This window comes from Thalassophryne amazonica, chromosome 14 (assembly GCF_902500255.1).
Source record: "Thalassophryne amazonica chromosome 14, fThaAma1.1, whole genome shotgun sequence".
Classification (NCBI taxonomy): domain Eukaryota; kingdom Metazoa; phylum Chordata; class Actinopteri; order Batrachoidiformes; family Batrachoididae; genus Thalassophryne; species Thalassophryne amazonica.
Window position 1 is genome coordinate 98,274,441 of NC_047116.1, and position 72,089 is coordinate 98,346,529.

Below are 72,089 nucleotides of genomic sequence, written 5' to 3' on the forward strand. Positions count from 1 at the left end.
GTACTCATGGTCAGAGTGAAGTACACGTGGTGAATGTGACATACTCAGGGTCAGAGTGAAGTACACATGGTTAAAGTGAAGTACACAGAGTGAGTACACATGGTTAATGTGACATACTCAGGGTCAGAGTGAAGTACACATGGTTAATGTGATGTACTCAGGGTCAGAGTGAAGTACAGACGGCTAATGTGACATACTCAGGGTCAGAGTGAAGTACACGTGGTCAATGTGACATACTCAGGGTCAGAGTGAAGTACACGTGGTTAATGTGAAGTACACGTGGTTAATGTGACATATTCAGGGTCGGAGTGAAGTACACGTGGTTAAAGTGAAGTACACATGGTTAATGTGACATACTTAGGGTCAGAGTGAAGTACAGATGGCTAATGTGACATACTCAGGGTCAGAGTGAAGTAGACATGGTTAATGTGACATACTCAGGGTCAGAGTGAAGTACACATGGTTAAAGTGAAGTACACATGGTTAATGTGATGTACTCAGGGTCAGAGTGAAGTACAGATGGCTAATGTGACATACTCAGGGCCAGAGTGAAGTACACGTGGTTAATGTGAAGTGCACATGGTTAATGTGACATACTCAAGGTCAGAGTGAAGTACACGTGGTTAGTGTGACATACTCAGGGTCAGAGTGAAGTACACACGGCTAATGTGACATACTCAGGGTCAGAGTGAAGTACACATGGTTAAAGTGAAGTACACATGGTTAATGTGACGTACTCAGGGTCAGAGTGAAGTACACGTGGTTAATGTGACGTACTCAGGGTCAGAGTGAAGTACACATGGCTAATGTGATGTACTCAGGGTCAGAGTGAATTACAGACGGCTAATGTGACATACTCAGGGTCAGAGTGAAGTACACACCGGCTAATGTGACATACTCAGGGTCAGAATGAAGTACACATGGCTAATGTGACATACTCAGGGTCAGAGTGAAGTACACATGGTTAAAGTGAAGTACACGTGGTTAATGTGACGTACTCAGGGTCAGAGTGAAGTACACGTGGTTAATGTGACGTACTCAGGGTCAGAGTGAAGTACACATGGTTAATGTGACATACTCAGGGTCAGAATGAAGTACACATGGTTAATGTGAAGTACACGTGGTTAATGTGATGTACTCAGGGTCAGAGTGAAGTACACATGGTTAATGTGATGTACTCAGGGTCAGAGTGAATTACAGACGGCTAATGTGACATACTCAGGGTCAGAGTGAAGTACACATGGTTAATGTGACATACTCAGGGTCAGAGTGAAGTACACATGGTTAAAGTGAAGTACACATGGTTAATGTGATGTACTCAGGGTCAGAGTGAAGTACAGATGGCTAATGTGACATACTCAGGGCCAGAGTGAAGTACATGTGGTTAATGTGACATACTCAGGGTCAGAGTGAAGTACACACGGCTAATGTGACATACTCAGGGTCAGAGTGAAGTACACATGGTTAAAGTGAAGTACACATGGTTAATGTGACGTACTCAGGGTCAGAGTGAAGTACACGTGGTTAATGTGACGTACTCAGGGTCAGAGTGAAGTACACATGGTTAATGTGAAGTATATGTGGTTAATGTGATGTACTCAGGGTCAGAGTGAAGTACACATGGTTAATGTGAAGTACACGCGGTTAATGTGATGTACTCAGGGTCAGAGTGAAGTACACGTGGTTAATGTGATGTACTCAGGGTCAGAGTGAAGTACACACGGCTAATGTGACATACTCAGGGTCAGAGTGAAGTACACACGGCTAATGTGACATACTCAGGGTCAGAGTGAAGTACACATGGTTAATGTGATGTACTCAGGGTCAGAGTGAAGTACACATGGTTAATGTGATGTACTCAGGGTCAGAGTGAAGTACACATGGTTAATGTGAAGTACACATGGTTAATGTGACATACTCAGGGTCAGAGTGAAGTACACATGGTTAAAGTGAAGTACACATGGTTAATGTGACGTACTCAGGGTCAGAGTGAAGTACACGTGGTTAATGTGATGTACTCAGGGTCAGAGTGAAGTACACATGGTTAATGTGAAGTACACGTGGTTAATGTGATGTACTCAGGGTCAGAGTGAAGTACACGTGGTTAATGTGATGTACTCAGGGTCAGAGTGAAGTACACACGGCTAATGTGACGTACTCAGGGTCAGAGTGAAGTACACATGGTTAATGTGATGTACTCAGGGTCAGAGTGAAGTACACATGGTTAATGTGATGTACTCAGGGTCAGAGTGAAGTACACGTGGTTAATGTGATGTACTCAGGGTCAGAGTGAAGTACACACGGCTAATGTGACATACTCAGGGTCAGAGTGAAGTACACATGGTTAATGTGATGTACTCAGGGTCAGAGTGAAGTACACATGGTTAATGTGACATACTCAGGGTCAGAGTGAAGTACTTGTGGTTAATGTGATGTACACGGTGTATATATTTTGGAATAGTAGGTGTACTGTGTGGGTGGGGGCACGTTGCGTTTGAGGCCTCCTGTCAGGCTGAAAAGCTTCCACTTCTCTTACACAACATGTTTAATGTTAAAAGGCTTTTCCATCGTGTTCTGTAGCCTTTGTCCACTGGACGTGTGGACACCATACTTGTCCTTTCCTTTGTCCATGCATGTCAAAACACCAAACCGGTTAATTATTTAAGCTCTTTTTCAAATACAAATCATATTTCTGACCCAATGTGTCTCTAACAAAAAGGGGAACATGTGGCAGGAATTTGAATGACAATGGCTTGTTTGGTGAGCGGCGGTATAAAAAGCCCGGAAAACATGGGGCCTCTCTCCACCAGAGACGATGGGCAAGGTAATTGCTGCTTCTCTCTGGTCCAAACAGAAGCACTGTGCTTTTAAGCCTCATGGTCTTTCTGCTGGAATGTGACAATTTAATGTTTCTTACCAACAGATTATCTTTTACGAGGACAAGAACTTCCAGGGTCGGAGCTATGAGTGCAGCAACGACTGCACAGACCTTCACTCGTACTTCAGTCGCTGTAATTCCATCAGGGTGGAGAGCGGCTGCTTCATGATCTACGAGCGTCCCAACTTCATGGGCCATCAGTACTTCATGAGGAGGGGCGAGTACCCGGACTACCAGAGGTGGTTGGGTTTCAGCAGCTGTATCCGCTCTTGCCGGATGATTCCAGTGGTAAGTGGTCCTGAGAGGGACAGAACCAGGAGATCCGATTGTCCCGTCCATGGACTGCTCCAGACATGTCGGTTTGATTGTTGGTTTCTCCCTTGGTCCCACAGTACCGAGGCTCATACAGGTTGCGTATTTATGAGAAGCCTGACTTCAGTGGCCACATGATGGAGTTCATGGATGACTGTCCTTGTGTGTCTGACCGTTTCCACCACCGCCACGTCTACTCCTGTAACGTTATGAATGGGTACTGGATCTTCTACGAATACCCAAACTTCCGAGGCAGACAGTACTTCCTGAGACCCGGAGAGTACAGGAGGTACCGCGACTGGTGTGCCACCTGCTCCATCATCGGCTCCTTCCGAAGAGTCACCGAATTTTAGCCATGATACCAAACTTTGCTGTAAATATCAAACATTTTGTTTATTAAAGACGTCAGATTTTAAGCTCCTTTGGATTCCGATCAGTCATTTCTCTGCCCGAGTTTTTCCACAAAGTACCGAACAATCTGCCGTTCTTCCCCGAACTCTTCGTGCTAATAGTCTGAACACAGTTATTAGTTTCTCCACAGCAAACTACACACACAGAACACGGTGTGTCTGTTTGCGTATTTATGTCTCTTTCTGCCTGAGTGTTTGGTCTGTGTCTGTTTGTCTGTCTTCTCTCTGTCTTCTGTCTGTTTTCTGTCGTGCACACATTTACCGTTTTTGTCAGCTGCTTACAGCCAAGAAGCGAACGCTTAAACTAAAACTTCAAATCCAAAACTTCTTGTAACAAAAGCTAAAACACAAAGCGACAATACCTGAAACACATTTTCTCTTTTGCACTTTGCCTGCAATTCCTCAATACAGTTGTTGCAGAACATTACACACATCAGACACTGAACTCAAAGATAAAAACACCTTCTTATCATTGGAAAAACACTTTGACTGTTTTTCTCTCAGTTGTTAAAACACTAAACCCTGTCGTCTGAACCCACTGATTGAATCAGTCACTCTTTTGTCAGAACCATCAGCACTTTTCACCTGTTTAGACACAACTTGCCAACACATTTTCACTGTGATGCACCCGTGTTGTATAATGATGAGCACAGGTGGTAAAAGTCAAACACAGTTAAAGTGCTGGTGTCACAACACAATAACTCAAAACTGATCACACGTGTGTCCAGTGATGTGAGGGAACAGATATAATCCAGTTCAGAGAGAACTGGATTGTGAGGCACCACAATGGAAATCTGAAATCTGAGAGGAGGAGATGGTGTGAGAGGAGGTCGAGGAGGTCAGCGAAGACAAAGAACAGTAACATCTGATGAAATCAGAGCTCCTGTGATTGACCGCATTCTTGTCCATGAGCCTGAGGGAGGACAGACAAAGGGTCCAACCAAACATCAGTAGACTCACCGTGTCCACCAGAATCCCAAGCTTTAGAGAAGAGAACAGGTCATGACCTTTTCTTATTTTGAGTAGGTCTCACAACAGGCAGGAAGAATCCCACAAATGCAAGGTAAGTGCGAAACTGGCAGTTTAATGTCCAAAGGAGGTGATGACAAAATAGTGGCAGGATGAAATACCAAATAACACAGGAGTCTGACCAGGCAGCAAAACTGCGCAGTAACAAAAAGAGACTGTCAAAATGCAACAGTGACAGATGGACTTACACACGTGCAGATGGAACCGCGAGCAAGACAGATACCAGGAACGTGTCTGGAACCAGGAACCACATGACCGGCAACAAATAAAAACTGAGGTGTGACTTAAATAACCGCACCCAGATTACCACAGGTGGAGACAATGAGTGGGAGGAAAAACACTAGAGCTTCACATCCAACCAGAAGAACAAGACTACACAATGTGACTACACAATGTGACTACACAATGTGACTACACAACGTGACAACACAACGTGACAACACAATGTGACTATACAACGTGACAACACAATGTGACTATACAACATGACAACACAATGTGACTACACAACGTGACAACACAATGTGACTATACAACGTGACAACACAACGTGACTACACAATGTGACTACACAACGTGACTACACAATGTGACAATACAACGTGACAACACAACGTGACTACACAACGTGACTACACAATGTGACAACACAACGTGACTACACAACGTGACAATACAATGTGACAATACAACGTGACAACACAACGTGACTACACAACGTGACTATACAACGTGACAACACAATGTAACAACACAACGTGACTATACAACGTGACAACACAACGTGACAACACAACGTGACTACACAACGTGACTACACAACGTGACTATACAACGTGACAACACAACGTGACAACACAACGTGACTACACAACGTGACTACACAATGTGACAATACAACGTGACAACACAACGTGACTACACAACGTGACTACACAATGTGACAATACAACGTGACAACACAACGTGACTACACAACGTGACTATACAACGTGACAACACAATGTAACAACACAACGTGACTATACAACGTGACAACACAACGTGACTACACAACGTGACAACACAACGTGACAACACAACGTGACTACACAACGTGACAACACAACGTGACAACACAATGTGACAACACAACGTGACTACACAACGTGACAACACAATGTGACAACACAACGTGACTATACAACGTGACTACACAACGTGACAACACAATGTAACTACACAACGTGACAACACAATGTGACAACACAACGTGACTATACAACGTGACTACACAACGTGACAACACAACGTGACAACACAATGTAACTACACAACGTGACAACACAATGTGACAACACAACATGACTATACAACGTGACAACACAACGTGACAACACAATGTGACAACACAACGTGACTATACAATGTGACAACACAACGTGACTATACAACGTGACAACACAACGTGACTACACAACATGACTACACAACGTGACTATACAACGTGACAACACAACGTGACTATACAACGTGACAACACAACGTGACTACACAACGTGACTATACAACGTGACAACACAACGTGACAACACAACGTGACTACACAACGTGACTATACAACGTGACAACACAATGTGACAACACAACGTGACTATACAACGTGACAACACAACGTGACTATACAACGTGACTACACAACGTGACTACACAACGTGACAACACAACGTGACTATACAACGTGACAACACAACGTGACTATACAATGTGACTACACAACGTGACAACACAATGTGACAACACAACGTGACTATACAACGTGACAACACAACGTGACTACACAACGTGACTACACAATGTGACAACACAATGTGACAACACAATGTGACTACACAACGTGACAACACAACGTGACAGCACAACGTGACAACACAACGTGACAACACAACGTGACTACACAACGTGACTATACAACGTGACTATACAACGTGACAACACAACGTGACAACACAGTGTGACTACACAATGTGACAACACAACGTAACTATACAACGTGACAACACAACGTGACTACACAACGTGACAACACAACGTGACTACACAATGTGACAACACAACGTGACTATACAACGTGACAACACAACGTGACAACACAACGTGACAACACAACGTGACTACACAACGTGACTATACAACGTGACAACACAATGTGACAACACAACGTGACTATACAACGTGACAACACAACGTGACTATACAACGTGACTACACAACGTGACTACACAACGTGACAACACAACGTGACTATACAACGTGACAACACAACGTGACTATACAATGTGACTACACAACGTGACAACACAATGTGACAACACAACGTGACTATACAACGTGACAACACAACGTGACTACACAACGTGACTACACAATGTGACAACACAATGTGACAACACAATGTGACTACACAACGTGACAACACAACGTGACAGCACAACGTGACAACACAACGTGACAACACAACGTGACTACACAACGTGACTATACAACGTGACTATACAACGTGACAACACAACGTGACAACACAGTGTGACTACACAATGTGACAACACAACGTAACTATACAACGTGACAACACAACGTGACTACACAACGTGACAACACAACGTGACTACACAATGTGACAACACAACGTGACTATACAACGTGACAACACAACGTGACAACACAACGTGACTACACAATGTGACAACACAACGTGACTACACAACGTGACTACACAACGTGACTACACAATGTGACTACACAACGTGACTACACAACGTGACTACACAACGTGACTACACAATGTGACAACACAATGTGACTATACAACGTGACAACACAACGTGACTACACAACGTGACAACACAACGTGACTACACAATGTGACAACACAACGTGACTATACAACGTGACAACACAACGTGACAACACAACGTGACTACACAACGTGACAACACAACGTGACTACACAATGTGACAACACAACGTGACTACACAATGTGACAACACAATGTGACTATACAACGTGACTACACAACGTGACAACACAACGTGACTACACAATGTGACAACACAACGTGACTATACAACGTGACTACACGTGACTACACAATGTGACTACACAACGTGACTATACAACGTGACTACACGTGACTACACAATGTGACAACACAACGTAACAACACAACGTGACTACACAACGTGACTACACAACGTGACTACACAATGTGACAACACAACGTGACTATACAACGTGACTACACAATGTGACTACACAATGTGACTACACAATGTGACTACACAACGTGACTATACAACGTGACAACACAACGTGACTACACAATGTGACAACACAACGTGACTACACAATGTGACAACACAATGTGACATAACACCAGAGCAGATTAACAGATACACATAACCTGAAACAGACACAGTGAAAACAGAGATTCTAAAGAGAACAGAATCAATATGAGAGGAGCAAAGGGGGTGGAGCCCTCTCAGCGAACACCTGTAACACCTCACACCGACTGTCAAGCGTGACCATGGCAACAGCGCGTGAGTCAGGGGACAGAGACACGAAGGGGAGGAAACCACAGTCACACCTTCAGAAACACACGCACGCGCATACGAGACAGACAGGGAGACAATAACACTTAAACACACACCCACACATGCATACCAAGAACCTGGGAAGCAACCAGACAGAGGAGAACTGACCCACGCTCACCTCCACACACACACACACACACACACACACACACACACACACACACACACACACACACACACACACACACACACACACACACACACACACACACACACACACACACACACACGCGCATACCAAGTACCTGGGAAGTAACCAGATGGAGGAGAACTGGACATTAAGGACATGGGGCAGACTTGACTTTTTGAGTTACTTTTTAGTTGCTTTATACAGTTACTTTAAGGTAACTAGTAATCCAACTTGGTTACTTTTAGTTTTTTCAATTGCTGACACACTAAAATGACATCCAGAGCACAATTATTTTCACTGACACACAAAGAGCAAAACCTCCTCTGAAGTCTCCAAACGTCTAAACACAGTTTCTGCTCTACACACATTTTGCACTTTTTAAATGAACTGAACACGGTTCTCTGCATAAGACTCAACAATCTGACATAAAGTCACATGTTTGCAATTTCAAAACATTCAAAATGACACGACATGAGCTGACTGGACAATTACGTTCCACCTGGACAAACACCTGAATTGTTATGTGTCGGACGCAATCGGAGCACCGACCCAGCATTTGACATTAGGACCCAGCATAAAGGAAACAGAGCACGGTTCAAAGGATAACAGAATTTAATGACATAACAGTGAGTGCTCAATTAATAACAATAAGTGCGCGGTCTGGCGAGGTGGAAAAACGGTGCGCTCCCAGCAGCACAAACAGTCCGGAGCCAGAACAGTTCGGACCCAAGGACCCCGCCGACACCCCCCAGGTGGCCGTGACCAACCGAGTCTGTGAAAGAAGAAACCATCATGTGAGTCCACCACTCCACACACAGAGAGACCACTCAAAGGTGTACATAATCAGCAAACACTTCCTGGCTTAATCACCAATCAGCTTCCCACCCTGCAGGCATGGAACACCCAGTTCAATTCTCCACTGCAGTGGAAGCTGATTAAACGACTAACATAACAGCTCAATATAATAAGGTGTGAGGGACACCACATTTACTGACTGTACTCATGTTAGTCACAAAACCTAACGTACCTCAGGAAGTGTGCTGACGAGCGTGAGACCTCACCCCCTCCTCTTTCACAGACCATGGCATCAAACCTGGTACGGTCTCTGCGTCCATGATGATGAGATGGTTCTCCAAACGTCGATCTCACCCGTCTGGTCACAAGGTCGAGTATCTGGCAAATACACACTGTGTACTCCAGACTTAAATGCAACCATGCCCCAATCCATATAGATGCACCACAGCTGTGAGTCCTGACGAGCTGCACATGACAAGCCTCAGGTGATCAGGGTGAGGTCCTGATAACTCAGCCACACATCAGCCACTCAGTCCTGAACGCATGCCACCTGGAAGGAAAGACAGAAAACAGAAACAAAAGCCAGCCAGGCACCCCAGCCACACAACATGAATGCTTCATTGTTAAGACTTCAATCAGGAAATAAACACCATAAAAAGAGCACAGGTGAGACCTCTTTCTTCTACAACAACAATCAGATAGAGGAAGAGGAAGAGGGAGGGTGAGAATGAGAGGGGGAGGAAGAGTGAGAGGTGGTAGAGGAGATCATGGCCAAAGAAGACAACAACTGTCAAATGAAATCACAGCAACCTCAGTTGATCATGTCATCAACCATATGGGCTGCTGACAATGTGAGAAGGTGGACAGAGAGTGCAGCCCGACTTACTGTGGCCTCCGTCATCCAGACATTTAGACTGGAGCACAGGGATGGAACCAATGTTTCTTTCACACTATGTGGTCCAGCCCATGTCATAGTGTATCAGCTGGGTGACACCTGTTTACTTCATGAATGCTGATGTCACACACTGACTGTACAAGTTACTCCACTGTGGGGGAAAAATCTTTAGGCTGCATCGTCCAAGACCTAGATATTTGTCTTTTTTTGTTTTTCTAAAGGACTGAGAGACGCAACCGTGGTGGAGGAAGGGACCAAATGTGAGGTGTTTTACAACAATTGTTGTGTCTTATCTTGCTTGTGTGTAGCGTTTTGACACAGCAAGTCAAATTTTGCAAAATGTGTGTAAGCAATCAGCAAAAACTGTAATGTGAAGTATGCAGTGGTAAGACGAAGTACACAGCAGTAATGTGAAGTACACAGAGTGTGTGTGTCTGTCTGTTTGTATGTCTCTGTGTGTGTATGTGTATGTCTATTCAGTTCCATTTAATTAAATTAATTTTGTTTATATAGTGCCAAATCACAACAAAGCTGCTTCAAGGTGCTTCACATGATATAGCCTCAAGAGTCCCTGGACAAAGTTTGGCGCTTTTGTAAAAAAGTGCACAATTCTATCCCTTAACTGCTGGACTAGAGTAAGCTCTAACTTTACCAACCCCTAGAGCATGGAAAATGAGCTCGGGCCCAGAGAAGGCGGCGGCATTTCTGGATGTTGTTGATGTATGACTTTCACTTTGCATGGTAGAGTTTTAACTTACACTTGTAGATGTAGCGACAAATTGTGTTGACTGACAATGGTTTTCTGAAGTGTTCCTGAGCCCACGTGGTAAGATCCTTTACACAATAATGTCAGTTTTTAATGCAGTGCCGGCTGAGGGATCGAAGGTCAATGTTGGTTTTCAGCCTTGCCACTTATGTGTAGAAAGTTCTCTAAATTCTCTGAATCCTCTGATTATATTATGGACTGTAGATGATGGAATCCCTAAATTCTTTGCAATTGAACATTGAGAAATATTGATCTTAAACTGTTGGACTATTTTTTCATGCAGTTGTTCACAAAGTGGTGATCCTCACCCCATCTTTGCTTGTGAACGGCTGAGCCTGCAGCAGTCAGTTGTATGAGTGTTTACTTGCCTCAAAAAGTTACAGCTAGTTATCAGACTGAAGTTGTGGAGTGTCTGTGTTGCTGAAGTTTGGAAATAAAGTCCAAGTTCAAGTGAGACGCTGCGTCGTGCATGCAAATCTGTCAGCCTCCCCACATCAGAGTTAGTGAAAAGTCACACAAGGTGTGAAACACTGATAGAGGAATATATTCACTACACACTTTATTACCAGCTTTTTAAATTTCAACTTAATTCTAATTTATATATGTGCATCACAGTCTTCAAGATCTGATACCTACAATTTAATTCCATAGTATGTGGTGAGTAGCCTACTGCCTCCGTACGGATTTGGTTCATTCAATAGTAATTGAATGAAAATGTGCTGCTTTGAATCCGTACTGAGGCAGTGCTCACAACATGAGTCATCTGTACTGCTGGTGAATCCGCAGCCTGACCACAGTGAAAGTTCTGCATGCACTAAAACCTCTGCGGCGTGTCTGCGTGTGTCTGCGTGCTCCTAAATTCGTATTGAGGCTGTACTTACGACGTACAGATCTCCAAATTTAGCCCAAGGTTTTGCAAGTAGACCGCACGCACGTGCAAGTACGGCGGGTTGTGACCACAGCTTAAGATAGTCCACGAGCTGCCGTGACAGCACAGAATTTTAAAGTAAAATGATAGATTTGATATCAGCTTATAATTTTCCAATATACCCTAGGGTCAAGATGGGCAGCACAGTGGCTTTGTGGTTAGTACTGTTGCTTCACAGCAAGAAGGTCATGGGTTCAATTCCCACCTGTGGCTTTTCTGTGTGGAGTTTGGGTATTCTCCCTGAGTTGGCGTGGGTTCTCTCCAGTTGCTCCAGCTTCCTTCCACGTCCAAAGACACGCAGGTTAGGTGAACTGGAAACTTTAAATTGTCTGTAGGTGTGGGTGTGATGGTTGGTTTTTCTACATGTGGCCCTGCTACAAACTGGCGTCCTGTCCAGGGTGTACCCCGCCTTGCGCTATATGACTGCTGGGATAGGCTCCAAACCCCGGTGACCCTTAATTGGACTAGGAGGTTGAAGATGAGTGAGTCAGTGAGGAACAGATCCAGAGGTTAATGCGAGATTAATAATTTCAAGCACAGTCAGCCCAAGAGTGGGCCACAGGTCCTTAAACAGTTTTGTTGGTATAGGATCAAATGAAGAGTTCAGGCGCAAAACCTTGTATCTCCACCAGACCACTCTTGTTTTAAATAGGGATATTTACCTGATAGAAGTTGTACATCTCCATGAATCATTCTTTCTTGTTATGAAATGGTTATGGTGCACTGACCAAAATAGCAGAATCTCAAAAATCAGCCTTTATTCAGAAATGTGTTAATTAGCAACCTAAAATAGATTTGGCTGCAAAACCTGGTATCTCCACCTTCAGTTTGTTTGCAAAACTCAGTAAGTCCATCACTTTAATGTACGCTAATTCTGCATTTACTCATTGGCAGTACACGTTATGAGTGTCATATTTGCGTCATTTTTGGCACATTCCTCATGTCATGGAGGTCACAACTGAGTGTGTTGATCCGTCTTGATTAGTGGTGATCCTTAATATAGCGCAACAGCATTCTTCTCTGACCCTGCTGCACTGCATTCAGTTTCATTGCTGCAGTATGCTGACGGAGGACAGTGATGCTAAGTTGGCTAAAAGCATTGTTCCAGTGCTCCTCAGCGCGCTCCTGCAGGTGTTCCATCTGCTGCTGTGCCTGATGTTTGGGAAAACGAGCGACATGAGACGTGTTGTTTTGTCATTGTTTATAGGCCCTCTGGCCCATATTCTGAATTCTTGGACGAATTTGGTGAGTTTATTTCTAACTTGTCAACTAGTGCATATGAATAGGCCCTCTGATCCCCTCTGTAAATCATTTGTGGAGATTGTGGATGCATTGGGATTTCAGCAGTGCACTCAATGCTTGACACACATTAGTGGAAATGCCCTGGATTTGGTTCTGGTACGTGGTGTTGCTGTCATGAATACTGGTATCCTGCCCCTTGTATTGGTGGTCTCTGACCACTCACTTATTAAGTTTACATTTACACTACTGCGTTTAATGGAGCAACAATCTTGCCTATTACTGCGGCGACGCATTAAATCTTCAACTAGGACTGAACTTGAGGCTAGACTGCCTGATCTTTTAGCCTCAACTTGCTCAATCAGTGGACAGTCTGGTGGATGGTTTGAATTCGGTACTCAAAACTACACTTGACGAGATTGCGCCTCCTTTATTAAGACCTTGTCTTCCCAAAGTGCAGTCGCCTTTGTTTAATGGTTACTTGCGGGACCTCAGGCAGACATTAGATTGCGCATATCTTAACATGCCTTGGCTCAATCACTGCAACCTGCTGTGGAGGTAGGTGTTATTAATGAGGTGACACCTAGATTTACAGAATTTGATACTATTTCACTAGACGCGCTGGCGAAGGTCGTGTTGTCTACAAAAAGCACAACCTGCGTATTTGACCCTATTAACAAAATTGTTGGACCTGTGGCCCATTCTTGAGCCAACTGTGCTGAAAATTGTTAATCTTTCATTAACCTCTGGTTCTGTGCCTGGGTGTTTTAAATCTGCAGTGATTAAACCATTACTTAAGAAATCTGGTCTTGACCCTGATGTATTGAATAATTACAGGCCAATATCAAATCTGTCATTCTGCTCTAAAATGCTGGAAAAAGTGGTCTCATGGCAGCTTGTGGACCATCTTACTGAGAATGATCTTTTTAAGCCACTGCAGTCTGCTTTTAGAAAACATTGCTCCACAGAGACAGCGCTTATTAGAGTGGTGAATGACTTTCTGTGTGCAATGGATTTGGACAACACGATGGTTTTAGTGCTTTTTGATCTTAGTGCTGCGTTTGATACCGTGGATCAGCGTGTTTTACTTGATAGGCTGGAAAATTACTTTGGGATTACTGGAAGTGTTCTTGCTTGGTTTACGTCATACTTGTCCAGTTGTTCTTATTGTGTTGTGTATAATAACACTACTTCTGGCCTTGATGAAATGAAATTTGTTAGGCCCCTTGCTTTTCTCACTTTACATAGTGCCCCTTGGGCATATTCCGCGTCATTACGGGATTGCCTTTCATTGTTATGCTGATGATACTAAATTGTATATGCCAATAACTGCTGGTAATCTTGCCCATATAAAAGCCTTAGAAGATTGCCTTATATCTGTGAGAAGTTGGTTGTCTAGTAACTTCCTACTCTTGAATTCTGATAAGGCTGAAATGATGGTTCTTGGTCTAACCTGACATTGTGATCAATTTGACCAGCTGACGCTTAATTTGGGTTCATGTGTTGTGCATCATATGGACAAAGTGAGGAACCTTGGGGTACTTTTTGATCCTACGTTATCCTTTGACCTCCACATTAGAGACATTACGAGGACTGCCTTCTTCCATCTGTGAAACATAATGAGATTCGTCCCATCCTGTCTATGGCTGATGCTGAGACTTTTATACATGCATTTATTTCTTCCAGACTGGATTACTGTAATGCTTTATTTTCTGGTCTGCCACAGTCTAGCATTCGGGGTCTTCAATTAATGCAGAATGCTGCTGCCAGACTTTTGACGCAAAGTGGAAGGTTTGACCACATTACACCCATTGTGGTGTCCCTTCAATGGCTTCCGGTTTCTGCCACATTGGATTGTAAAGTCTTGTTGTTGGTTTATAAAATTGATCACGGACTGGCACCTTCCTACCTGGCGGACTTGCTTAAGCCTTACGTACCTGCGCGGCCCTTGCGTTCGCAGGGCACAGGGCTTCTGTGTGTTCCGAGGGTGAACAAAAAGTGTGTGGGGTATAGAGCCTTCTCCTACCGTGGTCCGACTCTTTGGAACGATCTACCTGCAGTTATTAGGCAGTCTGACACGTTGGAGAATTTTAAATCAAGACTGAAGACCCACTTTTTTAGACTGTCTTATCATTAATCTAATTTGTTTTCATGTTTGCCTTGTAATTTCTTTTTATTCTACTGTGTTTTATCTTTTTATTGTGCCCTTCTTGATTTTAATTTTGATTTTAAATTACTCTGTGTTGTTCTGAATTGTGTGAAGTGCCTTGGGGCGACTCTGTCATGAGATGGCGCTATATAAATTAATAAATTGAAATTGAATAGCACACAACAGCGCAGAACATTATTCTTGACCGTGCATAATGGTTCCTGATAACGCTCCACCAACACGTTACATTAATCAGAACGCGTGGTAACAGGTTGCAGCAGTTCCTGAGGACACCTGATGCCTCTGCCTCAAATCATCACATTCATGATCAGCAGCCAAGAATGTGTACTTCGTGGCATTTGTGACTTGTCGTCATTAGGTGTAAACGCAGCATCACAGAAGCTCTCGTGGGTGCCGCAGTCTTTGCGTCACGTGACCGAGATACATGCCAGTGAGTGGTGCGCTATTCACTATGTGGTTTTGCACACAAACTGGGATGGCACTTACGAGTTTCTGCATACAAACTGCATCTTGACTTGCATTTACAACAGGATGTATGGGGTGTTGCAGCAGAATTGATTTTGTTATCGGATACGAGCCTCGGTAATCTTTCACTTCCAATGGTTATCTCAAATACACAGGTTGTACTTCGAGCAGACATTACAAGTTTCATCAGCGCACCTAATGAGATACTGTCAAATTCTGTAAATCTTGGTAATTCCTCAGTGATGGCACCCACCTCGATATCAGAGTATCATGGCTGGACAAAGGCATGCTGGGATATGTTTACCTAATTTTCTTCTCAAAGTAATCAATGAAATCTTGTGTTGTAAAAGGACAGCAAACTACAGGTGGTTGTCCATGAATAAGTGTTGCCACCGTGTCGAACAAGAACTTTGAGCTATGCTTGTTGATCAAATCAGAGTAATAGGTCCGCTTTGTAGCCAGTAATGCATGCTTATAGTCTAATGCCATGTTCACACTGGACACCATGCGACACCATGACAACACAAGATGGTGGCGCGTCCATCTCAGTGTGTCGCTCTGCTTTTGCTGCGAAAATTCACCCCAATGCGTCATCAAATAGGAGGGACTTCCATTCCGCTCGCCGTCAAGTCAACATGCCGGACCTTGATCACACGGAGCGAGTTGCTGTGCTCTATTTGTTGTGGAAAGCTGACAAACATCACCAGCGGCGCCGTCCCTGGGTTTACAACATCCTCATGAGACATTCCCAATTCGGGGAGTTTCATCATTTGTTGCAGGAGCTGGGTCTGGATGACGGCGGCTTTCAGTGGTACTTCCACCTCTCCAGGACCCAGTTTGAGGGCCTCCTGTCCCGTTCGTGCGCACACATGTGAACAATAAAAAAAAAAAAAAAAAAAAAAAAAACTGGCTGCCACTGCAGTCATAATTGTTTTACAAACCAGTCACCATTTGTTTTATTATACATCTGTGTAGTTAATAAAATGATCTTCACGGACGATTCGTTGGCACGGGCACGTGAAAAAAAAACACTGGCTACTGCCACTGCTGTGGTGCTGCTGCTCACTCTCCCCTCAAACTCTCATAGTTGTGAAATAAAGGACAAAAGGGACATAAGTCCTGCTCACAGGCTGGCTGCCAGAGACAGGACATGTCCACATCAAGTATAAACTCCAGACATCTTCACGTCATTCCCTGATTGGTCATCGCAGCGCGACAAGACGAAAAAGTTCAGATTTTTCAACTTAGGGAAGAGGGCGACGCGACGCGATGCAATGCAATACTGCACCATAAATGCGCCAATCGCTCAAAATCACTTTATTCGCACCGCTTTATTCGTGTCCATCGCATCGCATTGCGTGGCTTGAACTTTTGTGGTCCCACAACGCGTCCTTCCATAGGGATTACATGGCAACCTGTCACCGCCGTCGCTCGTGTGGCATCTGGTGTGAATGCGACATAAGATAGCATCATGCCATGCAAGGTGGAATACTGCTAATTTTGAACTATGCCATTTCCGTTCTAGACCTGTAGCCTTATGTTTGAGACCACGTAGGTAATCATTGAACCAAAGTGACTGTGCGAGGTGTGATGGAGTCATAAAAAACAGAAAACCGTACTTCATTTGTGTCTGTACCACATATGAAATCTGGTTTAATGCATTATAAACACATTCACACTGATCAAAAAAACACACACTTTTCTTGTTGAACTTTCTCAGTGAAACTCTTCCACAGAGATGGGTAATACCAGCTTCTTTAAGTAAAAATCAAGCCACATATTTGTTCCATTGAGCCACTAAACCAGCTGATTGTAATGAGTTTGCCTCTTCAGGCAGGTAGACGAGCTCATAAGGGAAATCACCAGCTATAGGTGCACAGGTAGAAGTAATATATACAGGACTTTTACTCACAGAAGCCACGATTTCCCACCTTTACGCTACAGTTACATGTACCACACACATTTTGAACATGTGTGTGCTGGTTATTGTGTTTGTGAATTTGTGAAGATAAGCACTGCATTGCTGGTGGTTTGGACCCATTTACACTGTGATGTGAAGCAGCTGACGTTGGCCGAGGTAGCAGATTCTCAAAAATCTCTGCGATACACTGGAAAGCGCTCAGCAGAGGTCACTGTTGTACTGGAGGGAGCTCAGTGTTTGGTGGCAGTCCATTGAGTCACACAGGATGTAGTTTAACTGCTGCTATTGGTGGGCAGGCACATTTGGAGCACACTCCTTTGGTGCCATAGCGTAGCTTGGCGGAGTTTATTGTCGACTCACCATACGAAACGTCACCTTTCCTCGTAGCGTCAATTTAATGCTGTGATTGCATCACTTTTTCATATTTCTACATATGTCTTTATGCCCAAGGGATCCAGTGGAGGTTTGGCATCCAGTCAAGCCTCTGACACTGGCCAGCGAAGAGGAACAGAGCAGTAACTGTGTACTAGCGGAGGTGGTAGTGAAGCTCAACTCTTGCCAGCGTCCAACATGAACGTCAAAGATTTTAAGCATGTTGAAAATCTTTCTGGAACCTCAGCACACATCACCGTTGCCTGACTGACGTCCAGTTAGATCGTGTGGAGTCTGGAGGATCTTGCTGCTGGTCATCGTTAGTCAACTTTTCACTCTCCTTCAGCAAATGGTTAGATGGTCAATGAGCCATTCAGGTGGTCAGTCATTTTTATTGTTGTACTAAATGCCTTGTTTGCCATTAATGCTTGTGACGTGATCTGCTGCTGTTGCGATCTGTCCCCTGTCTGTGTCTTATGTATGATGGTCCATGTCCTTATGTCAATTGTCATTGTGTTCAGTCCCGTGCCCATATCTGTTAGTTGTGTTGTTTCACTCTTTTCCATCCTTGAGTTCCTGTCCTTGGTTTTATATTTGGGTATGATGTGGTTCTCCTTTTAGTTTGATACATTTTTCATTCTACTCACCCCAGTGCTCTTTTGTGGTTTATAGTCACTGTTTCTTTGTCCATTTCTGTGTGTGTTTGTAGGTGTGTTCTTTGTCACCTGGTCTCCCCCACAGCTGCTTCACATTTTCAAATCACACCTCGTCTGTTTGTTTGTGCCACTATTTAGTACTAGACTGTTTCCCTTTGAGTTTGCCAGATTATTCTTTGACACCTCCTGGTTATTACCTTTTGTCTATCCTCAGTTGTTTGCTGAATTCCACTGGCTGCATTTTTGGTTGCTACATTTACTCCTGGACTTTGGTAGTCTGGTAAATGAATCACATTTGTTTTCCCTTTACATCCTGTCTGGTTACTGTCTGTAACTGTTCACACATCAGCTGCAGAAAGAGAGACATTGTACCACATGAAAATGCACTTAAAGACTTAAAAAAACAACAATCCACTGGTGCCCCCTGGTGTTTGGCCCCTAGGCAACTGTCTAAACATCTGGCTGCCCCTGCTCAGGTGGTGGGTAAGATTAGACCGTAATTTGTGCTGTGTTAATGAATTTAAGTGAACAGACAGGTTTGGAATCGCTTTCTGACACCGACCTGAAGTTGCACTCCTGCTGTTTGCTGTAACTCTGAAAACAGGTGAAGTAGCACTGACGTGTTTGCTGTGAGGTCGCGCTGGAAGAGTCTGACATCTGCACAGATCATCATAGAACCTGGGAGCACGGACTCAGCCAGCAGAAGCTGGAGTCCGTTCCATCCTATACGGTGTCAGCCTGACTGTCATATCGCACTGACAGCAGCTCTACGCTGATAAAGACATGAATTACTTTGTTTGCATTTCATATTTCTTTAAAGGTGTTTGGTAACCTGCAGGAACTCTGATTCTCTCACTGACTTGACATTATGACCAAAGAGGCGTAATTCTGAAAACTGCAATCCAAAGCATGCGTCAGTATGTTTGTGCAGGTTGTGGGTCTGGTGCCACGCGTTCTTTCCACCAGCAATGATCAGAGCGTCTGTGGAGAACCTTCTGAGCGAGAATGCAGCGCACACAAAGCTTATGATTAGAAGAGACAATGCCAATCACTGCTGCCAGAAATGTATGGATGGAGAAGCTTTGTTACGCATTTATAGGCCCTGTTCAGCAAAATCATCCTGCTAATTCATCAGCTTTATGCATTTGAATAAGAAGGTGTGACGGCCCCAGGGATCTGCTATAAAAAGGCCAGAGAATCATGGAGCTGGCAGAGCAAGTCCAACCATCCACTGAGAACAACCAACACTACCACCATGGGCAAGGTAAGAGCGTTCTCCTCCACCATATTCAATTTGAAATCTTTCATAAACTCATCAAATAAATTCCTCCTGTTCTGGTTCCAGATCATATTCTATGACGAGAGGAACTTCCAGGGGCGCTCCTACGAGTGCATGAGCGACTGCCCTGACATGTCCTCCTACCTGAGCCGGTGTCACTCCTGCAGGGTGGAGAGCGGCTGCTTCATGGTCTACGAACGTCCAAACTACATGGGCAACCAGTTCTTCCTCAGAAGAGGAGAGTACCATGACATGCAGCACATGATGAGCATGGGGATGATGTTTGACTCCATCAGGTCCTGTAGGATGATTCCTCATGTAAGAAACGCACCTTGCTGAAGACTTACACTCATATACCTTCACCTATTCACAATCAGCTGTCCATCCACTTTGTACAGAGGCCATTTTTTTTTTACAGTGTACCATATTTTTCATATACATAAGTCATGTTTTTTTGTGTTATTTGTAGTTTGGGAGGTCCTGTGACTTATATACACTGGTGCAATTTATGCAATAAAAAACAAACAAATTCGTTATTAACAATAATTATGACTACTTACGTAGATTGGACTTTCCCACAAATCAAAGCACTAAACAAAATTGACTCCAATAATAACAGAACAAATGGCAAGGACAAAAAGTCCACCACAACAATGCACAAAAATGCCAAATTAAAGTAAGGATGATACAGAAAAAGGCGTGACTTATGGCCCGTTCATACTCTGATGATTGGTGATGAATGATGAAAAGTTGATTACCGTCTTGACGATGCACCAGAACCAAGTGATGCAAATGCAGAGCTACTTTGACTTTTTATAGGCTACATCACCTGACGTCTCAAAAGTTAAGTTGCGCACAACGGAGAAGCACAGCTGCCCGTGTTATGAAGGAGTCAATAGTTCACATTATTTACGTTGCCCATGGGAAGGAATTAACAAATATCTGTACTGTAAGGACTATTGTGGATATAACAGCCTGTTCAGATTTGCGGTGGTGTGCGCACAGTAGCGCATGGAGCTTGCGATTTGATAGCCGCTGTTCTGTTGAAAAGTGCAGAACTATACTATACCAGTATGCTGCCATATGAAAGGGAAAATAAGTGTGTCTTAAGTCTGGACTTGAAAGTCTCCACAGAATCTGACTGTTTTATTGACACAGGGAGATCATTCCACAGAACAGGGGCACGATAAGAGAAAGCTCTGTGACCCGCAGACGTCTTATTCACCAGAGGGACACAAAGTAGTCCTGCACCCTGAGAACGTAAAGCCCGGGCCAGTACATAAGGTTTAATTAGGTCAGCTAGGTAGGAGGGTGCCAGTCCATGAATAATTTTATAGACTAGTAGCAGAACCTTAAAATCTGATCTCACTGGGACAGGAAGCCAGTGAAGAGACGCCAAAATGGGTGTAATGTGGTCGAACTTTCTGCTTCGTGTCAAAAGTCTGACTGCAGCATTTTGAACCAATGGGAGAGCCCTAATGCTGGACTGCGGTAAACCAGAAAATAGAGCAGTGCAGTAGTCCAATCTAGAAGAGATAAATGCATGGATCAGGGTCTCAGCATCAGCCACAGACAGGATGGGACAAATCTTCACTATATTTCGCAGGTGGAAGAAAGCAGTCCTAGTAATATTTCTAATGTGGAGGTCAAAAGACAATGTAGGATCAAAAATTACCCAAAGGTTCCTCACTTTGTCAATGTGATGTATGACACACAAGCCTAGGCTGAGCATTAACTGGTCAAATTGATGCCAATGTCTCAGTGGATCAAGAACCATCATTTCAGTTTGATTAGAGTTTAAAAGTAGGACGTTTCTAGACATCCAACTTCTCACTGATGCAAGGCAAGAATTTTAGGGTATTTTATGTGAACAACATTACCAGCAGTTATCGGCATGTATAACTGAGTATCTTCAGCATAGCAGTGAAAGGTAATCCCAAAACACCATAATACATGCCCAAGGGGTGCTATATAAAGGGAGAAAAGCAGGGGGCCTAAGACAGACCCCTGTGGAACCCCAAATGTCACTAAGGTTAGAGGTAGTGTTAGAAAGATTAATCATTTCCAGCATAGTCGGCCCAAAAGTGGGCCACAGGTCCTTAAACAGTTTTTTGGTATGGGATCAAATAAACAGGTTGTGCGTTTTGTTGACGATATGAATTTTGTCAGCACGTCTAGTGAGATACTATCAAATTTGTAAGTCTAGGTAATACCTCAGTAATCGCGCCCACCTCAATAGCAGGGTGTAGTGGCTGGGTTAAGGCATGCTGGGATATGTTTAACCTAACGTCTTCTATTTTCTTCTCAAAGTAATCCAGGAAATCTTGTGCTGTAAAAGGAGAGCGAACTACAGGTGGTTGTCCATGCAAAAGTGTTCCCACCATGTCGAACAAGAACTTTGAGTTATGCTTGTTTTTGTTGATCAAATCAGAGTAATAGGTCCAATTTGTAGCCAATAATGCATGCTTATAGTCTAAGATAGCATCACGTCACGCAAGGTGGAATACTTCTAATTTTGAACGACGCTATTTCCGTTCTAGACCTCTTGGCTTATGCTTGAGGTCATGCAGGTAATCATTGAACCAAGGTGACTGTGGGCTGAGGCTAAGACATCAGGCAGTCTAGCTTCAAGTTCAGTCTTAGTTGAGGAGTTGATGCATCGCCGTAATGATATATAAGGTTGTTGTTCCACTAAACACGGCAGAAACTGTAAACTGTAAACTTAATAAGTGAGTGACCAGACACCACTGATGTAAGAGGCATGATGTCAATATTCGTGACAGCAATACCACGCGCGAGAACCAGATCCAGGGTATTTCCACTAATGTGCGTCAAGTCCTGAATGCATTGCTGAAATCCTATTGCATCCACAATTTCCATAAATGATTTGCATAGGGGATCAGAAGGCTTATTTATATGAATGTTAAACTCACCAATGATCAGAATGTTATCTGCACTAGTTGACAAGTTAGAGATGAACTCACCAAATTCATCTAAGAATTCAGAATATGGGCCAGGTGGCCTATATACAGTGACAAAGTAATACGGTTGATTTTTATTCTTCTGACCTTGGCAATGCGTAATATCCTAAGCAGAGCGGAGAATCAGATGAGTTATATTTGTGACCCCCAACAGCTAATAAGCTAAACATAGATTTATAAATAAGAACAACACCCCCGCCTTGCTTCGCATTAGGAGGGACGTGACTAAATGTATATGCTGGTGGGCAGGTCTCATTTAAGGGGAGGACAGCTGTAGGTTTAAGCCAGGTTTTCCATAACCCAATCATATCTAAGTGATGATCAATAATTAGACCACTAAGGACTTCAGTGAGCTTGACAGTTGAATTGTTTGGATTTGGGGGTGGTTCCAGAGTAGCATATATAAGATGCCTAGAAGTAGGTTTAGGTTTGAGACATTCCATGCGTGTTGTAGGTAGACACGAAATCTTTGCTATTGCTGGAACAACCACTGAGCCATCCTCAGTTTCAGCATCATCCAATGTAGTAATGGGTATTAAGTTTGCAAAGCATATGCCTCTATGATTTTTATGGATACGTCTATGGAAACAGGCCACAGTCTCAACTTGTTGAATTTCCCTCCCTGGCAGATAAACTGCACTATCACCATAGTGGATTTTCTGCACTAATGTCCCTGCTAAGCTAATGTATTCCACAACCACATTTGTCATAATCCTTGCAGGGTCTCTAATCACCTACTCCGTGGCCTGCTGTAATGTTACCCTCCCTGTAGAGCTCTATCTATGTTCACAGACAAGATGGTGGCAACTTCCCCAGTAGGGTGGAGGCCATCTGGCATCAGTAAGCCATGGCAGCCCCAGAACAAAGGCCAGTTATCAATAAAACTAAAGCCTTGCTGTCTACAAAATTGCGCCAGCCACCTATTTAATGATGTCAGCCTGATAAATGCCTCATCAGTACCCCGGGAGGGGAGGGGACCAGAGACTGTTAATCGATGCCGACACATCTTTCTGGCAAGGTCAAAAGTCCTCTCTATGTCCATTTTTGTGACCTCTGAGTGCTTCATCCTGACATCATTGGTGCCGACCAGAATAACTATGTGACTATATCTCATGTCATGTTCCTTAGTCTGTCTTCCCTTCTGCAACGTCAACACCCTAAGATGGGATGCAATGTCGGGAGCTCTGGCCCCAGGAATACATTTAATGTCAGCTGGTGTCTGTGACCTGACTTTGCAGGTGATAGAATTCCCTATCACTAAAGTCCGGTGTTTCGGCCTGGAGACAGGAGTGGAAGTCACTTGTGGGCAGTGGTGGGCACAGATAACTAAAAAATTAACTTTGATAACAGATAATCAGATAACTGACAAGTTATCTTTGATAAAGAGAAAACAATAAACCACCCAAAAAATGTATCGGAAGTTATAGATAACCGATAAATTCCAGTATTATCTCTGGTATGCTTGCAACTACTAACAAACTGATTTTGAGTTTTAACACCACGATTGCTTCTGAAAGCATCAAAAGTGACAACAAACCCAAACAATGAGCCAACACTTCTATCTTTGAACATCTTGCCCCCTGCTGGAATTTTCTGTTTACTACATGGCTTCCAGCACAGAAGCAACTGAGAGGAACCACAAAGCTCAACTCTCTACTCAAGCACAATGCTGCCGTCAGGCCGAGGTCTTGGAAAATAAAGCAATGCTGAGTTATGGCTTGGTGTATAAATAAAATGAATACTAATAGAATAACTCCATTAATGTCATTTCTGTCATTTGTACAAAGTTCAAATCTAACATATATCTTTTAATGTTGAATAATGCACTAATTATGAAGTTTTATAACAAACACAGACAGATCGCAAAGGATTCTGGGTAAAATGTGCCTCCGCTAAACACTGATTGCTTGCTTGGTCGATTATGCAAACCAACACGTTAATGTGAGGTGTGTCGTGTGTTGGTGTTTACAGATAAATGTGCTTTTGTAAAATATTCAATTTTTTTATTTGTAAAAACAGGCATTTTCAAAAAAAAAAAAAAAGCCAAGTTGTAATTAGATAACCGTCTGATATAACCGGTGTCAAAATAAACAGAACACTGCCATGATCTACTGGTGCCAGTGCAAGTTTTGGTGCTTTTTCAGTTGATTTTTCATTGGTGTGAGAATTTTTTGGATCGCACAGAGTTTCAGGTTAATCGCGCATCCTGCATCATTTAGTATACATGGAGTAACAAGCTGCGTTTAACATCTCATGATCACCTCCTGATCGCCGATCGTATGGTCAGATAAAAATCAGACTTGTTTGATTGATATTCAGGTTGGCTGTCGTGAGGGTGTCCTGCTGCTGAAGTGCGTCCAACCTCTCGCACTGTCCCTGTGCAAACACCGCAGACCTGTCTTGTAATGTTTTTTTTTTAACTTTGATGTCTCAAACCAAGAGTTTTTGTAAATTAAGTTTGAAAAAAAAAGCTTCTGTTTACATTTTGCTTCTGGAAACACGAGTCCGACGTGTGGTTTTTGAACGTACAATGTGTGTGAGAACATAAATCGTGCGCTCTGAACTTTTACACCATGCGGTTCTGTGGTACACTTTGAGCTGGAACCGAGTACAGTGTGATTAAAAATATCAGCCCAGCTTCAGTTTGAATACTGCCATGAACACTACTGGCCAGTAGATGGCAGTAGAGACTTGCCAAAACAAAATTCCAGATAATCTGTGTCTGCTGCTACTCTGCTATGTTTAAGATGTGTGGAATTTAATAAATGCAAACACAATAACGTCTATAAACCCAGAGAATACATTCACAAGAGTTTTAGGCACTAGAGTTTAATGCTGTTGTCTGTGGAGACTGACCAGAGTGTCTCAAATGCATTTCTCATGTCGTGAACGTACTGAGATTTCCCTATCACCCATAATGCACCCGGACACAGCATGTCCACACTAAAACCTTAAAAATTAGCGCATTACTTTAAAACTAAAACATATCTGATATTTTCACTTTATAAAACTTCAGATGTAACATTAATTTAAATAACTTGGCCGAAATTAGTTTGGTTAAAATTTGAACCATAAGTTAAAAATGCATGCCTCTGGATGATTTGGGTGATATTGCCGTCGTATCAGTATGGGGTTAAAAAAAAATGAGGTTATTTTTTTTTCTGGTGATCAGTTCTTCTTTGCCTGCAGAGGATAGAGCGGTTTCTTCTAGAAGCAGCTCTTCTCTTTTTGCAGAGAGTAGAACTACACATCTGCTATAAAACCTTTAACAGGTAGGTGTTCGACTGATTTTAAATTTTATAAGATTTTACTGCTGTTCAGCTTTGTTTACCACGTTAACGGTCGCAAAATTATTGGACAAAAATTTATCGGAAGATAATTAGTCCGATAATGGTTTTCAGAGTTATCTGAAAAGATAATCAGATAATGAAAACATTATCTTCGATAATTATCCGTTGTTGGATTATTGGAACCTTGCCCACCACTGCTTGTGGGGTCAGAAAATTCACATCAGGCAATTCCAAGGGGGAGAACCGATTCACAGTTTGCAGTGGCAAGTGTGATCGGGGTACTACAACCGGGCACCAAGCCCTGCGGGGCTTCCTCCACCTAGCCACAGTCCGAAAGCTGTCCTCCACAGCCGGCATTTCTAGGCTGATGCTAATGGGCTCGCTAGCCGGCCCAACGCTAACCTCATCTGGAGTAACATCTAACTCTACTAGGCTAAGAAGCTGCTCTAACTTACAGACACGGCTCTCTAAGAAAGCCGCCCTATCTTCCAACATCACGCAGGATTTACGGAGGGTGTAAGGTAGATAAAGTAGTGTACTTTGTGCACTAAGAAATTCAAGAGTATAGCAAGCACGAGCTAACCAATAATGGATAAGCTAACCACTCCTAAGGCTCACACAGGATTCACACAGACGCAAATAAATTAATTAAAATTCACAGCAGTTACACTGAAAAAGTAGCAGCAGTATTAGACTTGTAGGAACAGTAACAGTAAAAAAAACCTCCTACAAGTAAACCACTCCTAAGATTAACACAAGAGTAAAGTACTAAGCTAAAATTTACAACAGTTACACTAAAAAACTAACTGAATTATTAAAAGGGGGGGGGGGGGGGGTGAACTAGCTAATGCATACTAACCGCTAGCGTACATGCTAGCTACTACTAAGATTTACACAGGAATAAAATAATGACCTAAAATTCCTAGCAGTTACACTGAAAAACTAACAGAAGTATTAAACAGGTAAAAAAAGAAACAGATATACAAGTAATGGTGGGGGTTAGGGGGTGTTGACCTAGCTAGCAAATGCTAACCGCTAGCGATTCACAACAGGACTGTAGTTAAATAAGGTTCAGAGTAGATACACTTAACCAGAAGAGTGCTAAACAGAAATAAAAGAAACGTATACAACCGTGTAAAGTTCAGAAGAGCATCATAACAGCAAACAATCCATCTGAAGCAAGTTGCCAGAACTGTGTTGACTTCCACAGATGGCTGTCAGAACGTTTTGGAATTGAAATCCGACACATTTCAGATGTGCGCCAATTCACAAGTCCAATGCCACTCTGCGTGATTTCGGCTATGTGTGACTGGGGTATAACAATTATAACAGGTATACGATGTCTGTTAGAAAACTATCCGACCTTGTTATTTTTTAAAAAACCATATGGATTTGAATCATGTGCACTTGCATCAGCCAAGCTTGAACCTTCGTGCGCATGCGTGAGTTTTTTCATGCCTGTCGGTTGCGTCATTCGCCTGTGAGCAGGCTTTGAGTGAGCAGTGGTCCACCCTCCTCGTCGGATTTTTATTGTGAGGAAAATGTCTGAACGATTTGGAGCTTTGCTGCATCAAATTTTTCCAGAAACTGTGAGAGACCTCCAGGTGGAAACCATTCGGAAGATTCAGATGGCTTTCAGGGACGATTTTATGGGGATCACACAGATTAAGGAGTGTTACCAGTTTAAAGATGGCGCACAATGGCGGAGGGCGCGCCGCGCTCCGAGCAGCGATCGACAGGCTGAAACGATGAGATCATTTCCAAACTGAACGCTGTGTTGATCCGGGACGTCCTCTGATTACTACAGAAATGGCAGAAGAGGTGGACACACCACTTTTTCGGCACATTCCACTGTTACAGGAGTATTTGTCATGAAAAGACGTGCGAAGGAATTCGCGCGTCGGGACGGAGCCGCTCATGACGCGGGACAAAAAGCAACGCCGTGATGAAGCCTCACAGGACATGTTGTGGCATGTCCAGCTTGTCCACAATTTCTCGGATAGTCACACGACTGAAAAGCCACCGAAAGCCATCTGAATCTTCCGAATGGTGCAAGAGCTGGGCATGTTACAACATGTCCTGTGAGACAAACATGGAGGTGCTTTTGTCCCAGCTCCGTGGCGAATTCCTCCGCTCCTCTTTCCATGACAAAAACTCCTGTAACAGTGGAATATGCCGAAAAAGTGGTATGTCCACCTCTTCTGCCGTTTCTGTAGTAGTCAGACGACGTCCTGGATCAACACAGCGTTCAGTTTGGAAATTATCTGGTCGTTTCAGCCTGTCGATCGCCGCTCGGAGCGCGCCCTCCACCATTGTGCGCCATCTTTAAACTGGTTGTAACACTCCTTAGTCTGTGTGATCCCCATAGAATCGTCCCTGAAAGCCGTCTGAATCTTCCGAATGGTTTCCACCTGGCTGTCTCTCACAGTTTATGGACTGCTCACTCAAAGCGTCCTCACAGGTGAATGACGCAACCGACAGGCATGAAAAAACTCATGCATTCACACAAAGGTTCAAGCTTGGCTGATGCAAGCGCACATGATTCAAATCCATATAGTTTTTGTAAAAAATAACAAGGTCGGATAGTTTTCTAACAGACCTCATAACAGACGACCAAAGAGAAAGGAAAAGAGAGGAAAAAAAATAAAGGTAATTTATTTTGACACCATACAGACTTGCAGGCGTATCACATGAGTCATGCACAGGCAGACAGTTTTGACTTATGGCTAAAATTTTAAACAAAATAATTTCGGACAAGTTATTGAAATTAATGTCACCTCTGTCATTTTACAAAGTGAAAATATCAGCTATGTTTTAGGTTTAAAAGTAATGCACTATTTTTGTTGAAGTTTTTAGTGTTTAAAGACACACATGCTGCAATGCATTATGGGAAAATTTGTTTCCTGTCATCAGTGGTTGGTCGGTATATAACACACAAGCAGTGATGGGCACAGTTCTGCTAATCCACTAACCATCAAAGCTAACATTTTCATGATCAGATTAGCTTTTCAAATAATGTTGAAAACCATCATCGGATCAATTATCTTCTGATAAATTTTGGTCGACTAATTTTTCGACCTGTAACATATTATTGCAAGTTTAGTAAATAAAGCTTTAACAGTTAATAAACATTTTTAAAGTCTGATGTTAAAGATTTTAGCGCCTACCTGTTAAATGTTTTGTAGCAGACATACAGTTCTATCCTCTACAAACAATAGCATTTCTAGAGAATATTGATGATAGCTTGGTTTCAGGAGAAACCACGCTATCATCAATAATCAGAGGCAAACTGATCACAGAACACAAACAAAATGGGACAGTTTGTCTTGACACCCTACTATCCAACTGACGATATCACCCAAGTCATCCAGAGGCATACAGTTTTAACTTATTGTTAAAATTTTAACCTAACTTATTTTGGACAAGTTATTTAATGTCACATCTGAAGGTTTATAAAGTCAAAATAACAGCTATATGTTTTAGTTTTAAAGTATTGCACTAATTTTAAAGGTTTTAGTGTGGACATGGTGTGCGCAGTGCATTATGGGTACTATAAAAGTTCACGACAGGAGAAATGCATTTGAGACGCTCTGATCAGGCTCCACACGGACAACAGCATTAAACTCTATGTATATTGAGCCTAAAACACTCATGAATATATTCTCTGGGTTTATAGACATTATTATTGTGTTTGTTTTATGTAAAAATGCCAGAAGATGCTCAGGTTGCTTCTCCATTATTTTCATTTAGAATCACTGTGAGCTGCGATCACTTCCTGTTTGCTCTATAACGTCCTGTTTATTGTCCTTTACAACACTGTCTGCCATCTTTGTTCCAGAGTAATATATATAAGATTTCTGAAATTCAGTTTGTGTTTAATAAATTCCACGCAGATTAAACGTAGCAGACACAGATTATTAGAAATAGCTGTTTTGGCAAGTTTTCATGGTCTCTGTTGCCATCTACTGGCCAGTAGTCTTCCTGACAGTGTTATCAGGTTATATCAGATGGTTGTCTAATCACAACTTGACTTTTAGCTTTTGCAAATGGCTTTTTTTTTTACATATGAAAAAAATGGCATGTTTTACAAAAGCACATTTATATGTAAACCAGCACACACGTTACATTAACGTGATTGTTTTTACATAGAATGAATGAGTCAACCAATCAGTGTTAGCGGAGGCTCATTTTACCCATAATCCTTTTGGCATCTGTGTGTGCTTGTTATAAAACTTCAGAATTAGTGCATTATTTAAAATTAAAAGTTATGTGTTAGATTTTAACGACATTTTTATACAAATGACAGAATTGTCATTAATGTAGTTATTCTATACAGAATAATTTCATTTATAAATCAAAACCATAAGTCAAAAGTGCTTTATTTTCCAAGACCTCTGCCTGACAGTGGAACTGCTGTATGTAGTTAAGGAATAATGATTTTTTTTTTTTTTTTTTTGTCACAACCTGGTGGGCAGGCTCCTTTGGCTGTGGTAGAGTAAAATACATAGTAAACAGGCGCTTCCAGCAGGGGGCACAAAGTAGTGATGGCAATTTCGAGGCCTCATGAACCAATGAGCCACTTCAACACAACTGGCTGAAAATCGACACACTGCTTCAAGGTGTTTGATACAGTTTGAAGGGTGACATCTGCTGGATTGTTTTGAGAATTACCCTGAGCGAGTGCTGTGACAAATGTTTGCAGTAATTCATGACTGATGTGGTTTGTCCTTGAAAAATACTAATAAAAAATGTCATATGTATTATTGTGTCTTTTTAATGTAATAAATAGTCCCTACAGATGCACACATACTGGTTCTAAAAGCTTTTATTGTAGACTATATGTAGATTTATCAGTCCTCAATATTTGGATGGAATGTGACAGGAAAAGTGAGAAAGGCATGTGCTTCTGCAACTTGTGCTTATGATACTGTAATTTGTAAATTAGAATAGAGGGGATAGGAGACGGTGATTGTGCAACTATCAACAATGTTTATTAAAAAAAAAGAATCATTTCAACAGTGCTGGGCTTTAATCGGCTCCTCTTCTGCCTCACCACCTCTCCAGCTTTGGAGAAGACCCGCTCGCAAGGCACTGATGTTGCTGGCATCGACAAATATTTTTTTGCCATTCTCTGTAAATTGGGATAGACCGTGGCTCGTGTCGCCCAGTACTTGAGTGGGTCCTCTCCTCTGGAGAGGTAGGGCTCCGACTGTTGTGAAAGTGTAGGAACACGGACCCACAACAGGGGGCATAAATGAACGGGCAATGGATAAGCCAAAACAGTGACAGTTTAATGTTATGACGTGCACAACGGAATACAGACAAAACAGGTTTGGAAAAACAGTCAATTATATGTTGAGTGACGTGTGGGCAGGCTCGAGGATAGGAGACATCCATCCAGAAACGAGCCAGATCCCACACGGCTTCCACCACCAACGGATCTGAAGAACACTGGAGCCGCCAAGTCCTGGGTCCCCAGGTGGCCATTGTCTCCAGCAGTCAGACCTGGTACTGCTTGCAGAGAGAACAGAAACAGTGCAGGTGAGTGTGAGTTCGCACACTCAGTAATCCTTCAGTCTGTGTTCCGTAAGGAGGGAGAACCTCCACCTCCAATAACACACTCGTACAGCTCCTGTGAAACCACTTATCTGGTTGGGGTGTGAGGCGAAGCCGTCGCAGTCCACACCAAATGCCAATACAGCAGATAAGGACACATCACAGGAAAACGGCTGCAAATGAGATCAGACTATTATTCGTTATAGATACAGCAGAGAAATTACCTTTAGGGTAGCTGATTTCTCGGCGGGGAGGTGAAGTTGCAGTCCGGCTTTTATGGTGATGGTGATGAGTGGTGGATGAGTGACAGCTGGTACTGATGATGAGTGACAGCTGTCACTCCTGGTTGCTCCGACGCCCTCTCGTGCTTGAAGCCCGCACTTCAAGCAGGGCGCCATCTTGTGGTGGTGGGCCAGCAGTACCTCCTCTTCAGCGGCCCACACAACAGGACCCCCCCCTCAACGGGCGCCTCCTGGCGCCCGACCAGGCTTGTCCGGGTGTCGTCGGTAGAAATCGGCCAGGAGGGCTGGGTCCAGGATGAAGCTCCTCTTCACCCAGGAGCGTTCTTCAGGTCCATACCCCTCCCAGTCCACCAAGTACTGGAACCCCTGGCCCTTCCGATGGACATCCAGGAGCCGGCGCACGGTCCAAGCAGGCCTCCCGTCGATGAGCCGGGCAGGAGGCGGCGCCGGTCCAGGGGCACAGAGTGGAGAGGTATGGCAGGGCTTGAGTCGCGACACATGAAAGACAGAGTGAATCCGCAGTGAAGCTGGCAGCTTCAGCTTCACTGCGGCCGGACTGAGGACTTTGAGGATGGTGAAAGGTCCAATGAATCTGTCCTTGAGCTTCTGGGATTCCACCTGCAGGGGGATGTCCTTTGTGGATAGCCAAACCTCCTGCCCGGGCTGGTATGCAGGGGCCGGGGAACGCCGCCGGCCTGCATGGGCCTTGGCCCTCATCCGGGCTTTGAGCAGGGCAGAGCGGGCGGTACGCCACACCCGACGGCACCTCCTCAGATGGGCCTGGACTGAGGGCACCCCGACCTCTCCCTCCACTAGTGGGAACAATGGGGGCTGGTACCCCAAACACACCTCAAACGGGGAGAGGCCGGTAGCAGATGATACTTGACTATTGTGAGCGTACTCGATCCAGGCCAGATGGTTGCTCAGGGGGCTAACTACCTGACTGTAGCCCTTGATTAACCTCCGGTAAAAATTTGCAAAACCAAGGAACTGTTGCAGTTTCCTACGGTTTGTTGGTTGGGGCCAGTCTCTCACCGCCGCAACCTTGGCCGTATCAGGGGGGACGGAGTTGGATGAGATCATGAACCCCAGGAAGGACAAAGAAGAGCAGTGGAACTCGCACTTCTCGCCCTTCACAAACAGCCGGTTCTCTAACAACCGCTGCAGGACCTGACGTACATGCTGGACATGGGTCTCAGGATCCGGGGAAAAGATGAGTATATCATCTAGATATACGAGACAAGCTGATGCAGGAAGTCCCGCAAGGCATCATTAACCAAGGCCTGGAACTTCGCGGGCGCATTGGTGAGGCCGAACGACATGACCAGGTACTCAAAGTGACCTAACGGGGTGTTAAATGCTGTCTTCCATTCATCTCCCTTCCGGATCCGAACCAGGTGGTACGCATTCCTAAGATCGAGTTTGGTGAATATTTGGGCTCCATGCAGGGGCGTGAACACCGAATCCAACAGGGGCAACGGGTATCGATTGCGAACCGTTATTCCGTTCAGCCCTCTGTAATCGATGCATGGACGGAGTCCGCCGTCTTTCGTACCCACAAAAAAGAAACCTGCACCCATTGGGGAGGTGGAGTTCCGGATCAACCCGGCAGCTAATGAGTCCCGGATGTAGGTCTCCATTGATTCGCGTTCTGGACGTGAGAGGTTGTACAGCCTACTGGACGGGTACTCAACGCCCGGGATCAAATCAATGGCGCAATCGTACGGTCGGTGCAGGGGAAGAGTGAGTGCCAGATCTTTGCTGAAGACGTCAGCAAGATCATGGTAATCCTCCGGCACCGCCGTCAGATTGGGGGGGACTTTGACCTCCTCATTAGCTGTCACACCAGGCGGAACTGAGGATCCTAAACATTCCCGGTGGCAGGTTTCGCTCCACTGAGCCACAACCCCCAGACAGCCAATCAATCCAGGGATTGTGCTTTATCATCCAAGGATAACCCAAAATCACACAGGAGGTGGACGGTGTTACAAAAAACACAATTTCCTCCCTGTGATTACCAGACACAACCAATGTTATGGGCTGTGTCTGGTGTGTGATTAGTGGAAGAAGGGTGCCATCTAGTGCCCGTACCTTCAAAGGTGAAGGTAGAGCCACTAGAGGGAGCCCAATCTCCCTTGCCCATCTGCTATCCAGCAGATTCCCTTCCGACCCCGTGTCTACCAGTGCTGGGGCGTGAAGGGTCAGGATCGTAACTGGGATGCGTGCAGATTTATGGGGTTTCCCCGCGTGTGTGTTATGGCCCACCCTTAGCCCAGTTTCTAAGGACGGGCATTGTTGTTTAACCGCTTGGGGCAGTTCCTCTGTAGGTGCTCACTCGAGCCACAGAAAAAACACTCCCCGCGGGCCAGCCTCCGTTGTCTGTTATTTGATTTGACTTTGGCCCTGCTCGTGTCCATAGCTTCGTCAGCAGGGGGAGCTGTTGCCACACAGGAGTCTCTGGCTGTGGAGCGTGGGGACGGCGGCACCCTTTCGGACCCGGAAGAGAGACTAAGTCCAACCGAGCAGTAAAAGCGGTTAAGATTTGCTGCAGCTCACCTAACACACCTCCTGCTGACGCCTGTGCACCTCGCTCTTCCATTGGCTGTTCAAGCGATGGTTGACGCCCCTTGGGATCCATGACGCTGGCCGAGAAATCCTGTTGTGAAAGTGTAGGAACACGGACCCACAACACGGGGCGTAAATGAACAGGCAATGGATAAGCCAAAACAGTAACAATTTAATGTTATGACATGCACAACGGAATACAGACAAAACAGGTTTGGAAAAACAGTCAATTATACGTTGAGTGACGTGTGGGCAGGCTCGAGGATAGGAGATGTCCATCCAGAAATGAGCCGGATCCCACACGGCTTCCACCACCAACGGATCTGAAGAACACCGGAGCCGCCAAGTCCTGGGTCCCCAGTTGGCCACCGTCTCCAGCTGTCAGACCTGGTACTGCTGGCAGAGAGAACAGAAACAGTGCAGGTGAGTGTGAGTTCGCACACTCAGTAATCCTTCAGTCTGTGTTCTGTAAGGAGGGAGAACCTCCACCTCCAATAACACACTCGTACAGCTCCTGTGAAACCACTTATCTGGTTGGGGTGTGAGGCGAAGCCGTCGCAGTCCACACCAAACGCCAATACAGCAGATAAGGACACCGTCACAGGAAAACGGCTGCAAAAGAGATCAGACTATTATTCGTTATAGATACAGCAAAGAAATTACCTTTAGGGTAGCTGATTTCTCGGCGAGGAGGTGGAGTTGCAGTCCGGCCTTTATGGTGATGGTGATGAGTGGTGGATGAGTGACAGCTGGTACTGATGATGCGTGACAGCTGTCACTCCCGGTTGCTCCGACGCCCTCTCGTGCTTGAAGCCCGCACTTCAAGCAGGGCGCCATCTTGTGGTGGTGGGCCAGCAGTATCTCGTCTTCAGCGGCCCACACAACACCGACAAGAAGCGTTGAACCTCCACTGTGGCATATGCGGTCGCGCTCTGTGTTCTTTGGGTTGTGCCTACAATAAAAAGGAACAAGAAATTATCCTTTGAACATTTCTTGACATGTTTCTATCATTGAATGATACAAACCAACTCTGCTGTCCAGTAGTTCCCACAGGCTGTCTCCGCTCTCCTGCCTCTGCTCCTCCTGTGGTGCAGCCTGATAAAGTTGATCATATGTTAGATGGAAGTATACGTAACAAAATAATAGAGTTTATCAAATGACAGTCTACCTGTGATGTAGCTGGCATCCTGTCATGTCGAACTGCAGAAGCACATTCAGCTGTTAGTCTGTTTACTGCATCCTGGGCATGTGATTGGTTTCCAAATGCCAACGTTTTGAAACGCAGATCGAGTATTGTTGAAAATGCAAGGACCCTCACAGTTTCCACATTGCATCTGGCAGCCAAGAGATGTTGCAAGTGATGAGTGAGTTCAGTAGCAGTGCAGTTAACCAGTCCTGCAGCCTTTGTTGCCAGTTTATGTTGAACCATTCGGATGACAGGGATAACCTTTGACGCTGATACAGTTTTTTCCGCCGACAGCTCGGTTGTGGCCATATTAAATGGTGCCAGTACATCCAGGCAATCACTTATGGTGTCATACTCATTGAATGAGAGGGGAGGTATATCTGTGGTGAGGGATGCAAGGGCTGCTCCGACTGGTTCACGCTGCTCATACAACCTCTGGAGCATGGAAAATGTTGAATTCCAGCGTGTGTCCACTTCTTGTATTAGTTTGTGTTGTGGCTTCTGTAGCTGTTTTTGAGTGTCACTGAGTTTCTCTTTTGCTTTGACACTGGTTTTAAAATATGTCACAATCCGATGAGCTTTTAGTCTTATGTCTGCAAGAACTGAAGTTGAATCCAGAGCTTTGACAACAAGGTTGAAACTGTGTGCAAAGCATGGCACATTGTGTACATTGTGCACGTTTAGCAATTGAGCACATTGAATCATATTTGCAGCATTGTCTGTGATTATACAGTGGACTTTCTGTCTCAGCCTCATTGTTCAAGTTACAGCTCCATGGCATCCCTTAAATGCTCTGCAGTGTGTGACAGGGTGAGATGTCCCACCCCCAGCAAAACACTTGCTAGCTCAGTGTTGTTTTCTTTTATGTAGTGGCAGGTGACCCCAAGATAGACATCCATGTTCATCGATGTCCACATATCAGCAGTCAGACTTACTGACTCTGCCTTTTCCAGCTCAGCCACAGCCTTCTTTTTGTCCTCTTCGTATTTCTTCTCCACCACACATTTTAAAGTTTGGCGAGAGGGCAAGGCATGTGTTGGGTCAAACCTTTGTAGTAAAGCCCTGAAGGCTTTGCTCTCCACTATGCTGAGCTGTTTTTGTTTATGAGTATGTTTTAATCTTAGATAAAGAATAAAATACAGCTTACATGGCCTGATTCCTGCTCCAGGAGCAGCAGGAGTGGCACCAGACGCAGCAGCCTCTGATGTCTTGGGATGTTTGGACCTCAGGTGTCATTGAAGACGTATTGTTACTGTACCTCAACTCTTGTGCACAAATCAAGCACTTGACCTTTTTGGGGCTTATTAGATCAAAGTGCTCCCAAGCAAATGATCGTGCTCTTTTTGGAACTGGATCCTCCATGTCCCTTCCTCACCACTACACACACACACACACACACACACACACACACACACACACACACACACACACACACACACACACACACACACACACACACACACACACACACACACACACACACACACACACACATCTTTCAAACTCTTCACCAAAATCACAGCTCTTCAGTCACTCAGCTCAGTCTCTGATCTACCTATAATATATAGTCGAACCTATAACCTGTGTTGATGTACTGTGTGAATAAATGTTGTATATGTTGTGTTTGGTGTGTGTCTGTCTATGTTAGATCCTATGTGTATGTAGCTAACTAGACTAAATGAACTCTAAACTAGACCTAAATAGAAACTAATGCTGTCCCTGTCACGTAGTATTTGGCAATAACACTGTCACTAGCGATCTCCTCCTCTCACAAACCCACAGTTTGTGCCGTGATTCAGATCTCATTTAAATACTTGGTGGGTCGTATCGACACACCCAGATTATTTGACTTTCCCGCAAAGCTCGACATGTGGTGTGACGTAACGAGGCCTCGCTCGCAGTGGTCACGTGATGGGGGCGTGCTCGAAACGCTGCTCACCGACACTTCTGGTTCACAAAGCTCGATGCTGTGTCGAGCAGACTGACTCCAGCTTAACATCACTAGCACAAAGGCAGAAGTGATGATTCATTGTTTGGGTTTGTGATCGTGGTGTTAAAACTCAATTGTGAAAGTTATCGGTTAGCTGTCGCTTCCAAGAAGTTTTTGGGAGGTTTGGCTTTATAAAAGATAACTTTTTGGTTAGCTGTGTCCACCACTTAACTTACATAATAAAAAATCATGTGTTTGTTAAGAATAAGAAAGAACTTTCTTTCTGATGCCTGATTCTATTTCTTTTTTCACTCTGTCTGAGGTGCAGCTTCATCCAGAGATGGGTGTGGTGTCTAATTCTGCAACCCTCCCATCTTGTACACCGGCAACATTTCCTGTATATTTGTTTGTAAATTGTGTCTGTATCATGGCCCAAGCAGAGGGTCACCCCTTTAAGTCTGGTCTGCTTGAAATTTCTTCCTCAGAGGGAGTTTTTCCTTACCACTGTCACCTGTGTTCTTGCTCTGGGGGTTGGTACGCAACTTTGTTGTGATTTGGCGCTATATAAATGAAAATAAATTGAACAATTAAAACTTTATTAATCCCAAAGGAAATTGTTTGCCAGAGTGCCGAAACAGTAAACATTGCTTTTTTTGTTTTGTTTTTTGTTTTTTTTTACAGTGAGAACAATGAGTACAACATGTTTATGCAAAATGACTGAAGGTATTTGCACAACACATTGACAGTATTGCACATAGCTCTGAGTAATGGAAAACACTGTCATGTATTCATCCTGCAGAAGGGGGAGTAGTTTTACAGTCTGAAGCATCTCCTGTGGTGCACCTCAGTGGTCTCAGTCTATGGCTGAAGGTGCTCTGACAGGACATTACTGTGGCATGCAGGGAGTGGGAGGTGTTGTCACAGATGGTGAGCAACTTCCTCAGCATCCTCCTCTCTGACACCTCCACCACAGCACCACAGACTCCAGCTCCACCCCCAGGACAGAGCCAGCCCTCCTGATGAGCTTGTTGTGTTTGTTCACATCAGCTGCCTTCAACCTGCTGCCCCAGCACTCTACAGTGTAGAAGATGACACACAACAGACCACTGAGTGATACAACATCTGCAACATATTCCTGCAGAGATTAAAATATCTGAGCCTCCTGAGGAAGTACAGTCGGCTCTGACCTTTCTTATATACAGCATCTGTGTTTACAGTCCAGTAGTTCACAATGTCCACCTCAGTTCCACTGATGGTAACTGTGTTCAGATGGGTCGTCCATCTTCTGAAGTTCACCACCAGCTCCTTTGTCTCAGATACATTGAGCTGCAGGTGGTTGAGTCCACTCCACTCCCTAAACCTGTCCACCACACTCCTGTACTCAGCATCCTGGTCACTGCCGGTGCAGCCCACAATGGCAGAGTCATTCAAAAACCTCTGCAGGTTGCCACCTGACCACAACCTGAAGTCTGAGGTGTAGAATGTGAAGAGGAAGAGAGACAGGACTGTCCTGTCGTGCCCCTGTGCTGCTAATGGTGGTGTCGGATGTAATGTCTCAAAGCCCACATACTGTGGGCAGCCGTGAGGTAGTTGGTAATCCAGACCACCAGTGGCGCCACCACCTTCATGTCATGTAACTTATCACTGAACAGGTCAGGCCAGATGGTGTTGAATGCACTGGAGAAGTTGAAGAACATGACTCTTACAGTGCTGCCTGCCTACTCCAGGTGAGAGTAAACTCTGTGCAGCATGAAGATGATGACATCCTCCACTCCCCTGTTGGGCTGGTACGCAAACTGCAGGGGTTCCAGCGATGGTTCCACAACTGCGCAGAGGTTCCTCAGGACGAGGCTCTCAAGTAACTTCAGAACATATGATGTTAGGGCTACAGGTCTGTAGTCATTACGTGTGTTGGGTTTCTTCTTCTTGGGCACAGGAACCAGACATGAGGGTTTCCACCGCTCAGGAACAACCATCTGACACACAGCTGGATATCACATCCCTTCAGCACTCTGGGGCTGAGGTTGTCAGGACCCACAGCATTTCCTGGACACAGGCAACTAAATTCTCTTCTCACCTCTGCAGTGATGGTGATGGGAGGCATTGAGGAGAATGAGGGAGTAGTGGAGGGAGGGGAGTAGGGACAGGTTGGTGGGAGGAGGAGGTGGTTCTAACTGGGGTGTGAGGTGAGTGCACAGAGGAGGGGGAGCACTGAGAGGAGCTCGGGGAGGGTGAGCAGAGACCATGTTGTTAAACCTATTGAAGAACAGGTTTAGTTCATTGGCCTCATGAAGGTCTCTTTCCATCATCTGGTCTACCTTCTTACCATGACAAGTGATGGTTGTCATCCCACTGCACACCTCCATCATGTTGCTCTGCTGGAGCTTGTTCTCCAGCTTCCGCCTGTTACTGTCCTTCCCTTCTGAGATTTTGTTCCTCAGTTCTTGCTGCACCCTCTTCAGCTCCTCTCGGTCTCCACTCCAGTAGAATGTAAACAGTCAAAATCAAATAAAATCAAATCAATTTTATTTATATAGTGCCAAATCACAACAAACAGTTGCCCCAAGGCGCTTTATATTGTAAGGCAAGGCCATACAATAATTATGTAAAAACCCCAACGGTCAAAATGACCCCCTGTGAGCAAACACTTGGCGAAAGTGGGAAGGAAAAACTCCCTTTTAACAGGAAGAAACCTCCAGCAGAACCAGGCTCAGGGAGGGGCAGTCTTCTGCTGGGACTGGTTGGGGCTGAGGGAGAGAACCACGAAAAATACATGCTGTGGAAGAGAGCAGAAATCAATCACTAATGATTAAATGCAGAGTGGTGCATACAGAGCAAAAAGAGAAAGAAACACTCAGTGCATCATGGGAACCCCCCAGCAGTCTAAGTCTATAGCAGCATAACTAAGGGATGGTTCATGGTCACCTGAACCAGCCCTAACTATAAGCTTTAGCAAAAAGGAAAGTTTTAAGTCTAATCTTAAAAGTAGAGAGGGTGTCTGTCTCCCTGATCCGAATTGGGAGCTGGTTCCACAGGAGAGGAGCCTGAAAGCTGAAGGCTCTGCCTCCCATTCTACTCTTACAAACCCTAGGAACTACAAGTAAACCTGCAGTCTGAGAGTGAAGCGCTCTATTGGGGTGATATGGTACTATGAGGTCCCTAAGATAAGATGGGACCTGATTATTCAAAACCTTATAAGTAAGAAGAATAATTTTAAATTCTATTCTGGAATTAACAGGGAGCCAATGAAGAGAAGCCAATATGGGTGAAATATGCTCTCTCCTTCTAGTCCCCGTCAGTACTCTAGCTGCAGCATTTTGAATTAACTGAAGGCTTTTCAGGGAACTTTTAGGACAACCTGATAATAATGAATTACAATAGTCCAGCCTAGAAGAAATAAATGCATGAATTAGCTTTTCAGCATCACTCTCAGACAAGACCTTTCTAATTTTAGAGATACTGCGCAAATGCAAAAAAGCAGTCCTACATATTTGCTTAATATGCGCATTGAAGGACATATCCTGATCAAAAATGACTCCAAGATTTCTCACAGTATTACTAGAGGTCAGGGTAATGCCATCCAGTGTAAGGATCTGGTTAGACACCATGTTTCTAAGATTTGTGGGGCCAAGTACAATAACTTCAGTTTTATCTGAGTTTAAAAGCAGGAAATTAGAGGTCATCCATGTCTTTTTGTCTGTAAATCATTCCTGCAGTTTAACTAATTGGTGTGTGCCCTCTGGCTTCATGGATAGATAAAGCTGGGTATCATCTGCGTAACAATAAAAATTTAAGCAATGCCGTCTAATAATACTGCCTAAGGGAAGCATGTACAAAGTGAATAAAATCGGCCCTAGCACAGAACCTTGTGGAACTCCATAATTAACCTTAGTCTGTGAAGAAGATTCCCCATTTACATGAACAAATTGTAATCTATTAGATAAATATGATTCAAACCACCGCAGCGCAGTGCCTTTAATACCTATGACATGCTCTAATCTCTGTAATAAAATTTTATGGTCAACAGTATCAAAAGCAGCACTGAGGTCTAACAGAACAAGCAGAGAGATGAGTCCACTGTCTGAGGCCATAAGAAGATCATTTGTAACCTTCACTAATGCTGTTTCTGTACTATGATGAATTCTGAAACCTGACTGAAACTCTTCAAATAGACCATTCCTCTGCAGATGATCAGTTAGCTGTTTTACAACTACCCTTTCAAGAATTTTTGAGAGAAAAGGAAGGTTGGAGATTGGCCTATAATTAGCTAAGATAGCTGGGTCAAGTGATGGCTTTTTAAGTAATGGTTTAATTACTGCCACCTTAAAAGCCTGTGGTACATAGCCAACTAATAAAGATAGATTGATCATATTTAAGATCGAAGCATTAATTAACGGTAGGGCTTCCTTGAGCAGCCTGGTAGGAATGGGGTCTAATAGACATGTTGATGGTTTGGAGGAAGTAACTAATGAAAATAACTCAGACAGAACAATCGTAGAGAAAGAGTCTAGCCAAATACCAGCATTACTGAAGGCAGCCGAACATAAAGATATGTCTTTGGGATGGTTATGAATAATTTTTACTCTAATAGTTAAAATTTTATTTTGAAAAAAGACCGGAAGTCATTACTAGTTAAAGTTAAAGGAATACTCGTCTCAATAGAGCTCTGACTCTTTGTCAGCCTGGCTACAGTGCTGAAAAGAAACCTGGGGTTGTTCTTATTTTCTTCAATTAGTGATGAGTATTAAGATGTCCTAGCTTTATGGAGGGCTTTTTTATAGAGCAACAGACTCTTTTTCCAGGCTAAATGAAGATCTTCTAAATTAATGAGACGCCATTTCCTCTCCAACTTACGGGTTATCTGCTTTAAGCTGCGAGTTTGTGAGTTATACCACAGAGTCAGGCACTTCTGATTTAAAGCTCTCTTTTTCACAGGAGCTGCAGCATCCAAAGTTGTGCTCAATGAGGATGTAAAGCTACTGACGAGATAATCTATCTCACTCACAGAGTTTAGGTAGCTACTCTGCACTGTGTTGGTATATGGCATTGAAGAACATAACAAAGAAGGAATCATATCCTTAAACCTAGTTACAGCGCTTTCCGAAAGACTTCTACTGAAATGAAACTTATTCCCCACTGCTGGGTAGTCCATTAAAGTAAATGTAAATGTTATTAAGAAATGATCAAAGAGAAGAGGGTTTTCAGGGAATACTGTTAAGTCTTCAATTTCCATACCATAAGTCAGAACAAGATCTAAAGTATGGCTAAAGTGGTGGGTGGGCTCATTTACATTTTGAGCGAAGCCAACTGAGTCTAACAATAGATTAAATGCAGTGTTGAGGCTGTCATTCTCAGCATCTATGTGGATCTTAAAATCACCCACTATAATTATCTTATCTGAGCTAAGCAATAAGTCAGACAAAAGGTCTGAAAAATCACAAAGAAACTCACAGTAACGGTCAGGTGGATGATAGATAATAACAAATAAAACTGGTTTTTGAGACTTACAATTTGGATGGACAAGACTAAGAGTCAAGCTTTCAAATGAATTAAAGCTCTGTCTGGGTTTTTGATTAATTAATAAACTGGAATGGAAGATTGCTGCTAATCCTCCGCCTCGGCCCCTGCTACGAGCATTCTGGCAGTTAGTGTGACTCGGGGGTGTTGACTCATTTAAACTAACATATTCATCCTGCTGTAACCAGGTTTCTGTAAGGCAGAATAAATCAATATGTTGATCAATTGTGATACAATACCGCTCTCACTGCGGTATTGTATCACTTCTTGTTCCGGAGCACAGCGGTGTTTTGCTGTTTTGCTGTATCTGTTAGCTGTTTAATCTGTGCAGTTAGATTGATCTAGTTAACTAGATAACGATTTGTTTCACAGTGTAATCTTCACGTGCCTTAACTAAAGCACTCCCTCTGCTGAATCACCTCTAAATTATTTACACGTTATTCACTTTGCATGTTTTTAGGAATCCGCTAGCTTAGCGCAGCTACTAGCTCTTAGCCGGTTTAGCATGGCGGCTTCTCCTGTCTCTCCCGCACTTTTCTGCTCTGGGTGTGAAATGTTTAGTTATTCCTCGGCCTCCTTTAGTAGTAATGGTACTTGTAATAAGTGTAGCTTATTCGTAGCTTTGGAGGCCAGGCTGGGCGAATTGGAGACTCGGCTCCGCACCGTGGAAAATTCTACAGCTAGCCAGGCCCCTGTAGTCGGTGCGGACCAAGGTAGCTTAGCCGCCGTTAGTTTCCCTCTGGCAGATCCCGAGCAGCCAGGAAACCAGGCCGACTGGGTGACTGTGAGGAGGAAGCGTAGCCCTAAACAGAAGCCCCGTGTACACCGCCAACCTGTTCACATTTCTAACCGTTTTTCCCCACTCGGCGACACACCCGCCGAGGATCAAACTCTGGTTATTGGCGACTCTGTTTTGAGAAATGTGAAGTTAGCGACACCAACAACCATAGTCAATTGTCTTCCGGGGGCCAGAGCAGGCGACATTGAAGGAAATTTGAAACTGCTGGCTAAGGCTAAGCGTAAATTTGGTAAGATTGTAATTCACGTCGGCAGTAATGACACCCGGTTACGCCAATCGGAGGTCACTAAAATGAACATTGAATCGGTGTGTAACTTTGCAAAAACTATGTTGGACTCTGTAGTTTTCTCTGGGCCCCTCCCCAATCGGACCGGGAGTGACATGTTTAGCTGCATGTTCTCCTTGAATTGCTGGCTGTCTGAGTGGTGTCCAAAAAATGAGGTGGGCTTCATAGATAATTGGCAAAGCTTCTGGGGAAAACCTGGTCTTGTTAGGAGAGACGGCATCCATCCCACTTTGGATGGAGCAGCTCTCATTTCTAGAAATCTGGCCAATTTTCTTAAATCCTCCAAACCGTGACTATCCAGGGTTGGGACCAGGAAGCAGAGTTGTAGTCTTACACACCTCTCTGCAGCTTCTCTCCCCCTGCCATCCCCTCATTACCCCATCCCCGCAGAGACGGTGTCTGCTCCCAGACCACCAATAACCAGCAAAAATCTATTTAAGCATAAAAATTCAAAAAGAAAAAATGATATAGCACCTTCAACTGCACCACAGACTAAAACAGTTAAATGTGGTCTATTAAACATTAGGTCTCTCTCTTCTAAGTCCCTGTTGGTAAATGATATAATAATTGATCAACATATTGATTTATTCTGCCTTACAGAAACCTGGTTACAGCAGGATGAATATGTTAGTTTAAATGAGTCAACACCCCCGAGTCACACTAACTGTCAGAATGCTCGTAGCACGGGCCGGGGCGGAGGATTAGCAGCAATCTTCCATTCCAGCTTATTAATTAATCAAAAACCCAGACAGAGCTTTAATTCATTTGAAAGCTAGACTCTTAGTCTTGTCCATCCAAATTGGAAGTCCCAAAAACCAGTTTTATTTGTTGTTATCTATCGTCCAACTGGTCGTTACTGTGAGTTTCTCTGTGAATTTTCAGACCTTTTGTCTGACTTAGTGCTTAGCTCAGATAAGATAATTATAGTGGGCGATTTTAACATCCACACAGATGCTGAGAATGACAGCCTCAACACTGCATTTAATCTATTATTAGACTCAATTGGCTTCGCTCAAAATGTAAATGAGTCCACCCACCACTTTAATCATATCTTAGAACTTGTTCTGACTTATGGTATGGAAATTGAAGACTTAACAGTATTCCCTGAAAACTCCCTTCTGTCTGATCATTTCTTAATAACATTTACATTTACTCTGATGGACTACCCAGCAGTGGGGAATAAGTTTCATTACACTAGAATTCTTTCAGAAAGCGCTGTAACTAGGTTTAAGGATATGATTCCTTCTTTATGTTCTCTAATGCCATATACCAACACAGTGCAGAGTAGCTACCTAAACTCTGTAAGTGAGATAGAGTATCTCGTCAATAGTTTTACATCCTCATTGACGACAACTTTGGATTCTGTAGCTCCTCTGAAAAAGAGAGCTTTAAATCAAAAGTGCCTGACTCCGTGGTATAACTCACAAACTCGCAGATTAAAGCAGATAACCCTTAAGTTGGAGAGGAAAGGGCGTCTCACTAATTTAGAAGATCTTCACTTAGCCTGGAAAAAGAGTCTATTGCTCTATATAAAAGCCCTCCGTAAAGCTAGGACATCTTACTACTCATCACTAATTGAAGAAAATAAGAACAACCCCAGGTTTCTTTTCAGCACTGTAGCCAGGCTCTATTGAGCCGAGTATTCCTTTAACTTTAACTAGTAATGACTTCATGACTTTCTTTGCTAATAAAATTTTAACTATTAGAGAAAAAATTACTCATAACCATCCCAAAGACGTATCGTTATCTTTGGCTGCTTTCAGTGATGCCGGTATTTGGTTAGACTCTTTCTCTCAGATTGTTCTGTCTGAGTTATTTTCATTAGTTACTTCATCCTACCATCAACATGTCTATTGGACCCCATTCCTACCAGGCTGCTCAAGGAAGCCCTACCATTATTTAATACTTCGATCTTAAATATGATCAATCTATCTTTATTAGTTGGCTATGTACCACAGGCTTTTAAGGTGGCAGTAATTAAACCATTACTTAAAAAGCCATCACTTGACCCAGCTATCTTAGCTAATTATAGGCCAATCTCCAACCTTCCTTTTCTCTCAAAAATTCTTGAAAGGGTAGTTGTAAAACAGCTAACTGATCATCTGCAGAGGAATGGTCTATTTGAAGAGTTTCAGTCAGGTTTTAGAATTCATCATAGTACAGAAACAGCATTAGTGAAGGTTACAAATGATCTTCTTATGGCCTCAGACAGTGGACTCATCTCTGTGCTTGTTCTGTTAGACCTCAGTGCTGCTTTTGATACTGTTGACCATAAAATTTTATTACAGAGATTAGAGCATGCCATAGGTATTAAAGGCACTGCGCTGCGGTGGTTTGAATCATATTTATCTAATAGATTACAATTTGTTCATGTAAATGGGGAATCTTCTTCACAGAATAAGGTTAATTTTGGAGTTCCACAAGGTTCTGTGCTAGGACCAATTTTATTTACTTTATACATGCTTCCCTTAGGCAGTATTATTAGACAGCATTGCTTAAATTTTCATTGTTATGCAGATGATACCCAGCTTTATCTATCCATGAAGCCAGAGGACACACACCAATTAGCTAAACTGCAGGATTGTCTTACAGACATAAAGACATGGATGACCTCTAATTTCCTGCTTTTAAACTCAGATAAAACTGAAGTTATTGTACTTGGCCCCACAAATCTTAGAAACATGGTGTCTAACCAGATCCTTACTCTGGATGGCATTACCCTGACCTCTAGTAATACTGTGAGAAATCTTGGAGTCATTTTTGATCAGGATATGTCATTCAAAGCGCATATTAAACAAATATGTAGGACTGCTTTTTTGCATTTACGCAATATCTCTAAAATTAGAAAGGTCTTGTCTCAGAGTGATGCTGAAAAACTAATTCATGCATTTATTTCCTCTAGGCTGGACTATTGTAATTCATTATTATCAGGTTGTCCTAAAAGTTCCCTGAAAAGCCTTCAGTTAATTCAAAATGCTGCAGCTAGAGTACTGACGGGGACTAGAAGGAGAGAGCATATTTCACCCATATTGGCCTCTCTTCATTGGCTTCCTGTTAATTCTAGAATAGAATTTAAAATTCTTCTTCTTACTTATAAGGTTTTGAATAATCAGGTCCCTTCTTATCTTAGGGACCTCATAGTACCATATCACCCCAATAGAGCGCTTCGCTCTCAGACTGCAGCCTTACTTGTAGTTCCTAGGGTTTGTAAGAGTAGAATGGGAGGCAGAGCCTTCAGCTTTCAGGCTCCTCTGCTGTGGAACCAGCTCCCAATTTAGATCAGGGAGACAGACACCCTCTCTACTTTTAAGATTAGGCTTAAAACTTTCCTTTTTGGTAAAGCTTATAGTTAGGGCTGGATCAGGTGACCCTGAACCATCCCTTAGTTATGCTCCTATAGACCTAGACTGCTGGGGGGTTCCCATAATGCACTGAGTGTTTCTTTCTCTTTTTGCTCTGTATGCACCACTCTGCATTTAATCATTAGTGATTGATCTCTGCTCCCCTCCACAGCATGTCTTTTTCCTGGTTCTCTCCCTCAGCCCCAACCAGTCCCAGCAGAAGACTGCCCCTCCCTGAGCCTGGTTCTGCTGGAGGTTTCTTCCTGTTAAAAGGGAGTTTTTCCTTCCCACTGTCGCCAAGTGCTTGCTCATGGGGGGTCGTTTTGACCTTTGGGGTTTTTACGTAATTATTGTATGGCCTTGCCTTACAATATAAAGCGCCTTGGGGCAACTGTTTGTTGTGATTTGGCGCTATATAAATAAAGCTTTGCCAATTATCTATGAAGCCCACCTCATTTTTTGGACACCACTCAGACAGCCAGCAATTCAAGGAGAACATGCGGCTAAACATGTCACTCCCGGTCTGATTGGGGAGGGGCCCAGAGAAAACTACAGAGTCCGACACTGTTTTTGCAAAGTTACACACCGATTCAATATTAATTTTAGTGACCTCCTATTGGCGTAACCGGGTGTCATTACTGCCGACGTGAATTACAATCTTACCAAATTTATGCTTAGCCTTAGCCAGCAGTTTCAAATTTCCTTCAATGTCGCCTGCTCTGGCCCCTGGAAGACAATTGACTATGGTTGCTTTTGTCGCTAACTTCACATTTCTCAGAACAGAGTCACCAATAACCAGAATTTGATCCTCGGCGGGTGTGTCGCCGAGTGGGGAAAAACGGTTAGAGATGTGAACGGGTTGGCGGTGTACACGGGGCTTCTGTTTAGGACTACGCTTCCTCCTCACAGTCACCCAGTCGGCCTGCTTTCCCGGCTGCTTGGGATCTGACGGGGGGGAACTAACGGCGACTAAGCTACCTTGGTCCGCACCAACTACAGGGGCCTGGCTAGCTGTAGAATTTTCCATGGTGCGGAGCCGAGTCTCCAATTCACCCAGCCTGGCCTCCAAAGCTACGAATAAGCTACACTTATTACAAGTACCGTTACTGCTAAAGGAGGCCGAGGAATAACTAAACATTTCACACCCAGAGCAGAAAAGTGCGGGAGAGACAGGAGAAGCCGCCATGCTAAACCGGCTAAGAGCTAATAGCTGCGCTAAGCTAGCGGATTCCTAAAAACACACAAAGTGAATAATGTGAAAATAATTTAGAGGTGATTCAGCAGAGGGAGTGCTTTAGTTAAGGTACGTGAAGATTACACTGTGAAGCAAATCATTATCTAGTTGTCTAGATCAATCTAACTACGCAGATTAAACAGCTAACAGATACAGAAAAACACCGCTGTGCTCCGGAACAGGAAGTGATACAATACCGCAGTGAGAGCCAACCACCAGTAGAGGTCACAGTGATGACGATGGTGAGTGAAAACTCCCTCAACAGATAATAAGGATGGAGACTTACTGCCAGCAGCTCAATGTCAAGATTACACACACGCTCCTTCACCATAACATGACCTGGATTGCACCACTTGTTGTTCACATAAACCGCAACCCCCACTCCCCCCCACCCCCTGCCTTTCTTTTTTCTGCTGTTGGTGCAGCTCCGGTTCGCTTGCATCAGCTGAAAACTGGGTAAACTCACTATTGAGTCCGGTATGTTGTCGTTCATTCATGTCTCAGTGAGGCACAAGACTGAGCTCTTTCGAAACACACTGTCGCTCCTCACAAGTGAGGTTAATTCCTCCATTTTGTTTGTCAGCGGCTGAAAGACAGAGTGCACGCTGTGAGAGCCCATCAAACCCTCTCGCGGCAGGTGTCGGCCAAATTCCAGCTGACACACACGCAACACAGCTCACATGGCACTTAGAAAATGTGTGGCCATTTGCACTATAAACACGAAAACAGTCAGCAGACAGTCACTGAGCTGGATGTGAAATTTGTCAAAGTGCTGCACGAGCGTGAAGTTGCAAACAGACACAGTGGCACGTTGGCGTGTGCGCTGAACTGACGGGGTGTGGCCACCTACAGGAGCAGCTGTGGAGATCTGTTGTTCTGGACATCACGGCTAGGGAACACATACCATGTTTGGACAGACATGGACTAACAACTGCCCACTGTTTCTGGCTGGCAATCGGAGCTTTTGGAAAGTGCAGGTTCCAAACCCGTGTGTGGCATGTATTTTTTTATTTTTGTTTTATTTTCACAGCAGCTGCATGAGGTGTAACCACATCGAGCAGCTGCTGGCACTGTGTTCTCGCATGCACAAACCGTCACAGCAGCATCGTGCATGCCTGCCCGTCAGCTCAATGATTTCGTGGTTCGCTCATACGAGCTGCTCCCCCATGAGTCACCCTGAGTTGTACTTATTCATACTATGTGTGAAGGGGCCCTAAAAGACACAATAATGAGCCTGCTTCTATAGACGTGTCCATAAAAATCATAGAGGGATATGCTTTGCAAATTTAATACCCATTACTACATTGGATGGTGTTGAAATTGAGGATGGCCCAGTGGTTGTTCCAGCAATATCAAAGATTTCGTGTCTGCTACCTACAACTCGCTTGGAATGTCTCAAACCTAAACAAACTTCTAGGCATCTTATATATGCTACTCTGGAACCACCCCTAAATCCAAATATAACTTGTTTGAGCATCTGATTCTCTGCTCTGTTCAGGATATTAAAAATGGCCAAGGTCATAAGAATAAAAATCAGCCGTATTACTTTGTCACTGTATATAGGCCTCCTGGTCTATATTCTGATTTCTTAGATGAATTTGGTGCATTCATTTCTAATTTGTCAACTAGTGCAGATAACATTCTGATCACTGGTGACTTTAACATTCATATAAATAAGCCTTCTGATCCCCTCTGCAAATCAATTATGGAAATTGTCGATGCATTAGGATTTCCAAACTCGTAACGTCAACAAAAAGCACAACCTGTTTATTTGATCCTACACCAACAAAACGTTTTAAGGACCTGCGGCCCACTCTTGGGCCAACGGTGCTGGAGATCTGTTCCTAAATGTTTCAAATCTGCAGTGATTAAACCATTACTTAAGAAACCTAATCTTGACCCTAGTGTATTGAAAAACCATTGGCCGATATCAAATCTATCATTTTGCTCTAAAATTCTGGAAAAAGTGGTGTCACAGCAGCTCATGGACTATCTTACTGAGAATAATCTCTTTGAGCCACTGCAGTCTGCTTTTAGAAAATATCATTCCACAGAGACGGCTCTCACTAAAGTGGTGAATGATCTTCTGCTTACAATGGATTCGGACACCACTATGGTTCTTGTGCTGTTAGATCTCAGTGCTGCGTTTGATACAGTGGATCATCATATTCTACTTGATAGGCTGGAAAATTACTTTGGGATTACTGAGAGTGCCCTTGCATGGTTGAGTTATACTTGACCAGTCATTCTCACTGTGTTTTGTACAGTAACACTACCTCTAACCTTAGTGACATGAAATTTGGGGATCCACAGGGGTCTGTCTTAGGCCCCCTGCTTTTCTCCCTTTATATAGAACCACTTGGGGACATATTGCGGTGCTTTGGGATTACCGTTCACTGCTATGCTGATGATACTCAGTTATACATGCCGATAACTGCTGGTAATCTCATCCACATAAAATCCTTAGAAGATTGCCTTGCATCAATGAGAAGTTGGATGTATAGAAACTTCCTACTTTTAAACTCTGATCAAACTTAAATGATGGTTCTTGGTCTAGTGAGACATCGGCATCAGTTTGACTAGCTCACTCTTAGCCTAGGCTTGTGTGTCATACATCACACTGACAAAGTGAGGAACCTTGGGGTAATTTTTGATCCTATGTTGTCCTTTGACCTCCACATTAGAAATATTACTAGGACTGCTTTCTTCCTGAAATATAGCGAAGATTTGTCCCATCTTGTCTATGGCTGATGCTGAGACCCTGATCCATGCGTTCATCTCTTCTACATTTGACTACTGCAATGTTCTATTTTCTGGTTTACCGCAGTCCAGCATTAGGGGTCTCCAACTGGTTCAAAATGCTGCAGCCAGACTTTTGACACGAAGCAGAAAGTTTGACCACATTACACCCATTTTGGCATCTCTTCACTGGCTTCCTGTCCCAGTGAGATCAGATTTTAAGGTTCTGCTACTAACCTATAAAATTATTCATGGACTGGCACCTCCCAACCTAGCTGACCTAATTAAACCTTACGTACCGGCCCGGGCTTTACGTTCTCAGGGTGCAGGACTACTTTGTGTCCCTAAGGTGAATAAGAAGTCTGTGGGTCACAGAGCTTTCTCTTATCATGTCCCTGTTCTGTGGAATGATCTCCCTGCATCAATAAAACAGTCAGATTCTGTGGAGACTTTCAAGTCCAGACTTAAGACGCACTTATTTTCCCTTTCATATGGCTAGCATACTGGCATATTATGTTTCTATGTTTTTTTACTCTTTTAATTAATTTATTAGTAATTGGAGCGGGCCGCGGCCTCAACTTTACCTAAATTCTGGGTCTTTTAGTGAAGTTTAGGGCTAGTGGCTGGCGATCACCTTAGTATTTCTTCTGTTTTTCTTGTTTAATGCTGACAAATTATACTGTATATTTTGTCATTCTGATGCCTGGTTGTGTTTTTTTTATGGTGCAGCTCCATCCAGAGATGGGATTTGTATTTGTGCGGGAGACCCTCCTGTCCTGTGCACCAACAGCATTTCCTATATATTTGTTTTGTGAATTGTTCTGTAGTAATTTATGTCTGTATCATGGCCCAAGCAGAGGGTCACCCCTTTGAGTCTGGTCTGCTTGAGGTTTCTTCCTCAGAGGGAGTTTTCCTTACCACTGTTGCTCTGGGGGTTGGTAAGGTTAGACCTTACCTGTGTGAAGCGCCTTGAGGCAACTCTGTTGTGATTTGATGCTATATAAATGGATATAAATTGAAAAGAAATTGAAATTGAAAATAACGAGGAGCACTCTGGTATTCAGCCGCACGTAACAGCGCCATCTATGACACCTATAAATTCTAGCTAAATATTTCCTATATATTTCCTAATAGTAATTATATTAACTATTTATGTCAGACTTTCACAGGAATCAAAGTACAAAAAAGAAAAAAAAAAAAAAAAACTAGAGCACCACGCTCGTAGTGCACAAACCTCCATCAACACTAGTTTCCAATTCCACAAAATTTTACCTTGGAAAAAATTTTCAAGGTTAAAGTTCTGTTAGAAGTCATTTTCAGAAGATAAATTGGATGTGATCAAATGTCACTAGAATGGATTTAGTTCATCACTCGAATCAGAGTTATTTTGTGGTGTTGTCAGGTTTTATTTCAGTTTTTATGGTTTCTGAATTCTTTTTTAGATAATCATCACAGAACATTGTTACCTCTGCCAACAAAGATGGGGGAGGTTATCACCCACTTTTTTGTCTGTAAATGGACTGCATTTATATCGCGCTTTTCCATCTGCATCAGACGCTCAAAGCGCTTTATAATAATGCCTCACATTCACCTGTCTCACATCCTCTGGTCTCAAGCCCAACGCTTTAACCACTAGACCATCACCTACCCTCCAGGCTGTTCACAGCCAGCCTGGAGCCCACAATACTTCATATATATTATTATGAAATTTTGACTGAAGATTCATATCCTCACAGGCAAGAACTGATTCAATTTTTAAGGCCAAACGTCAAAGTCAGGAAAAATCCCTATCTTTAACATTGAATGAATTTTCAAAAATTCAATAAAGTTCTACTTTTTTTCATATTTGAGAGAGTTACAGTAGTGTTCAGAATAATAGTAGTGCTATGTGACTAAAAAGATTAATCCAGGTTTTGAGTATATTTCTTATTGTTACATGGGAAACAAGGTACCAGTAGATTCAGTAGATTCTCACAAATCCAACAAGACCAAGCATTCATGATATGCACACTCTTAAGGCTATGAAATTGGGCTATTAGTAAAAAAAAGTAGAAAAGGGGGTGTTCACAATAATAGTAGCATCTGCTGTTGACGCTACAAACTCAAAACTGTTATGTTCAAACTGATTTTTTATCAATCCTGTGAATCACTAAACTAGTATTTAGTTGTATAACCACAGTTTTTCATGATTTCTTCACATCTGCGAGGCATGGAGTCAACCAACTTGTGGCGCCTTTCAGCTGTTATTCCACTCCAAGATTTTTTAACAACATTCCACAATTCATTCACATTTCTTGGTTTTGCTTCAGAAACGGCTTTTTTGATGTCACCCCACAAGTTCTCAATTGGATTTAGGTCCCGGGATTGGGCAGGCCACTCCAAAACATTAATTTTGTTGGTTTGGAACCAAGATTTTGCTGGTTTACTAGTGTGCTTGGGGTCATTGTCTTGTTGAAACACCCATTTCAAGGGCATGTCCTCTTCAGCATAAGGCAACATGACCTCTTCAAGTATTTTGACATATCCAAACTGATCCATGATACCTGGTATGCGATATATAGGCCCAACACCATAGTAGGAGAAACATGCCCATATCATGATGCTTGCACCACCATGCTTCACTGTCTTCACTGTGAACTGTGGCTTGAATTCAGAGTTTGGGGGTCATCTCACAAACTGTCTGCGGCCTTTGGACCCAAAAAGAACAATTTTACTCTCATCAGTCAACAAAATATTCCTCCATTTCTCTTTAGGCCAGTTGATGTGTTCTTTGACAAATTGTAACCTCTTCTGCACATGTCTTTTATTTAACAGAGGGACTTTGCGGGGGATTCTTGCAAATAAATTAGCTTCACACAGGCATCTTCTAACTGTCACAGCACTTACAGGTAACTCCAGACTGTCTTTGATCATCCTGGAGCTGATCAATGGGTTTTGAGAATCTACTGAATCTACTGGTACCTTGTTTCCCATGTAACAATAAGAAATATACTCAAAACCTGGATTAATCTTTTTAGTCACATAGCACTACTATTATTCTGAACACTACTGTATATAGGATGGTATCCTTTATCAACTGACAAAGTTTGATCCAGATCTGCTCAAGATTATAGATTTTGTGGCCATTTAAATTTAACATTGAAAAACCCATTTTATGTATATTTTACGATATCTTAATCAAACATGCCCCAGTCACTCTCATATTTGAAAGTGAGGTGCAGACAGGCACTCACTATCACCTGACAAAGTTTGATTTGGATCTGATCTGGGTTGTGGATTTTGTGGACATTTGAATGTAATATTGAAAAACCCATTTGGTGAACATTTTGCATTACATCTCAATCCAAAGGGCTGCAATAAAGAATAAATACCAGTACTAAGAAGTACATGAAAGCAATACACAAAAATCCAAAATGAATGAACTGAGGACTCTGGATCCAGACTGACTCAACTATGTAAGAAGGATTTTTATATGACAGCTACTGAAGGATGATCATCTGATTGTGCTTCTGTTCCTGTTTGTAGTATTTTGTTAGTGGTATTAAAATTGATTCAACAAACAATACCAGTTTTCAAGGAGAGTAATTTTTAAGTGTAAACTCGTGGACCAAATACTGTCCAACATCAAAACGTTTAATCATTTCGAAAAAAGTTGTCACACATTTTTTTCTTTTTTTTGTAACTTGGTCCGCCTTATTATGGAAAAGGTGATTCTTCACAAATTAAAGTCAAACATTTTGCCTGATTTGTAACTGCAGCACAGAGGCCAGTTCAAGATGAGGATCTATGAGAGGGAGAACTTTGGTGGTCAGATGTACGAGCTGATGGACGACTGCGACAGCATCATGGACCGTTACCGCATGTCGGACTGCATGTCCTGCCACGTGATGGACGGCCACTGGCTGATGTACGAGCAGCCCCACTACAGAGGCAGGATGATGTACTTCAGACCTGGAGAGTACCGGAGCTTCAGCGACATGGGCTGGAGCGGCTCCAGGTTCATGAGCATGAGGCGCATCACTGATATTTGCTAGAAATATGAGTGTTGGAAATCTCTGAGTAAAGTCAATAAAAGTGACTCAAAATCTATCAAAATTGTTTTCTGCTGTTTTTTTTTCTGGTTAGATGCTTTGGTTTTAGATTTTAAGTCACACCATGGGCTCACCTGTACTACAGGATCTAGCAGAGTCCATTTCATAGTGCTCGTGTCCTGCACTAGGGGTTGACCAGTTATCAGACAGGCCATTATCAGCGCAATTATTCAGCATTTTTGCAGATATCAGTATCGGCCATTTATACTGTGCATACTGTAATACCACATATTTACAACAGTTTATCTGAAAGGTGACTGGGTCACTAGAGGAAAAATAAGAGTCTGGGACTGTGAAAGGTGACTGGGTCACTAGAGGAAAAATAAGAGTCTGGGACTGTGAAAGGTGACTGGGTCACTAGATAAAAATAAGAGTCTGGGACTGTGAAAGGTGACTGGGTCACTAGATAAAAATAAGAGTCTGGGACTGTGAAAGGTGACTGGGTCACTAGAGAAAAATAAGAGTCTGGGACTCTGAAAGGTGACTGGGTCACTAGAGGAAAAATAAGAGTCTGGGACTGTGAAAGGTGACTGGGTCACTAGATAAAAATAAGAGTCTGGGACTGTGAAAGGTGACTGGGTCACTAGAGAAAAATAAGAGTCTGGGACTCTGAAAGGTGACTGGGTCACTAGAGGAAAAATAAGAGTCTGGGACTGTGAAAGGTGACTGGGTCACTAGATAAAAATAAGAGTCTGGGACTGTGAAAGGTGACTGGGTCACTAGAGAAAAATAAGAGTCTGGGACTGTGAAAGGGGACTGGGTCACTAGAGAAAAATAAGAGTCTGGGACTCTGAAAGGTGACTGGGTCACAATAGAAAAATAAGAGTCTGGGACTGTGAAAGGTAACTGGGACACTGAAGAAAAATAAGAGTCTGGGACTCTGAAAGGTGACTGGGTCACTAGAGAAAAATAAGAGTCTGGGACTGTGAAAGGTGACTGGGTCACTAGAGAAAAATAAGAGTCTGGGACTGTGAAAGGTAACTGGGACACTAGAGAAAAATAAGAGTCTGGGACTGTGAAAGGTGACTGGGTCACTAGATAAAAATAAGAGTCTGGGACTGTGAAAGGTGACTGGGTCACTAGATAAAAATAAGAGTCTGGGACTGTGAAAGGTGACTGGGTCACTAGAGAAAAATAAGAGTCTGGGACTCTGAAAGGTGACTGGGTCACTAGAGGAAAAATAAGAGTCTGGGACTGTGAAAGGTGACTGGGTCACTAGATAAAAATAAGAGTCTGGGACTGTGAAAGGTGACTGGGTCACTAGAGAAAAATAAGAGTCTGGGACTCTGAAAGGTGACTGGGTCACTAGAGGAAAAATAAGAGTCTGGGACTGTGAAAGGTGACTGGGTCAATAGAGAAAAATAAGAGTCTGGGACTCTGAAAGGTGACTGGGTCACAATAGAAAAATAAGAGTCTGGGACTGTGAAAGGTAACTGGGACACTGAAGAAAAATAAGAGTCTGGGACTCTGAAAGGTGACTGGGTCACTAGAGAAAAATAAGAGTCTGGGACTGTGAAAGGTGACTGGGTCACTAGAGAAAAATAAGAGTCTGGGACTGTGAAAGGTAACTGGGACACTAGAGAAAAATAAGAGTCTGGGACTGTGAAAGGTGACTGGGTCACTAGATAAAAATAAGAGTCTGGGACTGTGAAAGGTGACTGGGTCACTAGATAAAAATAAGAGTCTGGGACTGTGAAAGGTGACTGGGTCACTAGAGGAAAATAAGAGTCTGGGACTGTGAAAGGTGACTGGGTCACTAGAGAAAAATAAGAGTCTGGGACTGTGAAAGGTGACTGGGTCACTAGAGGAAAATAAGAGTCTGGGACTGTGAAAGGTGACTGGGTCACTGAAGAAAAATAAGAGTCTGGGACTGTGAAAGGTGACTGGGTCACTAGAGAAAAATAAGAGTATGGGACTGTGAAAGGTGACTGGGTCACTAGAGAAAAATAAGAGTCTGGGACTGTGAAAGGTGACTGGGTCACTAGAGAAAAATAAGAGTCTGGGACTCTGAAAGGTGACTGGGTCACTAGAGAAAAATAAGAGTCTGGGACTGTGAAAGGTGACTGGGTCACTAGAGAAAAATAAGAGTCTGGGACTCTGAAAGGTGACTGGGTCACTAGAGAAAAATAAGAGTCTGGGACTGTGAAAGGTGACTGGGTCACTCAAGAAAAATAAGAGTCTGGGACTGTGAAAGGTGACTGGGTCACTAGAGAAAAATAAGAGTCTGGGACTCTGAAAGGTGACTGGGTCACTAGAGAAAAATAAGAGTCTGGGACTGTGAAAGGTGACTGGGTCACTAGAGAAAAATAAGAGTCTGGGACTGTGAAAGCTGACTGGGTCACTCAAGAAAAATAAGAGTCTGGGACTGTGAAAGGTGACTAGGTCACTAGAGAAAAATAAGAGTCTGGGACTCTGAAAGGTGACTGGGTAACTAGAGAAAAATAAGAGTCTGGGACTGTGAAAGGTGACTGGGTCACTAGAGAAAAATAAGAGTCTGGGACTGTGAAAGCTGACTGGGTCACTCAAGAAAAATAAGAGTCTGGGACTGTGAAAGGTGACTGGGTCAATGAAGAAAAATAAGAGTCTGGGACTCTGAAAGGTGACTGGGTCAATAGAGAAAAATAAGAGTCTGGGACTGTGAAAGGTGACTGGGTCACTAGAGAAAAATAAGAGTCTGGGACTGTGAAAGGTGACTGGGTCAATAGAGAAAAATAAGAGTCTGGGACTGTGAAAGGGGACTGGGTCACTAGAGAACAATAAGAGTCTGGGACTGTGAAAGGTAACTGGGTCACTGAAGAAAAATAAGAGTCTGGGACTCTGAAAGGGGACTGGGTCACTAGAGAAAAATGAGTCTGGGGCTGTGAAAGGTGACTGGGTCACTAGAGAAAAATAAGAGTCTGGGACTGTGAAAGGTGACTGGGTCACTGAAGAAAAATAAGAGTCTGGGACTCTGAAAGGTGACTGGGTCACTAGAGAAAAATAAGAGTCTGGGACTGTGAAAGGTGACTGGGTCACTGAAGAAAAATAAGAGTCTGGGACTCTGAAAGGTGACTGGGTCACTGAAGAAAAATAAGAGTCTGGGACTCTGAAAGGTGACTGGGTCACTAGAGAAAAATAAGAGTCTGGGGCTGTGAAAGGTGACTGGGTCACTAGAGAAAAATAAGAGTCTGGGGCTGTGAAAGGTGACTGGGTCACTAGAGAAAAATAAGAGTCTGGGACTCTGAAAGGTGACTGGGTCACTGAAGAAAAATAAGAGTCTGGGACTCTGAAAGGTGACTGGGTCACTAGAGAAAAATAAGAGTCTGGGACTGTGAAAGGTGACTGGGTCACTAGAGAAAAATAAGAGTCTGGGACTGTGAAAGGTGACTGGGTCACTGAAGAAAAATAAGAGTCTGGGACTCTGAAATGTGACTGGGTCACTAGAGAAAAATAAGAGTCTGGGACTCTGAAAGGTGACTGGGTCACAAGAGAAAAATAAGAGTCTGGGACTGTGAAAGGTGACTGGGTCACTAGAGAAAAATAAGAGTCTGGGACTGTGAAAGGTGACTGGGTCACTCAAGAAAAATAAGAGTCTGGGACTGTGAAAGGTGACTGGGTCACTAGAGAAAAATAAGAGTCTGGGACTCTGAAAGGTGACTGGGTCACTAGAGAAAAATAAGAGTCTGGGACTGTGAAAGGTGACTGGGTCACTAGAGAAAAATAAGAGTCTGGGACTGTGAAAGCTGACTGGGTCACTCAAGAAAAATAAGAGTCTGGGACTGTGAAAGGTGACTAGGTCACTAGAGAAAAATAAGAGTCTGGGACTCTGAAAGGTGACTGGGTCACTAGAGAAAAATAAGAGTCTGGGACTGTGAAAGGTGACTGGGTCACTAGAGAAAAATAAGAGTCTGGGACTGTGAAAGCTGACTGGGTCACTCAAGAAAAATAAGAGTCTGGGACTGTGAAAGGTGACTGGGTCAATGAAGAAAAATAAAAGTCTGGGACTCTGAAAGGTGACTGGGTCAATAGAGAAAAATAAGAGTCTGGGACTGTGAAAGGTGACTGGGTCACTAGAGAAAAATAAGAGTCTGGGACTGTGAAAGGTGACTGGGTCAATAGAGAAAAATAAGAGTCTGGGACTGTGAAAGGGGACTGGGTCACTAGAGAAAAATAAGAGTCTGGGACTGTGAAAGGTAACTGGGTCACTAGAGAAAAATAAGAGTCTGGGACTGTGAAAGGTGACTGGGTCACTAGAGAACAATAAGAGTCTGGGACTGTGAAAGGTAACTGGGTCACTGAAGAAAAATAAGAGTCTGGGACTCTGAAAGGGGACTGGGTCACTAGAGAAAAATGAGTCTGGGGCTGTGAAAGGTGACTGGGTCACTAGAGAAAAATAAGAGTCTGGGACTGTGAAAGGTGACTGGGTCACTGAAGAAAAATAAGAGTCTGGGACTCTGAAAGGTGACTGGGTCACTAGAGAAAAATAAGAGTCTGGGACTGTGAAAGGTGACTGGGTCACTGAAGAAAAATAAGAGTCTGGGACTCTGAAAGGTGACTGGGTCACTGAAGAAAAATAAGAGTCTGGGACTCTGAAAGGTGACTGGGTCACTAGATAAAAATAAGAGTCTGGGGCTGTGAAAGGTGACTGGGTCACTAGAGAAAAATAAGAGTCTGGGGCTGTGAAAGGTGACTGGGTCACTAGAGAAAAATAAGAGTCTGGGACTCTGAAAGGTGACTGGGTCACTGAAGAAAAATAAGAGTCTGGGACTCTGAAAGGTGACTGGGTCACTAGAGAAAAATAAGAGTCTGGGACTGTGAAAGGTGACTGGGTCACTAGAGAAAAATAAGAGTCTGGGACTGTGAAAGGTGACTGGGTCACTGAAGAAAAATAAGAGTCTGGGACTCTGAAATGTGACTGGGTCACTAGAGAAAAATAAGAGTCTGGGACTCTGAAAGGTGACTGGGTCACAAGAGAAAAATAAGAGTCTGGGACTGTGAAAGGTGACTGGGTCACTAGAGAAAAATAAGAGTCTGGGACTGTGAAAGGTAACTGGGTCACTGAAGAAAAATAAGAGTCTGGGACTCTGAAAGGTGACTGGGTCACTAGATAAAAATAAGAGTCTGGGACTCTGAAAGGTGACTGGGTCACTAGAGAAAAATAAGAGTCTGGGACTGTGAAAGGTGACTGGGTCACTAGAGAAAAATAAGAGTCTGGGACTGTGAAAGGTGACTGGGTCACTCAAGAAAAATAGGAATCTGGGACTGTGAAAGGTGACTGGGTCACTGAAGAAAAATAAGAGTCTGGGACTCTGAAAGGTGACTGGGTCACTAGAGAAAAATAAGAGTCTGGGACTCTGAAAGGTGACTGGGTCACTAGAGAAAAATAAGAGTCTGGGACTGTGAAAGGTGACTGGGTCACTAGAGAAAAATAAGAGTCTGGGACTGTGAAAGGTGACTGGGTCAATAGAGAAAAATAAGAGTCTGGGACTGTGAAAGGTGACTGGGTCACTAGAGAAAATAAGAGTCTGGGACTGTGAAAGGTACTGGGTCACTGAAGAAAAATAAGAGTCTGGGACTCTGAAAGGGGACTGGGTCACTAGAGAAAAATAAGAGTCTGGGACTGTGAAAGGTGACTGGGTCACTAGAGAAAAATAAGAGTCTGGGACTGTGAAAGGTGACTGGGTCACTGAAGAAAAATAAGAGTCTGGGACTCTGAAAGGTGACTGGGTCACTAGAGAAAAATAAGAGTCTGGGACTGTGAAAGGTGACTGGGTCACTGAAGAAAAATAAGAGTCTGGGACTCTGAAAGGTGACTGGGTCACTGAAGAAAAATAAGAGTCTGGGACTCTGAAAGGTGACTGGGTCACTAGAGAAAAATAAGAGTCTGGGGCTGTGAAAGGTGACTGGGTCACTAGAGAAAAATAAGAGTCTGGGACTGTGAAAGGTGACTGGGTCACTAGAGAAAAATAAGAGTCTGGGACTGTGAAAGGTGACTGGGTCAATGAGAAAAATAAGAGTCTGGGACTCTGAAAGGTGACTGGGTCACTAGAGAAAAATAAGAGTCTGGGACTGTGAAAGGTGACTGGGTCACTAGAGAAAAATAAGAGTCTGGGACTGTGAAAGGTGACTGGGTCACTAGAGAAAAATAAGAGTCTGGGACTGTGAAAGGTGACTGGGTCACTAGAGAAAAATAAGAGTCTGGGACTGTGAAAGGTGACTGGGTCACTAGAGAAAAATAAGAGTCTGGGACTGTGAAAGGTGACTGGGTCACTAGAGAAAAATAAGAGTCTGGGACTCTGAAAGGTGACTGGGTCACTAGAGAAAAATAAGAGTCTGGGACTGTGAAAGGTGACTGGGTCACTAGAGAAAAATAAGAGTCTGGGACTGTGAAAGGTGACTGGGTCACTCAAGAAAAATAAGAGTCTGGGACTGTGAAAGGTGACTGGGTCACTGAAGAAAAATAAGAGTCTGGGACTCTGAAAGGTGACTGGGTCACTAGAGAAAAATAAGAGTCTGGGACTCTGAAAGGTGACTGGGTCACTAGAGAAAAATAAGAGTCTGGGACTGTGAAAGGTGACTGGGTCACTAGAGAAAAATAAGAGTCTGGGACTGTGAAAGGTGACTGGGTCAATAGAGAAAAATAAGAGTCTGGGACTGTGAAAGGGGACTGGGTCACTAGAGAAAAATAAGAGTCTGGGACTGTGAAAGGTGACTGGGTCACTAGAGAAAAATAAGAGTCTGGGACTGTGAAAGGTGACTGGGTCACTAGAGAAAAATAAGAGTCTGGGACTGTGAAAGGTAACTGGGTCACTGAAGAAAAATAAGAGTCTGGGACTCTGAAAGGGGACTGGGTCACTAGAGAAAAATAAGAGTCTGGGGCTGTGAAAGGTGACTGGGTCACTAGAGAAAAATAAGAGTCTGGGACTGTGAAAGGTGACTGGGTCACTGAAGAAAAATAAGAGTCTGGGACTCTGAAAGGTGACTGGGTCACTAGAGAAAAATAAGAGTCTGGGACTGTGAAAGGTGACTGGGTCACTGAAGAAAAATAAGAGTCTGGGACTCTGAAAGGTGACTGGGTCACTGAAGAAAAATAAGAGTCTGGGACTCTGAAAGGTGACTGGGTCACTAGAGAAAAATAAGAGTCTGGGGCTGTGAAAGGTGACTGGGTCACTAGAGAAAAATAAGAGTCTGGGGACTGTGAAAGGTGACTGGGTCACTAGAGAAAAATAAGAGTCTGGGACTCTGAAAGGTGACTGGGTCACTGAAGAAAAATAAGAGTCTGGGACTCTGAAAGGTGACTGGGTCACTAGAGAAAAATAAGAGTCTGGGACTGTGAAAGGTGACTGGGTCACTAGAGAAAAATAAGAGTCTGGGACTGTGAAAGGTGACTGGGTCACTGAAGAAAAATAAGAGTCTGGGACTCTGAAATGTGACTGGGTCACTAGAGAAAAATAAGAGTCTGGGACTCTGAAAGGTGACTGGGTCACTAGAGAAAAATAAGAGTCTGGGACTGTGAAAGGTGACTGGGTCACTAGAGAAAAATAAGAGTCTGGGACTGTGAAAGGTACTGGGTCACTGAAGAAAAATAAGAGTCTGGGACTCTGAAAGGTGACTGGGTCACTAGATAAAAATAAGAGTCTGGGACTCTGAAAGGTGACTGGGTCACTAGAGAAAAATAAGAGTCTGGGACTGTGAAAGGTGACTGGGTCACTAGAGAAAAATAAGAGTCTGGGACTGTGAAAGGTGACTGGGTCACTCAAGAAAAATAGGAATCTGGGACTGTGAAAGGTGACTGGGTCACTAGAGAAAAATAAGAGTCTGGGACTCTGAAAGGTGACTGGGTCACTAGAGAAAAATAAGAGTCTGGGACTGTGAAAGGTGACTGGGTCACTGTAGAAAAATAAGAGTCTGGGACTCTGAAAGGTGACTGGGTCACTAGAGAAAAATAAGAGTCTGGGACTCTGAAAGGTGACTGGTCACTAGAGAAAAATAAGAGTCTGGGGACTGTGAAAGGTGACTGGGTCACTAGAGAAAAATAAGAGTCTGGGACTGCTGAAAGTGACTGGGTCACTAGAGAAAAATAAGAGTCTGGGACTCTGAAAGGTGACTGGGTCACTAGAGAAAAATAAGAGTCTGGGACTGTGAAAGGTGACTGGGTCACTAGAGAAAAATAAGAGTCTGGGACTGTGAAAGGTGACTGGGTCACTGAAGAAAAAATAAGAGTCTGGGACCTGAAAGGTGACTGGGTCACTAGAGAAAAATAAGAGTCTGGGACTGTGAAAGGTGACTGGGTCACTGAAGAAAAATAAGAGTCTGGGACTCTGAAAGGTGACTGGGTCACTAGAGAAAAATAAGAGTCTGGGACTCTGAAAGGTGACTGGGTCACTAGAGAAAAATAAGAGTCTGGGACTCTGAAAGGTGACTGGGTCACTAGAGAAAAATAAGAGTCTGGGACTGTGAAAGGTGACTGGGTCACTAGAGAAAAATAAGAGTCTGGGACTCTGAAAGGTGACTGGGTCACTAGAGAAAAATAAGAGTCTGGGACTCTGAAAGGTGACTGGGTCACTGAAGAAAAATAAGAGTCTGGGACTCTGAAAGGTGACTGGGTCACTAGAGAAAAATAAGAGTCTGGGACTGTGAAAGGTGACTGGGTCACTAGAGAAAAATAAGAGTCTGGGACTGTGAAAGCTGACTGGGTCACTAGAGAAAAATAAGAGTCTGGGACTGTGAAAGGTGACTGGGTCACTAGAGAAAAATAAGAGTCTGGGACTGTGAAAGGTGACTGGGTCACTAGAGAAAAATAAGAGTCTGGGACTGTGAAAGCTGACTGGGTCACTCAAGAAAAATAAGAGTCTGGGACTGTGAAAGGTGACTAGGTCACTAGAGAAAAATAAGAGTCTGGGACTCTGAAAGGTGACTGGGTCACTAGAGAAAAATAAGAGTCTGGGACTGTGAAAGGTGACTGGGTCACTAGAGAAAAATAAGAGTCTGGGACTGTGAAAGCTGACTGGGTCACTCAAGAAAAATAAGAGTCTGGGACTGTGAAAGGTGACTGGGTCACTGAAGAAAAATAAAAGTCTGGGACTCTGAAAGGTGACTGGGTCAATAGAGAAAAATAAGAGTCTGGGACTGTGAAAGGTGACTGGGTCACTAGAGAAAAATAAGAGTCTGGGACTGTGAAAGGTGACTGGGTCACTAGAGAAAAATAAGAGTCTGGGACTCTGAAAAGGGACTGGGTCACTAGAGAAAAATGAGTCTGGGACTCTGAAAGGTGACTGGGTCACTAGAGAAAAATAAGAGTCTGGGACTGTGAAAGGTGACTGGGTCACTAGAGAAAAATAAGAGTCTGGGACTGTGAAAGGTGACTGGGTCACTGAAGAAAAATAAGAGTCTGGGACTCTGAAAGGTGACTGGGTCACTAGAGAAAAATAAGAGTCTGGGACTCTGAAAGGTGACTGGGTCACAAGAGAAAAATAAGAGTCTGGGACTGTGAAAGGTGACTGGGTCACTAGAGAAAAATAAGAGTATGGGACTGTGAAAGGTAACTGGGTCACTGAAGAAAAATAAGAGTCTGGGACTCTGAAAGGTGACTGGGTCACTAGAGAAAAATAAGAGTCTGGGACTCTGAAAGGTGACTGGTCACTAGAGAAAAATAAGAGTCTGGGACTCTGAAAGGTGACTGGGTCACTAGAGAAAAATAAGAGTCTGGGGCTGTGAAAGGTGACTGGGTCACTAGAGAAAAATAAGAGTCTGGGACTCTGAAAGGTGACTGGGTCACTGAAGAAAAATAAGAGTCTGGGACTCTGAAAGGTGACTGGGTCACTAGAGAAAAATAAGAGTCTGGGACTCTGAAAGGTGACTGGGTCACAAGAGAAAAATAAGAGTCTGGGACTGTGAAAGGTGACTGGGTCACTAGAGAAAAATAAGAGTATGGGACTGTGAAAGGTAACTGGGTCACTGAAGAAAAATAAGAGTCTGGGACTCTGAAAGGTGACTGGGTCACTAGAGAAAAATAAGAGTCTGGGACTCTGAAAGGTGACTGGGTCACTAGAGAAAAATAAGAGTCTGGGGCTGTGAAAGGTGACTGGGTCACTAGAGAAAAATAAGAGTATGGGACTGTGAAAGGTAACTGGGTCACTGAAGAAAAATAAGAGTCTGGGACTCTGAAAGGTGACTGGGTCACTAGAGAAAAATAAGAGTCTGGGACTCTGAAAGGTGACTGGGTCACTGAAGAAAAATAAGAGTCTGGGACTGTGAAAGGTGACTGGGTCACTAGAGAAAAATAAGAGTATGGGACTGTGAAAGGTAACTGGGTCACTGAAGAAAAATAAGAGTCTGGGACTCTGAAAGGTGACTGGGTCACTAGAGAAAAATAAGAGTCTGGGACTGTGAAAGGTGACTGGGTCACTAGAGAAAAATAACAGTCTGGGACTGTGAAAGGTGACTGGGTCACTGAAGAAAAATAAGAGTCTGGGACTCTGAAAGGTGACTGGGTCACTAGAGAAAAATAAGAGTCTGGGACTGTGAAAGGTGACTGGGTCACTGAAGAAAAATAAGAGTCTGGGACACTGAAAGGTGACTGGGTCACTAGAGAAAAATAAGAGTCTGGGACTCTGAAAGGTGACTGGTCACTAGAGAAAAATAAGAGTCTGGGACTCTGAAAGGTGACTGGGTCACTAGAGAAAAATAAGAGTCTGGGACTGTGAAAGGTGACTGGGTCACTGAAGAAAAATAAGAGTCTGGGACTCTGAAAGGTGACTGGGTCACTAGAGAAAAATAAGAGTCTGGGACTCTGAAAGGTGACTGGGTCACTAGAGAAAAATAAGAGTCTGGGACTCTGAAAGGTGACTGGGTCACTAGAGAAAAATAAGAGACTGGGACTCTGAAAGGTGACTGGGTCACTAGAGAAAAATAAGAGTCTGGGACTCTGAAAGGTGACTGGGTCACTAGAGAAAAATAAGAGTCTGGGACTCTGAAAGGTGACTGGGTCACTAGAGAAAAATAAGAGTCGGGGACTGTGAAAAAACCAAAGTGAGTAGGTTTTGAAAACAATAACTGTGTAACACATAAAAAGTTGAGCCAGGGACTCCAAAGGAAAATGAATACCGAAAATCCTAACCCTAAGACTCAAATACATAAATAAATAAATAAAAAATAATAACAAAAAAAACAACAAAAAACACCAAAAAAAAAAAACCCTAAAACAAAAGTGAGTGAATGGTTATGTGTGAATGAAGATTGCTCAGTTGGCAGAAGCAGCTGGTGGGAAAACCTCCCCACTGTCAGTTGAAGTACATTTCTGGAATAATCTTACACATTCGAAGTGATGCAAAATTGGTTCATGTTACAGTTGTTGTGAAAAATGTGAGGTAGAATTAACAGGTGATGTAAAATACATGAATAAAAGAGTGCAAAAATACATAAAAACTGAACAAATGGAAAACTAAATATGACTTTGATGCTAAATTAGGTGAGAAAATAAAAATAAAATCAAAAGACAATCAAAAGACAGATATTCTTGCTTGTATGAATTACAATAAGATTAAGTCAGGGTGAAGTGCTGGTAAATGGCAACGTAACCAAATGATCAAATGTAGACACTAAACATCAGAGGTGTAGTACCTGAGGAAATACAGTAAGTGTCTCACGCTTTCTCATTAGAGTGAATTTCATTGTAAACCATTAAAAGTATCAGTCATTTGCTTGTCTTTGAAGTACAAACATGTAAACTCACCTTTTAAACTTGAACTGTAAACTGTTACATTTAAACTTTAGTGCACGACATTAGACCTAGAGGTGCACATATACATTTAACTGCTGCAAGTCAGCTTCACAAAACAATAGATATGTCAAATATACGAGGTCTATTAGAAAAGTATCCGACCTTATTATTTTTTTCAAAAACCATATGGATTTGAATCACGTGTGATTACATCAGACATGCTTGAACCCTCGTGGGCATGCGAGAGTTTTTCACGCCTGTCGTTTACGTCATTCGCCTGTGGGCAGTCTTTGAGTGAGGAGTGGCCCACCCTCTCATCGATTTTTTCATTGTTTAGGAATGGCTCAGAGACTGCTGCTTTGTTTGATCAAATTTTTTCAAAACTGTAAGGCACAACTGAGTGGACACCATTCGATAAATTCAGCTGGTTTTCGGTAAAAATTTTAACGGCTGATGAGAGATTTTGGTCTGGTAGTGTCGCCGTAAGGACAGCCCACGGGGCCTGACGGCGATCTGCGCTTCAAGGCGGCAGCGTCTCGCCATTTCAAGTTGAAAACTTTCACATTTCAGGCTCTATTGACCCAGTAAGTCGTCAGAGAACAGAGAACTTTCAGAAGAAGTCGGCATGAGGAGTTTATTCGGACATTCCATTGTTAACGGACATTTTGTAATGAAAGAACGTGCGGGCAGAGTCGCATGTCGGGCCGGACCCGACTGCAGGGGGTCGCGACAGTAAAAACACCTCCGTTGGAAACCTTAACGGGCAAGTTGGAACATGCCCAAGCTGTTAAACAATTTCTCAGTTACTCAGTTGTTGAAAGCCATCAAAAGCCACCTGAATTTTACAAATGGTTTTCAACACGGAGGTGTTTTTCCTGTCACGGCACACACAGATTTATGCGCGCAAATTCGCCGAGTCGTTTCCGTGACGACTCGGCGCACGTCTTTCATTAAAAAATGTCCTTAAACAGTGGAATGTCCGCATAAAGTCCTCATGCCGGCCTCTTCTGTATCTTCTCTGTTCTCTGACGACTTACTGGGTGAATTAAGCCTTAAATTAGGATGTTTTCAGGTCGAAACAGGCCGACGACGGCGCCTGGAAGCGCTGCACGACGTCCCGCTCCGTGGGAAGTCCTTACACCGACAGAAACACCCCATAATCTCTCATCAGCCGTTAAACTTTTCACCGAAAACCAGCTTAACTTCTCGAATAGTGTCCACTCGGATATTCCTCACAGGTCCAGAAAAAATTTTGATAAAGCAACGCGCACCGTCTCGAGCAGCGTGTGAAACAAAGGAATTCAGCCGAGAGGGCGGGACCACATCTCACTCAAGGCCTGCCCACAGGGAAATGACGTCACCGACACGCGTGAAAAAACTCATGCATGCGCACGAGGGTTCAAGCATGATTGGTGTAATCGCACGTCATTCAAATCCATATAGTTAAAAAAAAAAGGTTGGTTTATTATCTAATAGACCTCGTATAAGGGAAGACTTAAATGATTTTGCAAAAAAGAGGAAGAAGGAGAACGGGGTGAAGTTTTGAAGAATAGATAAACAGCAGTTGTAACTGAAGTAAAATAGAACATATAAATATGATCTTAGGTACCCACATTAGACAAAAGAAAAATCCAGATTATATCTTTGGTGGATAAAATATACAGGGTACATAGATGGAGACCAAAATCTTACAATAGGCATAATTTTGATGTACTTTTCTGGGACTTATTATTTGGGTGATTGTTATAGCACGACTGTATTGGTACGATTTTGAAAAATTATTGGGGATGCTCAAACAGCTGATCTGCTCTGTATCAGTCTGATCCCATCAGATCTCAGAAGCTAAGCAGTGCAGGATCTGGTTAGTACTTGGATGGGAGACCTCTTTGGAACACCAGCAGCTGTGTGTATTTCTCCAGGTAAAACTGGAGTTGCGTCAGGAAGGGCATCCGGCGTAAAACATGTGCCAAATACTGATGCGGATCTGGCTGTATCTGCTGTGGCGACCCTGAACAGGTAGGGAGCAGCCGAATGGACGACATTGGGGATGCTCAAAAAGGACCCTGCTAACATTAGGAATTTACAGCAGGCCACGGAGCAGGTGATTAGAGACCCTGCAAGGCTTATGACAAATGTGGATGTGGAATCAATTAGCTTAGCGGGGAAATCAGTGCAGAAAATCCACTATGGTGAAAATGCAGTTTATCTGGCAGGGAGGGAAATTCAACAGTTGAGACTGTGGCCTCTTTCTGTTGACGTGTCCGTAAAATCAAAGAGGGATATGCACTGCAAACTTACCCATTACAAAAAAGTCAGGAAGTCGGCCATTTGGAATTTTCATGTCATTTTGGCATGATTTCCACACGTTGTATTTGAACGAACTCCTCCTAGGGATTTTGTCCAATGCACTTCAAATTTCTTTCAGATCATCCACAGATGATACTGATCAAAAGTTATCAAAAGCTTTTCTCTATGTCGAAAGGTGTGGCCGCTATGGCGCCAAAATTTTGACCCTTTGCCATGGAACATCAAGTCATGATGACTCCTTCATGTATGCCTGATTGACTTAAAACTTCACATATGTGAAGAGGGTTGGATCCTGAACACACCTGTCTCCTCTGTTTGTGCTCTGAGCGCCCCCTAGTGGATGAACCATCAACTTGTCATAACTCCTTCATGCATTACCTGAATGACTTGAAACTGTATGCACCTGCCCACATCTAGTCACAAGGGGATGCGCTGGCCTGGGTAGGTGGTTGCACGGCACAAGGGCCTGTATATGACTGGATAATTTAATCACCAAGGAGCTGTGTACAGACTGGGACGTTTCTTCACCGTTTAGACCGTTTTTTGGATCAACTCAGGATGATTATTTATTCAGATGAATCCCACTGAAACTAACAGGTAAGAAATTATATTTAGTACGTGTGTCTGTTATTCTGCCAATCACTGCATTAATGGATGTATTTTGGTTGTTTAAGCCGCAGGGTTCAAAGCGTGTGAAAAAAGCAGCAGCTTTTAGTTTGTAAATGACGGTGTATCTAATACTGAGAAAAACTGTAACTTCTAATACTGTGTTTTACTGCTTTTGAAAGATGATGACAGTGTTTGGGTTTTTATTGTTTTATTCATTCATTTTTCGTGTGTTCTTATGTGATTGTGATCTTTAAATTTACCCAGCAGCCCCTGTGGCGCTTAAAGTGAAACTGGTTTATCAGAAGCCAACAGTGTAATCTGATGTGGCCGCGTCTAAATCAATACTAAAACTTACCAGTTATCCGTAATAAAGATATTTTTTAGCAGTTTTTTTTTATTTTATTTTATTTTATTTTTAAGAGGAGGGAAGGCACAGGAACTGATATCAAAATTACAATGATCAGATCACATCTGCAATACAACTGTCAATCAGCACAATCTGTTGTGTGGGCCACTGAAGAGGAGGTACTGCTGGCCCACCACCACAAGATGGCGCCCTGCTTGAAGTGCGGGCTTCAAGCACGAGAGGGCGTCGGAGCGACCAGGAGTGACAGCTGTCACTCATCATCCGTACCAGCTGTCACTCATCCACTACTCATCACCACCACCATAAAGGCCGGACTGCAACTCCACCTCCCCGCCGAGAAATCAACTACCAATCAGGTAACTTCTCTGCTGACTTACAAAGTAATAATCTGAACTTCTTTGCAGCCGTTTTCCTGTGGTGTGTCCTTATCTGTGGGATTGGCGTTTGGTGTGATCAGCGACGGCTTCGCCTCACACCCCAAACCAGATAAGTGGTGAAACAGGAGCTGCACGAGTGTGTGATTGGAGGTGGAGGTTCTCCCTCCTTTTGTTATGTGTCGGACGCAGCCCGGAGAACCGACCAGCGTTTGAAGGACCCAGTATAAAATAAGCAGAGCACGGTACAAAGGATAACAGAGTTTAATGAACATAACAGTGATGTGAAAAAATATAAAAGTGCGCGGTCTGGCGTGGTGGTTTTGCGGTGCGCTCCCAGCAGCGCCAACGGTCCGGAGCCAGAACCAATTCGGACCCAAGGACCCCCGCCGACACCCCCCAGGTGGCCGCGACAAACCGAGTCTGTGAAAGAAGGAATCATTATGTGAGTCCACACTCAACACACAGAGAGAACGCTCAAAGGTGCACAAACAGCAAACACTTCCTGGCTTAATTACTAATCAGCTTCCCACCCTGCAGGCATGGAACACCCAGTTCACAAAACTCCACTGCAGTGGAAGCTGATTACACGACCAACATACAGCTCAATATAATAAGGTGTGAGGGACACCACATTTACTGACTGTATAAATGTTAGTCACAAAATCTAACGTACCTCAGGAAGTGTGCTGACGAGCGTGAGACCTCACCCCCTCCTCTTTCACAGACCATGCATCAAACCTGGACGTTCTCTGCATCCACTGATGATGAGATGGCTCCTGAGACGACGATCTCACCCGTCTGGTCACAAGGTCGAGTCTCTGGCAAATACACACTGTGTACTCCAGTCTTAAATGCCACCATGTTCCAATCCATGTAGATGCACCACAGCTGTGAGTCCTGATGAGCCGCAGGTGATCAGCCTCAGGTGATCAGGGTGAGGTCCTGATAAACTCAGCTACACAGCCACTCAGTCCCAAATGCAAGCCACCTGGAAGGAAAAACAAAAGACAGGACAGAAAACAGAAACAAAAGGCAGCCAGGCCCCCCCCAGCCACACAACACTGTGGGATTACTGAGTGTGCGAACTCACACT

At 43.5% G+C, this 72,089-nt stretch overlaps 2 protein-coding genes across 2 annotated transcripts; both read left to right on the forward strand.

Annotated features, from left to right (window-relative positions):
- Window positions 1-2,800: 2,800 nt before the first annotated feature.
- Window positions 2,801-3,609, forward strand: LOC117524474 (gamma-crystallin M2-like). Its single transcript, XM_034186270.1, has 3 exons — window positions 2,801-2,824; window positions 2,924-3,166; window positions 3,271-3,609. The coding sequence occupies exons 1-3, from the start codon at window positions 2,816-2,818 to the stop codon at window positions 3,541-3,543; spliced, it is 525 nt and encodes a 174-aa protein (XP_034042161.1). The 5' UTR covers window positions 2,801-2,815; the 3' UTR covers window positions 3,544-3,609.
- Window positions 3,610-19,813: 16,204 nt separating this feature from the next.
- On the forward strand, window positions 19,814-55,603 carry LOC117524475 (gamma-crystallin M1-like). Its single transcript, XM_034186271.1, has 3 exons — window positions 19,814-19,863; window positions 19,945-20,196; window positions 55,303-55,603. The coding sequence occupies exons 1-3, from the start codon at window positions 19,855-19,857 to the stop codon at window positions 55,576-55,578; spliced, it is 537 nt and encodes a 178-aa protein (XP_034042162.1). The 5' UTR covers window positions 19,814-19,854; the 3' UTR covers window positions 55,579-55,603.
- Window positions 55,604-72,089: the final 16,486 nt, after the last annotated feature.

Bases quoted from the DNA above. Each gene is read 5' to 3' on its own strand.
- LOC117524474 (XM_034186270.1), top strand. The intron at 3,167-3,270 runs GTAAGTGGTCCT...TTGGTCCCACAG, and splicing joins CTTGCCGGATGATTCCAGTG to TACCGAGGCTCATACAGGTT.
- LOC117524475 (XM_034186271.1), top strand. The intron at 20,197-55,302 runs GTAAGAAACGCA...TTGTAACTGCAG, and splicing joins CCTGTAGGATGATTCCTCAT to CACAGAGGCCAGTTCAAGAT.